Source organism: Petaurus breviceps, unplaced genomic scaffold (genome assembly GCF_028583685.1).
Source record: "Petaurus breviceps papuanus isolate PSGF00001 unplaced genomic scaffold, PetGlider_PUasm1.0 175, whole genome shotgun sequence".
NCBI lineage: Eukaryota > Metazoa > Chordata > Mammalia > Diprotodontia > Petauridae > Petaurus > Petaurus breviceps.
Window position 1 is genome coordinate 62807963 of NW_027185764.1, and position 72089 is coordinate 62880051.

A 72089-nucleotide genomic window follows, 5' to 3' on the forward strand; every position below is an offset into this window, starting at 1 on the left:
CCATCAAATGCCTGGACTATATTAAAATTCTAGACAGTCCTGAGTATGAAACTCCTCTGTGTGAAATAATTTCCTCTCTTATTGATTGGTGAGGACTTATCTCACTCTCAAGTGAAGAGGTATACCTCTTATATATTCTTTGCTATGGGGCAGCTAGGTGGAGCAAAGGATAGAGTGCCAGGCCTACAGTCATGAAGATCTGAATTCAAATCCAGCATGCTTCCTAGCTGTGTGACCCTGGGCAAGTCACTTAACCTCTGATTGCTTGACAAAATGGATCTACTGGAGTATAAAACAGCAAACCACTCCAGTATCTTTGCCAAGAAAACCCCAAATGGGGTCACAAAGGGTCCATCATGACTAAACAACAAAAGATAGCTATAATTCTACCCTGACAACCTCTTTCAGAATGAAGGTCTCAGCAGTCTCAGATCTTGTCTTCCCTTCCCCCAGGTAGCATGTCAGCAAAGCAGATATGGCCATTGTCTCTCCTCCTACTCTCTAAAGAGATGGGACGGACCTCAGATTAGAGCTATTTATGCCGCCTGTGGACTGTATCTATTAATTTAAACCATAAACACACGCACACACACAGACACGGAATCTTACATATCTTATATATGGGCACAAATTTTCCATACTACCATGTCCCTAGAGTTTCTCCTCACCACATGTGTCTCTAAAGTCTATCTTCCAAGAGTGCCCAGAACCAAATCAAGTAAGTACCTTAAAATAGGTCAACATAGAGCTCATCATTCTCTCTGCCAATCAGGAGTCACATCTACCTTTGTATTCACTGCACAAGGTTGTCTCTCTTCTACCTGGATGGGAGCTGGTATTTAAAATATAAAAAGATAACTTTTCACTTTTTCTATCACAAATTTTTATGCCAATATTTACATTGGGCACACAATACTCAATTAGTCGGCATTTAAACAAGTTCATAGTCCTTAATGAAAGTTTAAAAAACTGGATTCTTGAGTAAATCTACTCTTAAGCCTATTATGATATTATTCAATGTTTTTAAAAATTATTCCATAAACAATCCAAGTACCTAATTTCAAAATTAGTTTATAAGCATCATCAGCACTCTTAGAAGATAGTCTGTAATGCTTTTAAATGTGACAACAGTACCCCCTAACAGTTATAAGAAACACTGCACATTATGTTTGGAAGTTGTGGTCTTTGTGACTTTGACCAGTGGTTCCCAACCTTTTGGAGTCCATGGAGGCTACTGATGAGGGGACAAGGTAGGTCAAGTGAGTCAATGAAAAGACACCAGGGGGATCAGTCAGGAGTGATCTATGGAGTAGTGCAAAAACATAGGGTCAGAGATCTTTTTCTAAGTGCACAGGCAATTTAGGAAGCTGCATAATGCCCAGACAAGAAGCCAGGAGGATTGTTCAGAAGAGCTGTAGCAACTAACTTGAAGGCAGTAATGTGTGATCCCTTTATAAGATTAAAGGGAAGAGATAATTCAATCAAGAATCCAGGATTTAAAAAAAAATACATCAAATATTATGATCAAGTTCAACAATTAGGGCAGATCATCGCTATGGAAAGTTCCAAAATTATTCTGAATGTCACTGTCAATTGGACTGATCAATATGAACTTTCTATACAAAGACCTGCAAGGAGCTTGATTCGTGCTATCACATGGATTGTGCTAATATTCTAGACTGAACTATTATCAGAAAAGATATCAGGACTACTCTGTAGAACATAGGTCAGTCTCATTTATTGAATCAGTGTCCCATAACAGACAATTCCACATAATTACAGAACCACAGAATTGAAAAAGAACCTCAGAGGTCATCTAGCCCAGCCTACAATAAGCAAAGCAATGGCTTGCCACAGCAGTTCTAAGGTGGACCTATTAGAAAGAATGACAAAAGACTGAGGATTTACATTTCTACACATATGAAGACCAGGAAGACTTCTGCAGTGAAATGCATCAAGTGTGTGAGGTCATGGTCGAATGACTAATCTCTGTTCAAAGTGAAGCTTGTTCTCCCTCCCAGAACAAAAGATAAAAACTGAGAAAGGCCTCTGTGTTCTCCAGGTCATAAAAGAGAATAGTGTTCCTTAAAAAGGAACAATGACTTCATTGTGAAAACAAAGAAAGCAAATACAAAGACATGAAGGGGATCCCTGACCTGTATCAAGAGGCTGGAGAATGGAAGAACTATTGAATAATTAAAGACAAGTAAGGCATATGAGGCTCATTCCAAAGAGGAAGAATCTAGGCCTCCTGAGGAAGAAGCAGCTGTTCATCCTATAAGGAATGAAGAGAGATAGGTACCAGGACATAAGAAATCCTTTGGTAAGAGTCAGAGGTTGGTGATTTTCTTCTGAGAATTACTGAGGTGGCTAGTTGTTGATGACAAGATTTATCTAAGATATGAAAGAATCTTCTGAAGCTTGTTGAACCATATGACTACTACATACACATTTCTGGTAACTTGTGTGATCATAAATGATACCAGCAAAGAGAAACTAGAAAGGATTGCCAGAGATTGTGAAGTATTGGGGAGAAACCTGAAGAATTTAGGGATACATGTGGTGTTTTCATCACTGTTGTTGATTAAAGACAATGACTTCAAAAGAGAGGGGAAGATCTCAGTGAACAGATTGTGAAAAAGATAGTGGATGAGAATAGAACGAGGATTTCTGGACTGTGGCCTTAAAATTCAGGAATGACAAGTTCCCAGTCAGGAGTGGAGTGTACCTGAAGGCTGGTTCAAATCACATATATACATAATATAAACGTATGTATATACATATATGTATGTATGTAGATATGTGTATGAAGACACACATAGCTTGATACATCTATATAAAGAGAGGGAAGATACTAAGATTAAGGAATACTGGAAAAGGTCAGGTGACTTGAACTTAGGGCTCTAGGATCTCTCTTATTCTTTATCTACTTATTTATATATCAACTTCCCATTAGGCATATTTGTTCTCTCCATTCCCAGTCCAAAGACAAGCATAACAAACTGATCACAATTTATCAGAGGTGTAATTCTGCTCTTAGCAGCTATGTTGATTTACTACTAGGTGATTTGGGATTGCTTTTTATCAAAGATTTTTGTTCAGGCCAATTTCTGGATCCAGATTTTATTTGAATGGATAAAATCTAGATAGTCAAACAAATCTGGATATCCACTGCTAGTTAAGTGGGTAAATGGATAAAAAGGCTGTACCTGGAGTCAAAAAGACCTAAGTTCAAACTCACCCTCAAACACTTACTAATTGTGCGATACTAGTCTAGTCACAAACTCTAAGCCTTAGTTTCCTTATCTGTAAAATAGAGATAATAACACCTACCTCACAAGGCTATTGGGAGGAAGAAATAAAATAAAATGTCAAGCACTTTGCAAACTGCAGAGGCTTATATAAAGATTAGCTATTGTCATCATCACAGTCATCATTATCATTTGATTTACAGATACATTGGAGACTATATCAAAATACCATCACTCTAAAATCACAGTGTGATATAAAGAAGTAAATTTTTTTAAAATTATCAAACATGGGGCAGGGCCAAGATGGCAGAGTAGAAGCACAAACTTGGCATGAGCTCCCACTCTAATCTCTTCCAATACAGGTAAAAAAATGACTCTAAAACTTTAGAGCTACAGAACCCACAAAAGAGACAGAGAGAAACAAATACCCTGCTGAAGGCAGCCTGGCAGGCTGACAGGAAGGGTCTAACACACCACACTGGGAGCCAAGCACAGTCCTGCATGAGCCATGTGGTTTGGGTCCCAGGGTGGTCCCGACCAGTGGCAGCTGGAGTGGACTTCAGGAGAGTGAATCACCAGCAGCTGTGGCAGTTTCCAGACTTCTCAACCCATAAACACCAAAGACAAAGTAAAAGGTCAGTGTGGAACTCTGTTGGAACAGGGGGGGATGAAAGAGTAATGTCCAGCCCCTGCCCCCAGGGTGAGAAGTGACTGAGGCATGGTGGTTGTGCAGCTCCTGCCATGTGGCTGCTTCTGGACCTGGCCTGCAGATCATAGGGGGACCAAGTGACCATTCAGAGAGTAATTGCTCTTGCTTTGACCTGCTTGGATCTGGATCAGAGTCTTGGGTGGTGGTCCTAGGGTGTGTGGCCAGTGTGTCAGAACTTGTGGGGTCTGTAGAGAGGGCACCCTCCTAATAGCTCTGGCAGCTGTGAAAACCCCAGAGATTTGGGACAAAGCTCTCTCCATTCTGGAAGCAGAGTTCTACCATGGCAAAGAGCTCAAAAGTCAAGTAATTGGCTGGCAATATGAGCAAACAGAGGAAGCACAAACAGACCATAAAATCCTTTTTGGGGGACAAAAAGGATCAAACCATGGAGTGGGAGGAAGACAGCAAAGTCAGAACTCCTACATCAAAAGCCTTCAAGAAAAATATGAATTGGTTACAGGCCATGGAGCAACTCAAGAAGGATTTTGAAAATCAAGTAAGAGAAGTGGAGGAAAAATTGGGGAGAGAAATGAGAATGATGCAAGAAAAGAGAGTCAACAACCTGACTGAAGAAAATAACACCTTAAAAAAATAGATTAACTCAAATGGCAAAAGAGACCCAAAAAGCCAATGAGGAGAAGAATGCCTTAAAAAGCCAAATTTGTCAGATGGAAAAGGAATTTTAAAAATTCATTGAAGAGAATAACTCCTTCAAAATTATATTGGAGCAATTTGAAGCTAATGACTTTATGAGAAATCAAGATACTATAAAACAGATCCAAACAAATGAAAAAACAAAAGGCAATGTGAAATATCTTATTGGAAAAACCACTGACCTGGAAAATAAATCCAGGAGAGATAATTTTAAAATTATTGGTCTACCTGAAAGCCATGATCAAAAAAAGAACCTAGACACCATCTTTCAAGAAATTCTCAAGAAAATTTCTCTGATACTCTAGAACCAGAGGGCAAAATAGAAATTGAAAGAATTCATTGATCACCTCTTGAAAAAGATCCCAAGAAGAAAACTTCTAGGAATATTATAGCCAAATTCCAGAGTTCCCAGGTCAAGGAGAAAATACTGCAAGTAGTCAGGAAGAAACAATTTGAGTATTGTAGAAAGACAATCAGAATAACAAAAGACCTAGCAGCTTCTATATTAAGGGGTCAGAGGGCTTGGAATATGATATTCTGGAGGTCAAAGGAGCTAGGACTAAAACCACCTACCCTGCAAAACTAAGTATAATGCTACAGGGGAAAATCTCATTAACATATTAAGAGTAGTTTAAAAAAAAATTTTTAAAAAAAAGGGGGGGGGGGGGGGGGGGCGGAGTCAAGATGGCAGAGTAGAAACAGGACTTCCTGCAGGGCTCTGGCTCTTACCTCCTCCAATTCATGTAAAAGGCAGCTCTGAACAAACTTTGGAGCTTCAGAACCCATAAAATGGCACAGAGAAGCTAACCTCCTGATGAGGACATCCCAGAAGGCCTGCAGGAATCGGCCAGCAAAGTGCTCTGGGAGCCGACCCTAGCCCCGCCCAAGCCAGAGGTTTTAGCCCCAGGGCGGGCCTGACCAACCACAGGCTGGAGGGACTCCACATCACCAGCAGCTGTGGTGGTTTCCAGAATTATCAACACATAAATGCGAAGGACAAAGTGAGAGGTCAGTGCAGTGTGGACTGTGGGATCCAGTAAGTGGGAGTGCATCGGCCTCTTCCCCCCTAGGGTGAGAAGCCGCTGCGCAGCCTCAGTGCAGTTGCCACCTTGTGGCAGCTTCAGCTCCTGGCCTGCAGAGTGTAGGGGGACCAAGCACCTGTCTGAGGAGTAATCGCTCTTGTTTTAACCTGCTTGGATCCAGATTGCAGTCTAGGGTAAAGGTCCTGGGGTGTGTGTCCAGCTTGCCAGAGCTTGTAGAGGCTTCAGAGAGGGCACCCAACTAATACCTCTGGCAGCTGAGAAAACCCCAGCATTGGGACGAAAGCTCCCCTGTCTGGTGGCAGAGTCCTACTGTGGCAAAAAGCCCAGGGGTCAAGTGACTGATTGGCGACATGAGTCAGCAAAGGAAGCAAAATAAACAGAGTATTGCAACTTTACACTCCTATTTTGGTGACAAAAAGGATCAAAGCATGGAACAGTAGGAAGACAGTGAAGTCAGAACTCCTGCACCAAAAATTTCCAAGAAAAATACGAGCTGGTTACAGGCCATAGAGAACCTTAAGAAGGATTGTGAAAACCAAATAAGAGAAGTAGGGGAAAATTGGGAAGAGAAATGAGAATGATGCAAGAAAATTATGGAATGATAGTCAACAGCCTGACTGAGGAAAATAACACCTTAAAAAATAGACTAACTCAAATGGCAAAAGAGGCTCAAAAAGACAATGAGGAGAAGAATGCCTTAAAAAGCTGAATTTGCCAGATGGAAAAAGAATCTCAAAAGCTCAACTGAGGAGAATAATTCCTTCAGAATTAGACTGGAGCAAAGGGAAGCTAGTGACTTTATGAGAAATCAAGATGCTGTTAAACAGGTCCAAACAAATGAAAGAATAGAAGGCAATGTGGAATATCTCATTGGAAAAACCACTGAACTGGAAAATAGATCCAGGAGAGAAAATTTAAAAATTATTGGACTACCTGAAAGCCACAATCAAAGAAAGAACCTAGAAATCATCCTCCAAGAAATTCTCAAGGAAAACTGCCCTGATGTTTTAGAACCAGAGGGCAAAATAGAGGTTGAAAGAATCTACCCATCATCTCCTGAAAAATATCCCAAAAAGAAAACTCCTAGGAATATTATAGCCAGGTTCCAGAGTTCCCAGATCAAGGAGAAAATATTACAAACAGTCAGGAAGAAACAATTTGAATATTGTGGAAAAACAATCAGGATAACTCAGGATCTGGCAGCTTCTACACTGAAGGATCGAAGGGCTTGGAATATGATATTCCAGAGGTCAAAGGAGCTGGGATTAAAACCAAGAGTCACCTACCCAGCATAACTGAGTATCATGTTTCAGTGGAAAATATGGTCATTCTTATTGGAATGAGGAGTTTCAAGCATTCTTGATGAAAAAACCAGAGTTGAATAGAAAATTTGACATTCAGATACAAGAAGCAAGAGAAGCATGAGGAGGTAAACAGGGAAAAGAAATCATAAGGAACTTATCAAAGTTGAACTATTAACATTCCTACATGGAAAAACAATAATTGTAACTTTTGATGAAATTTTAATGAATTGAAACTTTTCTCAGTATGAAAATAGTTGAAGGGAATAGAAATATACACACACACACACATACATGTCTATATCGGAGGGCATATGGGTGTATGAATACATATGTGAATGTGTGTATATATGTTTACAGGTATACATAGATAGAGGGCACAGGACCAATTTCATAGGAAAGGATGATACTTTAAAGGTGAAATTAAGAGGTGATAGAGGAATATAGTGAGAAGGGATGGGGAGAGACAAAATGGAGTAAACTATCTCATATAGAAGAGGCAAGGAAAAATGGTTACAATGGAGGGGGAGAACAGGAAGGCAAAAGGGAATGAGTCAACCTTATTCTTATTGAATTTGGCTCAGAGAAGGAATGACATACACACTAAATAGGGTATCTCACCCTACAGGAGAGTAGGGGGAAGGGGATGAGAGGGGGGATGATGGAAGGGAGGGAAGGCTGAAGGGGAGGGAAGTTGGAACCACACACTTTTGAAAAGAGACGGGATCAATGTAGAGAATAGAACAAGTGGGAGGTGGGATAGGAGGGAGGGAAATATAGTCAGTCTTTTACAATATATCTACTATGGTAATGATTTGCATTAGCTACACATGTACAACCTATACTGAATTGCTTATCTTCCCAGTAAGGGTGTGTGACAAGGGAGGAAGGGAATGAATCTGGAATTCACAATCTTAAAATCAAATGTTAAACATATATATATTACTGTACTATTTTACATGTAATTGGGAAATAAAATATACAGTCACTGGGGCATAGAGATCCACCATGCCCTACTGGAAAAGTCGAAGGGGGTATGGGAGAAGATATGGGAGACAGCAGATTGGAGGAGGGGATATCCTATGGGACTGCTATTTTGGGGTGGTGGGTAGGGGAAAAATGGGGAGAAAATTTGTAACTCAAAATCTGGTGGAAATGAATGATGTAAATCAGAAGTTAATAAAGTATTTGAAAAAAAAAGAAATAACCAGAGCTGAACAGAAAATTTTGAATTTCAAATACAAGAAGCAAGAGAAGCATGAGAAGGTAAACGGGAAAAAGAAATCATAAGGAAGTTATTAAAGTTGAACTATTTACATTCCTACATGGAAAAACAATAATTGTAACTCATAAGATTTTTCTCAGTATGAGGATAGTTGAAGGGAATATATATTATATATATATGTGTGTGTGTATGTATACATGCATATATGTATATATAGGAGGGTGTATGTGTATATAAATACATATGTGAGTGTGGGCATTTGTATGTTCTTGTATACATAGACAGAGGGCACAGGATGAGTTGAATATGAAGGGATGATATCTAAAAAATAAAATTAAGAGGTGAGAGGAATTTATTGGGAGGAGAAAGGGAGAGCTAGATTAGGGTGAATTATCTCATATAAAGGAGACAAGAGAAAACTGTTACAGTGGAAGGGAAGAGCAGGAAGATGAAAGGGAATGGGACAACCTGATTCTCATTGAATTTGGCTTAAGGAGGGAATAACATACACACTCAAGTGGATATCTTACCCTATAGGAAAATAGTGGGGTAGGGGACAAGAGGGGTGATGATAGAAGGGAGGGCAGATTCAGGGAGAGGGTAGTTAGAAGTAAACATTTTTGAAAAGGGATAGGGTCAAAGGAGAAAATAGAATAAGTGGAGGCGGGATAGGATGGAGGGAAATATAGTTAGTTTTTCACACTATAACTACTATGGAAATGATTTGGGTAACTACACAGGTACACCCTATATTGAATTGCTTATCTTCTCAATGGGGATGGGTGAGGAGGGAAGAAGGGGAAAAAAATCTGGAAAACAAAGTTTTAAAAACAAAAGTTTAAAAAAAATTGTTTTTTACATGCAACTGGGAAATAAGATATACAGGCACTGGGGTAAAGAGGTCCGTCTTGCCCTACTAGAAAGTTAGGGAGGTGATGGGGGAGGATATAAGGGAGAACAGATTGGAGGAAGGGGTATTCAGTAGGCTTGCTATTTGGGGATGGGGGTAGGGAGAAAAATTGTAACTCAAAATCTTGTGGAAATGAATGTTGAAAACTAAAAATAAATAAATACATTTAAAATGAAAAAAAATTAAATGCTATGTGCCATATACTCTGCTAAGTGCTATGATACAATACAAAAGGAAAAACAATTCTTGCCTTCAAAGAATTTACATTCTAATATAGGGAGATAACCTATATAGGATAATGATGGTCAGGAATCAATATTTTATTTTGGAAAATCACAGAGTTAGAATTATGGGTGGTGGTAATGTAGGGAGTCAGGATGAGGAGGTAGATTCAACACACCCTGTACAGGAGCAATAAGATCTGATTTGATTATGATTCCAAAACTGGAAAGGGGGGAGGGAGGAGGACAGAGAGAGGGAGAAGAGCAGTATCAGCATGGTAGCTGGTGTGGAGATGACCACATTAGTCAGTTTAGTTTCTAAAAGGCTACATGAGTACAGTGTGATCAGTCTGCATTGACAAATTCTACCAAACTGGAAAGGCTTTGGCAATGGTCCTGGCAGTGGACTCTCCCTCTATTGTCCAAGAATAAGTATAACTAAGTCCAGAGAGTTTCATCACCAGGTTAGAGGAAGGGTGATGAATTTTTCAGCAGTACTAAAAGACTATCATTTGAGTCATAAAGTACCTTCAATCTGTATCAATAGAAGGATTGGCCATGTTGGTAGAATCATGTAGTCTTGAAATATTGGAGCATTGCAGCTGTATACCGTAAGAACAAAAGAACTTAAAAGTCTCAAGGGTGCCACACCCTAGTGTGTTTGGTCACATGACAGTAGAAGTCTTTCAGAAAAAACACAGCTAATACCGTGGGAATGTCGTCAGGAAAGAAAACGTAAACCTCTTATCACCCTCAAATCTCTTCTGTTTTTGGATCTCCCATAAGACTTATATATATCTTATATATCCATAAGACTTGCTCATGGCAGGCTGCTTCCGTTCTAGACACATCCTGTTCCAACCACTGTCTTATCTATCCAAGTCAGACCATGAATTGTCATGTGCAGGTCTCATGGACCACAAAGATGCAACAAAAGAAGGACAAAGGAAGCCCCCAATGCCTCTACATCAGGGCGACTGCCAACACCTCCATACCAGTGCCAGGGAAGGAACACCACCAGGACAATGCAAAACACTGGAAAGGATCAGGGGTTTTATGGGGAGCAAATTCTTGTCCAGGCATGGGAAAGTTTAACCACTGGAAATTTCCAGCTATGGAACATCCCAGAAGTATTAAGTAGTTTATTTTCCCTATTGCCAGGGAGGTAGCACAGTGAATAGCGTGTCAGGACTGAAGTCAGAAAGACTCATTTTCCTGAGTTCAAATCTGGCCTGAGACACTTACTAGTTGTGTGACCCTGGCAAGTCACTTAACCCTGTTTGCCTCAGTTTCCTCATCTGTCAAATGAGCTGTAGAAGGAAATGGCAAACCACTCCAGTGTCTTTACCAAGGAAACCCCAAATTGGGTCACAAAGAGTCGGACATAACTAAAAAATGACTGAACAGCAACAAAAATTTAAAATATGTGGAGTCCCTAGATATGATTCTAGATCCTAGGTCATAGGATCTGGCAGGAAATTTAGAGATCCCTTCTATGGACAGTCCCACACTTTCTCTTGACAATTTATGGTCTATCATGGTTAGACAAGACAACAATTGGGGCAGGATGTATCTAGAACAGAAATAGCCTGCCATGTATGAGTCTTATGGATCACAGAGAGTCCCCCAAATCAGAGGAGGTTTAGGAGTAATCATAGGCCCACATTTTTTTCCTGACAATATCTCCATGGTATCAGTCATGCCTCTTCTGAAGGCTTCCATTGTCATGTGACTGAGCATCCTAGAATAGGATGCCCTTGAGGCTTTAAATGAAGCAGCATGGCAGAGTGGAAAGAGACTGCATCTTACATAAATGTGAGCTGTGACTAATCACATTAGAGGCAATCAGGTGGTACAATGGATAGAGTACTTGGTCTGGAGTCAGGGAGATCTTGATTTCAAGTCCAGCCTCAGATACTTCTTAGCTATGTGACCTTGAAAAAGTCATTTAACCTCTGCCTCAGTGTCTTCAACTGTAAAATATTAAAAAAAACCTCCTATAAAATGCAAAATTTCCTCTAAATAATAATAGCTAAAATAATAGCATCTATCTCCCAGGTTTGTTGTGAGAACCAAATGAGATACTTGTAAAACATAGCACCCAGCACATAATAGGTGCTATATATATTTGTTCATTTCCTACCACCACATTTATGAAGAGCTGACTGTGCCAAGTCATCAAACTAAGCTTACATTATTGGGTTCCTTGTATGCAATGGCAATCAGATAGACTTCTGTCACCAAGTGGTCACCCCCCAATTATTCCAGGATGAACTAAAGAAAGGAGATTTTTTGTGCCTTCTTCCAAGGTTCACTAGACTTGTGAGGAACTCAACCAGATTCAGATCGGTAAGTGTGGGTGAACCTCTGCCCGCTCATTGTCGTAACTGCCATGCTATGATTTAGAAGGGTAGAACATCCAGCAAAATTCTGTGGGATGGGTATAACAGGGACATCTAGTGGTAAATTGGGTGCATTTTTCCTTGTTATTATTTAATATGCATGGAGTAAGAAGGTCCTAGATCTGGAACAAAAAGTGACCTTGGAGGTCCCCTCTATGGAGAGTCCCACAGTTCCTGTTGTCAGTTTATGGTTTAAGATGCACAGGCAAGACAATGGCTTGGCAGAATCTTGAAAATTGGACTTAGAACTAAATTGTCAAGATAATCAATTTCAGTTCCACTTAAGGTACAGGAGTACTTTGCTTTTTCCTTTGGGTTCCCTGCTCTTTTTTATTGCCAGAGTTGTTTTTTTTCCTGTTGAAATGACTTCCTCTTGACTTGGCCACCAACATTCTTACCTGGGAACTTCCCTCAGTGATTTGGGTCTTTTCACTCTGGAACATTCCTCTGCTGTTGTCCATGGGAGGAAGGTCCTTCCAGGGTCTCCATTTGGGAAAGGTCCCAGGCCAGCCATTCTTCTACCCTCCTGGCTACCCTTGGCTGCACTTCAGATTCTACAGATTTCACCATCATACCCTTGTCAGTTACCTTTTCTCTCCTCCACTGCTCTTCCCTTTCTGGTTCTCTTTTGTGTTTTGTCTTTCCTCCACCCCTAACCTAGACTATAAGGTCTTTGAGGGCAAAGACTATCTTTCTTTTTATTTGTGGCCCCAGTTTTTAGCACAGTACCTGGCACATTGTAAGCAATAATAAATGTTTGTTTTCTCTATTGCCTTCTTGTAAAGGGCTGGATTTGGTATAAGAAGATCCGAGTCCAACTCCCCATTAACCCTAGTGTCTGATACTAGCTGTGTGACCTTGGTTTTGTCTACCTAAGGTTCCTTATGTTTAAAATGTTAATAATAGTATTTTCCCTGCCTACTTCAGTAGGTTGTTGGAATGATCAAAGGAGATACTTTGATCTAACAGTCCAGTTAAGGGTATTTTATGTCTGTTGTACTCAAAGTCTTTCCTACTAAGCTCTAAGCTCCCTGAAAGCAGGCAGACATTAGAAAGTGTCTTCTCTAATACATATCCTCCATTCCTTGCATATTGTACCTGAAATAGGTGCTGGCCTTCCTTGTCTCCTGGCTCTAAGATATTAATTAATTAAAATAATCTTAAGATATTATCCCTTCTAAGGTTACCTGAATTTTCATGAAGGACTCAACTGAAAAGCCTTCAAAACACTAAGCAATTAATTCCTAATTGTAGAATTCCAGATACTTGACAAATGTTTGGAGAGATATGGGAGAGAGGTGATTCCTAGTATCCCTTAAATCATACTCTGTCCCTACTCTGCAAAAAAGCAGGCCCTAGGAAAGAACAATGTGAAAGGACCCTTTTAAGACTGAACATTTGGAGACAAAATACCAATCAATCAACATTAAGTGCTTACTATGTCAGATATCATTGATTAAATATAAAAATAGAAATAACCAATGTTGGAGGGGCTGTGAGCAGACAGGCACACTGATATACACTACATGTAGAGATGTTAATTGGTCCCTCATCAATCAATCATTTATTAAGCATGTGCTATGTGCCAAGCTGTCCTTAATCTTGACAGCCTCCAACATTAGAGACTTCATGAAACTCTTCTTTAGTTAATTTTTGTTTGTTTTATTATATAGTACAAGAGTATAACATAATACTAGAATACAGAATTCTACAGTTATTTCCAACTGACTATTGTAGGTATCAATATTTCTGGCTGAATTATCTACAATTTTAAATCCAGAAATGTGAAACTAAATTAATATAGTCCTTAAGACTTAGCATTTCTACTAAACAGAATCTATCAAAGGGCATCAGTTCAAGGGTAAAAGTGACTGAAGTCATCATATCTACCTGGGTCATCATTCTATTCTTAAAGCCAGTAGATACCAAGCTCTCTTTCTATAATACCAGTCTTGAAAGCCAAAGTATTTCCAATGAGTTAGTGAAGACATCTCTTAGTTTCTCAACATCCGTATCTTTTGGCCAGCTGTATGATGTATGACTCATCTTCCTGGTAGTGGTCATCTTCTTCTTCAAGAAGCCAATAGCTTCAGGAAACATCTCACTCTGGGTACTCACTCAGTCCCCAGACCTCTCAAGCTTACAAGACCTGGGGATAGTCATCTCAGGTTATCAATGTCACCTGTGTTCATGAAAGGAAGCAGAAAGAACCTGACATAGAATCTTAGGCTCACAAGTACATGTTCTTGCTGCCATAGGCATGTAATTATCACCATAGCTGCTGCTGAGAAAGGGGAAGGAGGAAGTCAAAAGAAACCCACCCTTACCCCTCCACCTCCATCCAAACACACACTCTCACTGGAAACCTGTGGAAGAAATGGCAAATCCGAAGTGGTATGTTCAACAAAAAGTGAAGAGAAACCAAATGTACTTTTTAAAGTTGCTTTCTTTAAAAAAAAATGCATGTATTTTATTTTCCTACAATTACATGGATTTTTTTGTATGTGTCTGAACTTTATTTTATTTTTTAAAATAAATTTTATGTTTATTTTTAGTTTACATCATTCATTTCCACAAAATTTTGAGTTACAAATTTTCTCCCCATCTTTCCCCTACCCACTACCCCAAAGCAGCGATCCCACTGTATACCCCCTCCCCCAATCTGCTCTCTCCTATACCCTACCCCGTTCCCCCTCTGACTTTCCAGTAGGGCAAGATAGATCTCTATACCCCAGTGCCTGCATATCATATTTTCCAGTTGCATGTAAAATAATTAATAATAATAATTTAAAAAAACATTTGATTTTAAAACTTTGAATTCCAGATTCTTTCCCTTCCTCCCTCATCACCCACCCTCACTGGGAAGATAAGCAATTCAATATAGGTTGTACATATGTAGCTATACAAAACATTTCCATAGTGGATATATTGTAAAAGACTGACTATATTTCCCTCCATCCTATACCAACCCCAACTTGTTCTATTCTTTACTTTGATCCTGTCCCTTTTCAAAAGTGTGTGCTTCCAACTTCCCTCCCCCTCAACCTGCCTTCCCCTCCATCATCCCCCCTCTCATCCTCTTCCCCCCTAATCTACTATAGGGTGAGATACCCTATTTAGTGTGTATGAGATTCCCTCCCTAAGCTAAATTCAGTCAGAATAAGGTTGACTCATTCCCTTTTGCCTTCCTGTTCTTTCCCTACATTGTAACAGTTTTCCCTTACCTCTTTTGTGTGAAATAATTTACCCCATTCTGTCTCTCCCCATCTCCTCTCATTATATTCCTCTCTCACCTCTCAATTTCACCTTTTTAGTATCATCCTTCTTATTCAATTGATCCTGTGCCCTCTGTCTATGTATACCTGTAGACATATATACACACACTCACATATGTATTGATATGCCCATATACCCTCCTATATAGACATATATATGTATGTATACATATATATATATACACACATTTATATTCCCTTCAACTATTGTCATACTGAGAAAAGTTTCATAAGTTACAATTATCATTTTTCTGCGTAGGAATGAAAATAGTTCAACTTTGATAAGTTCCTTATGATTTCTTTTCCCTGTTTACCTTCTCATGCTTCTCTTGTTTCTTGTATCTGAATGTCAAATTTTCTATTCAACTCTGGTTTTTTCATCAAGAATGCTTGAAAGTTCTCTATTTCATGAATAACTATATTTTCCCCTGAAACATGATACTCAGTTTTGCTGGGTATGTGATTCTTGGTTCTAGTTCCAGCTCCTTTGACCTCTGGAATATCATATTCTAAGCACTTCGATCCCTCCATGTAGAAGCTGCCAGATCCTGGATTATCTTGATTGTGTTTCCACAGTATTCTAATTGTTTCTTCTTGGCTGCTTGTAATATTTTCTCCTTGATCTGGGAATTCCAGAACCTGGCTATAACATTCCTAGGAGTTTTCTTTTTGGGATCTTTTTCAGGAGGTAATGGGTGGATTCTTTTAACCTCTATTTTGCCCTCTGATTCTAAAACATCAGGGCAATTTTCCTTGAGAATTTCTTGAAGGGTGATTTTTAGGTTCTTTTTTTGATCATGGCTTTCAGGTAGACCAATAATTTTAAAATTATCTCTCCTGGATCTATTTTCCAGGTCAATGGTTTTTTTTTTCAATGAGATATTTCACATTTCCTTCTATTTTTTCATTTGTTTGGATCTGTTTAATAGTATCTTGATTTCTCATAAAGCCACTAGCTTCCATTTGCTCCAATCTAATACTGAAGGAATGATTCTCTTCAGTGAGCTTTTGTGATTCTTTTTCCATCTGGCAAATTTGACTCTTTAAGGCATTCTTCTCCTCATTGGCTTTTTGAGCCTCTTTTGCCATTTGAGTTGTCTATTTTTTAAGGTGTTATTTTCTTCAGTCAGGTTGTTTAAAAAATAATTTAAGGGGTGGCTAGGTGGCGCAGTGAACAGAACACCAGCCCTAGAGTCAGAAGGACTTGAGTTCAAAACCGGCCTTAGACACTTAACACAAAAACTAGCCATGTGACCTTGGGCAAGTCACTTAACCCCAATTGCCCTCAAAAAAGAAAAAAAAAGAAATGAGTAAAGAAAATTTTTAAAAAATAATAATAATTTAAATTTCTTCAGTCAGGTTGACTCTCTTTTCATGATTTTCTTGCATCATTCTCATTTCTCTTCCCAATTTTTCCTCCACTTCTCTTATTTGGTTTTCAAAATCCTTCTTAAGCTTCTCTGTGGCCTGTAACCAGTTTGTTTTTCTTGGAAGCTTTTGGTACAGGAGTTCTGACTTTGTTGTCTTCCTCCTGTTCCATGCTTTGATCCTTTTTGTTCCCAAAAAAGGAATTTAAAGTTGGATTGCTGAGAGCTTACTTTGCTTCCTTTGCTTGCTCATGTTGCCACTCAATTATTTGACTTTTGAGCTTTTTGACACAGTAGAACTCTGCTTTCAGAGAGGAGAGCTTTGTCCCAAATATCTGGGGTTTTCTCAGCTGGCAGAGCTATTAGTTGAGTGCCCTCTCAGAAGCCTCCACTGGCTCTGGCACACTGGTCACACACCCCAAGACCTCCACCCTAGACAGCAATCCAGATCCAAGCAGGTTAAAGCAAGAGCAATTACCCCTCAGAATGGTGCTTGGTCCCCCTACAATCCTCAGGCCAGGAGCTCTGAAATAGGCATGTGATGGCGGCTACCATGCCTCAGCGATTTCTCCCTCTGGGGGGCAGAGGCCAGATTGCACCCTTGGATGCCCTGTTTCTAAAGTCCACTGACCTCTCAGTTTGTCTTTGGCATTTATGCATTGATAATTCTGGAAACCACCACAGCTGCTGGTGATCCACTCTCCCTAAGTCCGTTTTGCCACAGCTGGTCCGGCCACCCTGGGGCTAAAACCGTGGACTCACCCAGGGCTGGGTTCGGCTCCCAGCACACTGCAATGGACCCTTGCTGATGGCCTGCGGGGCTGTCTTCAGTGAAAGGTTTGTTTCTCTCTGTCACTTTGTGGGTTCTGTAGCCCTAAAGTTTGTTGAGAATCATTTTTATAGGTATTTGAGGTGGTTATGGAGGGGGCATATAGAGGTTTCCTGCTTCTATGTCACCATCTTGGCTCCACCCCCCTCCTCCAATTACATGTTAATTTTTAATATTTTTTAAAAAGTTTTGAATTGCAAATTCTATCCCTCCCTCCTTCCTCTCTTCTCTCCCTGATATGGTAAGCAATTAGATATAGGGAATATATTTGTAATCATATTAGTCATCTTGTACAAGAAGACTCAAATAAAAGAAAAAGAATGAAAGAAAGAAAGTGAAAAATAGCATGCTTCAGTTTGTATTCAAATAATACCAGCTCTTTCTCTGGAGGTGGATAGTATATTTCATCATTAGTCATTTGGGACTTTCTTGGATCATTGTATTGCTGAGAACTGCTAAGTCATTCACAGTTTTTCATGGAACGATATTGCTGTTACTATGTATAATGTTCTCCTGGATCAGTTCACACAAGTCTTTCCAGGTTTTTTTGAACCATCCTGCTTGTCATTTCTTAGAGCACAATAATATTCCATTACAATCATATACCACAATTTATTTAGCTACTCCCCAATTGATGGGCATCCCTTCAATTTCCAATTCTTAGCCACCACAAAAAGAACTACTTATAAATATTTTTGTACAAACAGGTCCTTTCCCTCCCCCTTTTTATGTCTTAGGGATATAGACCTAGCAATGGTATTGTTGGATTAAAGGGTATGTACACTTTTATAGCCCTTTGGGCATAGTTTTAAATTGCTCTCTAGAATAGTTGGATCAGTTCACAACTCCACCAACAGTGCATTAATGTCCCAGTTTTCTTACATCCCCTTCAATATCCATCATTTTCCTTTTTTGCCAAGCTAGCCAGTCTGAAAGGTATGAGGTAGTACCTCAGAGTTGTTTTAATTTGTGTTTCTCTAATCAATGGTGATTTGGAGCATTTTTTTCATATAACTATAGATTGCTTTGATTTCTTTATCTAAAAACTGTGTTCATATCCTTTGACCATTTATCAATTGGAGAATGACTTCTATTTTTATAAATTAGACTTTGTTCTCTCTATATTTGAGAAATTAGGCCTTTATCAAAGATACTCATTGCAAAATTTTCCCCAGTTTTCTGTTTTCCCTATAACTCTGGTTACATTGGTTTTGTTTATGTTAAAACTTTTTAATTTTATATAATAAAAATTATCTCTTTTATATTTGTAATGCTCTCTATGTTTTGTTTGGTCATAAATTCTTCCCTTATCCATAAATCTGATAAACTATCCCATGCTCTCCTAATTTGCTTATGGTATCACCCTTTATGTGTAAATCATGTATCAATTTTCACCTTATCTTGGTATATGGTGTGAGATAATTGGTTTATACCTAGTTTCATCCATACTCTTTTCCAGTTTTTTCAGCAGTTTTTGTGAAATAATGAATTTCTGTTCCAAAATCTTGGATCTTTGGGTTTATCTTATATCAGATTACTATGGTCATTTACTATAATGTAATGTGCACCTAATCTATTCCACTGATCAACCACTCTGTTTCCTAGCCAGTACCAGAGTGTTTTGATAATTACTCCTTTATAATACAGCTTGAGATCTGGTATAACTAGACTGCCTTCCTTCACATTTTTTTTTCACTGATTCCCTTGATATCCTTGACCTTTAGCTCTTCCAGATGAATTTTATTACCATTTTTTCTAGCTCTATACTGAATGTACTTTTAAAACACAGTGAAAACAAATTTTCAGGAGGAAAAGATGGGGACAGGTATAGTTTAGTAGAAAGAACACACATAGCTAGCAAGTGTCTGAGGCCAAATTTGAACTCAGGTCTTCCTGACCCGGGATCCAACCCCTCTATTCTGTCTCTTACACTGTTCATCACTAGCAGGTTAGCCTGGGAAAGGTCACATGTTAGTTTGGCTTCATGCTTTAATTGGGGTCAGTCGACCTCACTGAATCCAACAATATCCACTGGTACCCAAAAGAAGAGAAAGGGAAACATGGAGAGAAAGAAGACATGGGATCAATAAATTTGGAGGTGTTTCTTCATTCACCAACCAAGTAACTACTATGTGCCAAGTAATGTCTTTGGTACTGGAAATACAAAGACAAATGGAAAATAGTCCCTACTTTTAAGGAACTTACAAATTTCTGATCCTTTCCAATGTAAGCTGTTCTTAATATGGAGCAAACATTCCTATCTCTGGTTCCTAAGCAAAGTTCCCAAAAGCACAAGAGTAAATGTTCTGAGTGGCCATGAGTCCTACAGTCCTTAACCAGGAAACAGTGCTCCTAAACTCATGCTGAGTGCCTGAGGGTTCAATTGGTCTGACTTGTAATAGTGAGAAGCCAGGAACATTCATACTAGAAGTTTGGGGGGAAGGTGAAAAGAGAAGACGGCATACCCAAAAGACAATATGTCCTGGGGAAAGAGCCAGCCCTACAATGATAACTATTCCTTCCTTTCTGAATCCTATCCCAGATATCTAATCAATTAATCAATCAACCAGCATTTATTAAGTGGGTATTTTGCACTAATCACTGGGGATTTAGTGACAAAAGTAAAACAGCCCCTACTTTTGAGAAGCTTACAATGTAGCCAGAATGGATTGATAATAATTTACTGATTTCTATTTTGACCAGTGCCAAGTCAGTGTTGCTTGCCCAAGATGGAAACCAATTATGAAGTCAACATGCATTCCCCCACCTTCCCAGGAAGATTAATGTGGATCTATACATGCTGTCCAGAAGTCCACTTAACACTGACTCTATCTATAGTGATATCTAATGAAGGAGTGAAGGATGTATAAGCAAATGGCAAGGAGAGCGTAGAGTTTGGGACCTCCACCAGACAGCATGCCAGAAGTTCAGTGAACCTTGCTTCGCTGATCTAACAACTCTTTTTGCCTCAGATGACATCAAGTCCCTGGTGGCCTCTTTTTTTATTTGTATTTCTTTCCCTGAACATAGGTCACTGAACAATCATCCTGAGAGATGAACTGTTTGGCAGCTGCTACTGAAGTTGAAGAGTTACTGTGTTCCAGAACCAGCGCTATCTGTCCAGTGGGAGGTGCATCTTACAGCTTTCCACCAAGGATGGTATTATCTTGAAACTAAAGAGAATAAAGAGCCATGCCCAGCTGGCTGAAATATTTGGACCTTGTGAGTCGCTCAGATAATACAGATCTAAGCATCCTACCTAGGGCAAGGATTCGGAGTATGAATCCCAGTCAGATTTCCCAAAATCAGAGGGAATTATTGTCTTTGAGAGGATGGAAAAAGATACTTGGAATTTGGACATAACCGAATATACAAACAAAAAAAGAGAGAGAGAGGATTGCCTCTGACTCTCTGAATTTTGCCATCATATCTCAGCTGCCTTCTCATCCTGGCACTTCTCCATCATCATGCCCTTATCACCCTGAACATGGCTCTGTCACTATAGTCCCCTCTCCCCACTGGCCCTGCCTAGAGGCTCCATTTTGAGAAAGGGCCTAGGAAAACCATCTTCCAAGCCTCTTCTGACTCTACTTCTGACTCAATGGACAACATGCTTCATCTCCTTGCAGCAACCCCTTTTAAACTCCCTTTTATGAGGTCTTCCCCCATTAGAATGTAAGCTCCTTGAGGGAAAGGAGGGTCTTTCTTTTTTGTCTTTTTTGTTTGTATTTGTATCCACAGTGCTTAGCGCAGTCTAAAACACATAGTAATTACTTAATGAACATTTGTTGATTTGACTTGTCTATGAAGAGAGCTCGTGGCTAATGAAGGACTTTGAGAAGTAATATAAGCCAAAAAGTAATACATGATGCTAAAAGATTTGTGTTACAGTCCCCAGAAGGTGTCCTTCTGTTGAGACAGTAGCAGATGTTGGGGATGTACAATGCAGTATTGTATTGTATTGGACTGTCACTGATTCCACACATGGTACCGGGCAGCAGTTGATGCTATCTAGTTCATAGAATCCAAGGACCATGAAAGCGTTACACAATAGACATATGAGTCAAGGGAGAATCCTAGGGCTAGTAAGAAATAGATTGCCAAGGTCACTAAGACCAGCCATCTTAGGTCAGTAAAATCTATTTCTTACTAGCTCATTGCATGAAAAGAAAAGTGTTACCAATTTGTATTGCATATCTGGAATATAAACACAAGCAAAACTTTAGAAATTGTCTTCATTGACTTCTTATGTTTGGAAGGAGATTACAAGAATATAAGGGATGTATTGGTAGTGATTTACCATTTCTCAAAATATGTACAGACATACTTATCCAGGAACCAAAAAGAATCCAAAGTTGCTAATATGTTGGCCAAAAAGTATTTTTCTGACCTTCATTCACTTTCCAGTCCCATTCCTGGTTCTGGATATCAAAACCATGTTTGCACACCAGGTACTCCAACCCTTCTCCCACTTTTCCCTCCCACCCCCATTTTTAGCCCCCTTTTGTGTATGGTCTCCTCTTATTCGAATGTAAGTTCCTCAGGGTCGTGAACTATCTTTCTTTTTGTTTGTATTTGCATCCCCAGAGCTTAGCACAACATCTGGCACATAGCAAATGTTTAATAAATGTTTGTTTCCTTCCTTTCTTCCCTCTCAGGATATGTATTTCTGGCAAAGATCCATTCTAACCAAGGGAGATGCTTTAAAAACACACTACTCTAGGAGATGTTAGCTTTGGTTGGCATCAAGAAATCTAGAACTATTCCTCAATGTCCCCAAGGAAACCCATAGCCTGAGTATTTCAACCGCATACCTCTGAGTATTTTGGGAATGCAGGGAACAGAATAAAAATCTTCATGGTGTCGACATGTGGCATTTCTAACACATGCATACAATTCCAAAAGGAATGACATCAAATTTGCTGACATTTGAGCAAGAACCACCAGCAGTAGATCGTCACAACCTTGGCTGAGGAAGAAACTGAAAGAAACTTACCTCCTAGTCATAACTTCAATGCAGATAGACTCTGACAGAAAGAAACGATAGTAGACCTTCAAATTCAGACAGAGTTTTGGAGGAAAACCTTGGTGTTCATGAGACACAAAAGTTAGTAGATCAATCAAAAGTTGCTCCATACTGGTTGTTGAGAGAACAGGGAACTTAGCTATTTACAGAATACCGCCCAAAGATTGGCAGGAGCACCTTAAAAACAATTCAACACAACTATTTATTGCCCATAGAAGAACTAGCGGGACTCACTGATGAGCGAGTGAATACTGATGGACACTTAGCTCAGTGTACTCTAGTAAAGGAAACTGCCTATCAGTTGTTGTGTCTTGTCTTGTCTTGTCTTTATTTGGACCTAGGAATAATCTGATTGTGGTGTTTCTAGACTAAAGAGAAAAGACACTCCTTTCATCTCTCAATAATCTGTTGTTGTTTGCTTTTGTGAAGGACTAATGACATCATGGGGGATGTCTTGACCTCTTTATGAAATGGATTTAAGTGAAGTAGAGTGGTGCAAAGTCATTAGCTTGACTCTCATTTCCTGAATCATCAAAGTCCAGTAGCAGGACAAAAGTCAAGATGACTGGCCATGACCCAGAATGCAGGGGAAGACTTTGAAGTCTTCAATGCCTGACCAAACTCTAAGCCCTCCCTCCCCAGGGCCTGCTGCAGCCATTTTCATGGCCAGTGGAACAAATACTTCTCATCTGCCTGCTCCTCTGGGGAACATTTTCACATGCTTAGGTAGACACCCTTTCCCCCAACTCACTCACCTACAGGCTGGAGACTCCTCAGTTACCCTCAACCTGGTTTAGCGAGTCTGCCTAAATGGCTTACCAGGGTGTGGCTACTGTGCATGTTACAGATTCTCGAAGTCCCAGGTGAGAGGTGAGTGCCAGGTGGGCAACCAAGGTGGACACGTAGCGCTGAAAGGGGCTGGGTAAGCCCTTACACCAGAGATGATGGTTCTCCCTGAACACCCCATGTATCCTTCTCAAAAATCTATAGCAAGACCAAAGGGGAAAGGACATGTATTCTGTCTACCAATTGTACAAAGACTGCTGAACCAGACAATGGCTCAGAAACAGGTTATTTCAAGTGAAGAAGGCTTTGCATGCTGCCAGGGGTGGGGACCCTGGAGCCTTGAGGCCACATGTGGTCTTCTAGATTCTTAAGCACAGATCTAGAAGACCACATGCGGCCTCAAGGCCACAGGTTGCCCACCCCTACATCTAACCCAACAGTTAGCACAGATGAGGAGAGAAGCCTGAACCCAGAGGCAATGCTTTGCTGCCTAGAACTTCAGTCACCTAGGACATAGATACCCCTGTGGCGGTAACATTGAAAACAAGCCTGAGGCCCCCACAAGATCAAGTTTAGCATGGGGAAGACTGGTAGGAACAAATACAAGGTGCAGTAATCAGAATGAAGAGAGCCATTTATCCTTTAACATTATAAAAAATAAACAACTTTGAAAGGCTTAAGAACTTTGACCAACACAATGTTCAATCAAGATTCCAGAGAACCAAAAAATAGATTGCTACCCATCTCCTAACAGGGAAATGATAGACAAATATGTAGAATGAGACACATTTTGGGGCAGGATTAATATGGGAATTTGTTTTGCTTGACTATACATATTTGTTACAAGCAGTTTTTAAATTTCTTTTTTCTGGTGGAGACAATGTAAAAGGGAGAGAAAACAAATGCTTGTTAATTGAAAAAAAAGAAAATTGATTTTTTTTTTAAATTTGGGTTTTGAAAGACAGAACTATATTTCTAATGAGGACAATATACAGCTCATACCATCAGCTAGTTCAGGTATGATCAGCATGAAAGAGCTCAATCTATTTGACTTGTGAGTGATCAGACTAACTTAGGATGTTATAGGGACAGCTGGAGGAGTCCTTATACACATAGCCAGATGGTAATACTAATGTCTAACCATGGAATTTAGACCTTGTGCATGATTGCAAATTTTCATTAATGAACATGCTAATTACTGCATGATTTATATACACTTATTTTATTAATTTTTTGTTCTTGTTTACCTGCTTCTGTGCTAATATCATGCATGTGTTGTCAGTACTTTTGTCTGCTAACTATGCAGTCTTTCTGTTTGTGTCTATGCTGATGTTTATTCATGCTTTGTTTTTATTGCTTTGCTGTTATGCTTATTGGCTTGGATTCTCTGTATATGCCTGTATTGCTCTGATATGTGTGTGTAATATGTACCGCATGTAATTTAAGTCTGTAGTCACTGAAGCAGTATGCCAAATGATACTTTACATGGTGTATACTGCTAATGTATATCTGCTGTGAATGGCACTCCAGGATGATTACTTGGGACTCTGAGTTAATCATTCATGTTCTAAATGCTGATGTTTATTTTAATGCTTGAGAGATGTATATGTAGAAATACATATGCATCTATGTATATATACATGTGTGTATATATGTATCTACATATGTGTATGTATTTCAAGTATCTAGTAGCTGATTTTTTTAAGAGACTGAAAAACTTCTGATTCTAGGGAGGAATATAGCCCTGTCTCAGCCATTCCTTCTTCCAGTTACCCCAAGGAGAACAGGAAATTAGATATAGATGCCTACTAGTACACACAGAAATTTCCCAGCATTCTTCTCCTTGGCTCCCCTCAACCCCAAGGAGTTTTCCTCTGATCTAGAGCTTGGCAAAAGGCTTGACTTTGACTCTGAAGCTCCCAGCTCTGGACTTGTGGGAAAAGGAGGAGCTGGCTAAGGTAAAAACAGTAAAGACTCTGCCATGAGGGGTGGACACATGGACTCTGAAAGCAAGGCAATATGTAAAAAGTCATGCATAACTTTCCATAAGGAATATTAAGGTGGGTCCTATGCTGATGTGATCCATTTGGACTGGGAATCATGCCCAGAAATCTCCATCTTTACTACCGCCATCACCACCATATTTGATTTCCCTCTCTCTCCCAAGGGCCTACTTCCAAGGCTGACATTTCCCCAAAGCTAGGGAAACTTTGTTTCTTAAAAGTGTTTGACCAGAGGGCAAAATAGAGGTTGAAAGAGTCCACCGATAACCTGAAAAAGATCCCAAAAAGAAAACTCCTAGGAATATTATAACCAGGTTCCAGAACTCCCAGATCAAGGAGAAAATATTACAAGCAGCCAGGAAGAAACAATTTCAATATTGTAGAAACACAATCAGGATAACTCAGGACCTGGCAGCTTCCACATTGAGTGATTGAAGGGCTTGGAATATGATATTCTGGAGGTCAAAAGAGCTGGGATTAAAACCAAGAATCACCTACCCAGCAAAACTGAGTATCATGTTCCAGGGGAAAATATGGTCATTGAGTGGAATAGAGGACTTTCAAGCATTCTTGATGAAAAAAACAGAGTTGAATAGAAAATTTGACATTCAGATACAAGAAGCAAGAGAAGCTTGAGAAGGTAAACAGGGAAACGAAATCATAAGGAACTTATCAAAGTTGAACTACTTATATTCCTACATGGAAAAACAATAATTGTAACTTAGGACACCATTCTCAGCATGAGAATAGTTGAAGGGAATAGAAATGTGTGTGTGTATATATATATGTGTGTGTGTGTGTATGTATGTGTGTATATGTATACATACACATACATTCATGTGCCCATATATGGGTATATAGCCATATGTATACATATGTGAGTGTGTGCATATATGTCTACAGGTATACATAGACAGAGGGCACAGGACCAATTAAATGGGAAAGGATGATACTTAAAAGGTGAAATTAAGAGGTGAGAAAGGAATATAATGAGAGGAGATGGGGAGAGACAGATTGGGGTATATTATCTCATATAGAAGAGGCAAAGGAAAATTGTTACAATGGAGGGGAAAAACAGGAAGGCAAAAGGGAATGAGTCAACCTTATTCTCATTTAATTTGGCTTAGGGAGGGAATGTCATACACACTAAATAGGGCATCTCACCCTACAGGAGAGTAGAGGGGAAGGGGAAGAGAAGGGGGATGATGGAAGGGAGGGCAGGCTGGGGGGGAGGGAGGGAAGTTGGAAGCACACACTTTTGAAAAGGGACAGGATCAAAGTAGAGAACAGAACAAGTGGGAGGTGGGATAGGATGGAGGGAAATACAGTCAGTCTTTCACAATATATCCACTATGGAAATTTTTTGTATAGCTACACATGTACAACCTATATTGAATTGCTTATCTTCCCAGTAAGGGTGGGTGACAAGGGAGGAAGGGAAAGAATCTGGAATTCAAAGTTTTAAAATCAAATGTTTAAATATATATATATATATATACATATTATTATTATTTTACATGTAACTGGGAAATGAGATATACAGGCACTGGGGCATAGAGATCCACCATGCCTTTCTGGAAAGTCAAAATGGGAATATGGGAAGATATGAGAGAGAGCAGATTGGGGGAGGGGATAATTCAGTGGGAATACTGTTTTGGTGCGGTGGGTAGGGAAAATTGGGGAGAAATTTTGTAACTCAAAATCTTGTGGAAATGAATGATGTAAACTAAAAAATAAAAGAAAGAAAAAAAGACAAAGTGTTTACCCTTTTGCATTGAAAAGTTTACTTTGTTTTCCTAAGTACATTATAAAGTTTTGCCTAGATGATGAGAAAGATTTAAGGCTGCTATAATTGCCAAAGCAAGATTCCTAGCTGGGCACTCAGAGTCAAAAGAGTAAGTCATGAATTTACCTTTTACAACTTACCAGGGCAGAGAAAATACTTGCACTGAGGTTTCTCTGGACACGTGAGTCAGTAACAGCGTCTAGGTAGCTAACTGACTGGGCATTAAGGCAGGTATTAGTCATTATTAAAAGGGAAACCACTTTCCTGAAGGAGAAGAGCTGAGGGAGTCACTAGAAAGTATCCTCCAAGAGAAGGAGCAATTCAGACAATTAAAATTGTGGTAAGGAAATATGGACTTGAGAGTCCATACATTCCTATTAATAAGTTGAGCCATATATCAAGCTACCACAACTTCACTGAGATCTGTAAGCCCTTTCACTCACCTCTGCCAAGGAGATATAGGCATAGATATGTGTGTATGCACACACATATATGTATACAGATGTATGTATATACATACACATATATACATATGTGTGTATGCTAAGAATAAAGTGTGTGGACTGGCATGGAAATCCTGGACATGTTATTATCTATGAAATAAAGAGGAACTTTGCTTTAAAGAGACAGTGTTGCTTCACCCCTTGTTCTGGAGGAGAAATCTGAGGAATGAGATGTAATGGAAGAAGGGGGCATTGAGTGAGGAAAAAAGGAAACTGAGGAGAGAGGGGAAAAGACTTGGGAGAGAATTAGGGAAGCAAGTGTAGACAGCACAGTTGGTGAGGAGCTCAAAGTTACCATCACCACCTCTGCCTGCCACAGTCAATGGATCAGTCTGAGACCAAGAGAGAAACGAGGGTCTAGGTGGTCTCCCATAGGGAGAAATGATACCAGATGGTGACTTGCCTGTACCTTTCTTTTCCCCTGCATTTCTCCCCTCTGTGGAAAGAGCTAATGTTAAATCCAAAGCATGTCCTTTCTTTGAAGTTTATTTTTACATTTATGTTTAATTAGTACGAGATGTCAGCTTAAGATAAAATAAGATAGATCATAGCAATTTATTTGCATGAATTTCACTCCTGGGAATGGAAGCCAGAGAGGACAATGACAAACAACGTCTACAGAGAGAAGAAGAGAGAAAATAGACTGTCAGAATTGCTGGAATTTTGTTCCAGCTGGGGGCTTTAGAGCAAAATGAAAGAGAATATTATTGATTTTTATTGTACTATAAATTCACACACATACACAAGCAGAGAAAGAGACCAAGTCATATGACTTCAGATCATGGAAGCTAGCTAAGAGTGAACAGTTTTGGGGAAACTAGGTGGCACAGTGAATAGAGCACTGGCCCTGGAGTCAGGAGGACCTGAGTTCAAATCTAGCCTCAGACACTTGACACTTAACTAGCTGTGTAAGTCACTTAACCCCAATTGCCTTGCCTTCCCCCCTCCAAAAAAAAAAAAAGAGCAAACAGTTTTAACTGGTGAAAGAAGGCTTGGTGAGTAAGTTAGGAAGGAGAACTAATTCTGCCTTAAACAACTTTACTTTGTTTTTGCTTTTTACTTTTTTACATTACAATTTTACTTTCCCATTGTTCTCTCTGGGCAGGTTCCAAGGGCCACTGGTATAAGGAAAGACCTTCCCAGCACCAATAGCTCTCTATCCACTAAGTCTAAATGTCTCATCTTTCATTTATTTCTATTATGTATTATATTTATATTCCTATATTTCATTTACTTTTGCATTTGCCCAGGTCTCCCCCTTTAGACAGTAAAGTTTTTGCAACTAGGGATTGTTTCCCTTATTGCATTTAGATCCTCGGCGTCTAGCAGTACCTTAATAAATGCTTACTGATCGATAAAGGGGGTTTGCCTGAAGCCCTGAAAAATTAAGTAACTTGTGCGACAGCAAACAAAACAAATACTGGGTGACTCCAGCAGAAGAGCTAAGCCGGGAAGGGAGCGAGGGATTCCAGGAGGCCGAGAAGAGGAAGCGCACTCCGGGGCGAGCGCGGAGCCAGCGGGCGCCCAGGGGAAGCGAGCCTCCGGGCCACCCCGCTAAGGGGCGGGTTCTGGCTGGGGGCGGGGAGGTGGAAGGCGTGGCGAGCGGCGGGGCGTGGCCACGTCCCAGATTAGGGCTGCCTCCCCGCCCCGCCATCCACCCGCTGCTTCTTAAGCCTTCCTCCGCGGCGCGCAGAGATGAGGCTAACTGCGCGACTCATGAAGGTGTTCGTCACCCGGAGGATCCCCCCCGAGGGGCAGGCCCTGCTGGCCCAGGCCGGAATGTAAGAGGAGCGCCCCCAACCCCGACCCCCCGCCGACGCGCGAGGTTCCCCGGAGGCCTGGTCGTTGCTAGCGCGCCAACAGTTTACATGCGCAACTCGGGCCCCCCGCGCGAGCTTCTCTCGTGTGCCTGCGCCCCCCCCACTCCCCCCGCCATGCCCGCTGTCTGCGTGTCCTTGGCTCCACGCACCCCCTGCGCGTGGGCGTAGTCTATGACCCCCGTCGGCTTTCCCGAGCGCCGTTCTCCCTGCCGGAGTCCCCGCTCCACGGGCATGCTTGATTCATGCACCGCGAGCGCTTGTCTACCCACACAGGGCCCACGGGTGTCCCCAGCTTTCTCACCCCCTCGGGTCCTCTCCCCCAGCCCCGCGGCCTTCGCCCGGCCCCCCTGCCCTCCCTCCTCGGGGAGCTCAGCTGATCCACCCCATATTAGAGTCCCGGGACCCAACCGTCAGGTTTCTCTTGACGGGGGCCGGATCCCCCAGGGGCAGGTGCAGTGGCCCACGCCACCCCACCGCCTGGGCAGTGAGACGAGAACTGTCCAGTGCTTGGGGGAGGACACGAGGAAGAAGACTTGGGAAAACTGAGCCAGCCCCTGGGGCAGGATGTGGAGGAGGGCGAGGGAGGTCTGGCATCCGGAGCCCATTCTTCTTTACCCTCGGGGCCCGCTGAGGCTCTGAGTCACCTGTGCCAAGAACCTGTCTGGGTTTGTGCCTTGCCTTGCGGCCCCTGCTGTTTTCAGCAGGCTTCCTTCACCATGCCCGAAGCTTGCATAGCTAACAAGTTTGCAGTAAGTGGCCCCTAGCCAGGCCACCGAAGCATGGCACCCATTAGGAAATACTGCCCACGCCATCCCAGTCCAAAGGTCCCAAGGCCACAAGAAGGTCCAGGGACCGCAGAGCTCAACGGGCAACTTTTTCCTTTTACAGATGAGAAAAACAGGAGCTTCTAATTAGTCAGATGACCTGCTGATGGTCACAGGACTAAACAGTTCTTGGCTTTGCCTTAGGGCCTCAGTTTCTTCACCTATAAAATGGAGGGGTTGAACTCCATGGCCAGTGGGGTCTCTCTCAACTCTAGATCCATGGTCCCAAGATCCTGTGATTTTTTAATGTCTTTCAAAGGCCACAAGACAGGGTTGCTCTAGGACTCAGGACTTTAGCTTCCAGTTTACCCAATCTGGGCTTATTGTTCTTTGGGTGCATTTTGAAAATCTTTAAAAATAAAGGTTAGTCATAAATTTTTCTTCCTCTTGAAAAGGACTGTGAATGGAGAAATGTGGATATGTTTCTCTTCAGCCAGGATAGTTTTATTTGGGTTCTTTACAAAACAGAGTATATTTGCTGGGCTTTCTGTTTGGTTTTGGTGCCAGATGTTCCTCCCAGGGTGGTTGTGAGGATCAAATGAGCTATAGGAAGGGCTTTGCAAGCCTTGAAGCTCTTTATCATAAGTCCTTCCATAGTGCCATGATCATCTCCATCTCTCCCTCTTACCCCCATCCTGGATTGGGAACCCAGGGTACATAAGTGATTAACTGACTGGCCCAGCCTTTCTTTTCTGGTAATACGCGTCCTTGCTTATCTGTTTTATGTGGGTTTTCTTGCAGCCAGGGTAGCAGGTAAGCATTGTAAGTCTTGGACTGTGACCTAACATCACTTTCTTGATGTCGTTTGTTTTTGTGGAATTCTTTCAGTCAAGCCTGACTCTTCATGACAGCAGTTGGGGTTTTCTTGACAGAGATACTGTAGTGGTTTGCTGTTTCTTTCTCCAGTTCATTTTATAGTTGAGGAAACTGAGGCAAACAGGGTTAAGTAACCTGCCCAGGGTCACTTAGCTAGTAAGTGTCTGAGGCTGGTTTTGAACTCGGGTCCTCCTGAATTCAGGCCTGGCACTCTTGTCTACTGTACTACCCAGCTGCTCTTTGGGCAGCTTCACAAAAGGGCAAACAGTAAAATTGATTTTATTCTATTAAGATTACTCTCACCTCATGTCCTACTCTGCAGTCAAGGACACAAGATAAAATTTGTTAATGCTTTACTCATGAAGGTCTTTATACTTTACTGTACTTTACTTATGAAGCAAGACAGTAAGTGGTCAGTCAAGCCAACTTCGTTTTTCATTATCTTCCTTCTGAAAAGTTAAAGCCTAGTTTACATCATACCTTGTTAAAATGTTGTAATGAGAATTCTTACGTGAAGATAATACCTCATGAGGTTGTGAAGAAACATCAATTTATTGGCCCCAATACAAGCTGTAGAGCAATTCCTGAGTGCTACTTTTATCCAAAAAAAGGAAAAGTAAAGAATGCTACCAGTGAAAGTTATGAAGACAGAGAGCAGTGATGATAAAAATGAATAAAACAGGGCGGCTAGGTGGCACAGTGAATAGAGCACTGGCCCTGGAGTCAGGAGGACCTGACACTTGACACACTTACTAGCTGTGTGACTTTGGGCAAGTCACTTAACTCCAATTGCCCTCCAAAAAGCAAAAACAAAACAAAACAAAAACACACCAAAAAATGAATAAAACATTGAATTAAATGAATTTTAACTATTTATAATGAATACATTTTAGTATAATTTTATGTACATCAAATGAGATAATATTTGGGCTTTTGAATTTAATACCATGAAAATCCATATAATGAAGGTGAATTTCTATCATTCCAAAGCACCAAATGTTGGTGAACTGCATTTTCTACAACTGACATCACCCAGTCTCATTTCATGGGATTCAAGAATGATATCAAGGGGGCGGCTAGGTGGTGCAGTGAATAAAGCATTGGCCCTGGAGTGAGGGTGACCTGAGTTCAAATCCAGCCTCAGACACTTAACACAAAAAAACTAGCCTTGTGACTTTGGGCAAGTCACTTAACCCCATTTGCCCTACCTTCCCCCCTCCAAAAAGCAAAACAAAACAAAAAGAATGATGTCAAAGGAACACATTTTTAAAAAATATACTAATTTACCTTTATAAAACACTCTACAGCTTACTTCAAATCCTACCTTAGACATAGAATTTATTTTTTAGAATTTTAGAAATTATTCTTAGATGACTGGAGTCATCCTGGAGTTAGGAAGATCCGAGTTCAAATTCAGCCTCAGATACTTATTAGATCTGTGACCCTGGGCAAGTTTCTTAACCTCAGTTCTTGTCTCAGTTCCTCATCTGTCAAATGGGAACATACGAGAGAAGAAAATAGCAAACCACTCCTGTATCTTTGCCAAGAAAACTCCGTGAACATGGGTACATAGAGTCAAACACAACTGAAAAACAGCAAAGGCCCTTCTTAAGTCCAAGTCACTTAACTGCTCTGAGGTTCAGTTTTCTCATCTGTAAAATGGGAATAATAGGGGCGGCCAGGTAGCACAGCGAGTAGGAGCACCGGCTCCAGTGTTGAGAAGACCCTGGAGATCGAATCCTGGGCTCAGACACTTAGCGCCCACCCAGAAACACCTGGCTGTGTAACCTTGAGCAAGTTACTTAACCCCAATTGCTTAGGGGCGGCCTGGTGGCTCAGCGAGTAAGAGCACCAGCTCCAGTGTGGGGATGACCTGGATCAAATCCGGGCTCAGATACTCAGCAGCACACCCAGAAATAACTGGCCATGTAACCTTGAGCAAGTTACTTAACCCCAATTGCTTTAAAAAAAAAAAAAGGGAATAATAATAGTGCCTCCATCACAGAGCATGAGAGTCAAGATGCTTTGCAAACCTCAAAGCACATCATAAATGTGAACTGTTGTTGTCAGTGACAGCCAGGGCTGTGATGGGGTGTTTTCTGAAGCCTGTATAAGATACACATTAACTCGCCTTTCTTCTTTCAGTTCCAATGTAGAACAGTGGGAGTCAGATGAGCCCATATCAAGAGAGGACCTGCTAAAAGGAGTGTTCGGAGCCCAGGGTATTCTTTGCCTTTTGAGTGACAAAATAGACAAAAAAGTCCTGGACACTGCAGGTATGTATTGGGGTTCCAGATGAAGATTTCATACTGTAGCCTAAGGATCCTGGGCATCTCTGGTTGAGTCTTGGTCATATTTTGGGATTAGTGACTGCTCTTAAGACTTTGTTTATTTTTTTTAAAATAATGTTCAATCCAGCTTACTACATACCTACTTTCTGCCAGGCTGGGTACTAGAGATAATTGTACCTTCCCTCAAGACCTGTTCAAAAATAACCCTTTGGGAGGGCGGAGCCAAGATGGTGGAGTAAAAGCAAGAACTTGTCTGAGCTCTGCTCCAACCACCTCCAATACCTGTATAATATGACTCTAAACAAATTTTAGAGCTACAGAACCCACAGTGACAGAATGAAACAAATATCCCGCTGAAGCAGCCTGGCAGTCCAGCAGGAAGGGGTCTGTTGCACCAAGCTGGGAGCCAAGCTTTGTCCCACAAGTCATGCGGTCCCAGACCTGGGGCGGCCCCGACCAGTGGCACAGACTGACCAGAGCAGACTTCAGGAGAGTGAATCACCAGAAGCTGTGGCGGTTTCCAGACTTCTCAACCCATAAATGCTAAAGAGAAAGTAAAAGGTCAGTGCAGAACTGTGTTGGAACCAGGTGAGTTGGAACTAGGTGACGGAAGACCGAGGTCCAGCCCCCGCCCCCGGTGCAAGAGGGGGCGAGAGGTGGCGGACGTATGGCAGCTCCTGCTGCCACGTGGCTGCCTTGCGCTCTTGGCCTACAGACTGTAGGGGGACCAAGCGACCATTCAGAGGGTAATTGCTCTTGCTCTGACCTGCTTGGATCTGGATTGCGGTCTTGGGTTGTGGTCCTGGGATGAAAAACACCAGTGTGCCAGAGCTTGTGGTGGCTGTAGAGAGGGTGCCCTCCTCATAGCTCTGGCAGCTGTGAAAACCCCAGTGATTTGGGACACAGTTCTCTCCACTCTGGAAGCAGAGTTCTACTATGGCAAAGAGCTCAAAAGTCAAGTAATTGGCTGGCAAGATGGGCAAACAGAGGAAGCACAATCAGACCATAGAATCCTTTTTTGGGGACAAAAAGTATCAAAACCTTTGGAACCAAAAGAAGTAGACAAAGTCAAAACTCCTGCATCAAAAGCTTCCAAGAAAAATATGAACTGCTTACAGGCCATGGAGGAGCTCGACTTTGAAAATCAAGTAAGAAAAGTGGAGGAAAAATTGGGAAGAGAAATGAGAATGATGCAAGAAAATCATGACAAGTGAGTTAACAGCCTGCTTTATAAAGGAGACCCCAAAAAATACTGAAGAAAATAATACCTTAAAAAATAGACTAACTCAAATGGCACAAGAGACCCAAAAAGCCAATGAGGAGAAGAATGCCTTAAAAAGTTGAATTGCCCAGATGGAAAAGCAATTTCAAAAACTCACTGAAGAGAATAATTCCTTCAAAAATAACTCTTTACTACATGGAAGGGTCTAAGAACATCTTTAATAAAGATGGCCTGGCAGTGGGCTCCCATACCATGAATTTGAGGAGAAAGAAATTGCTTTCAGTTGGTGGGCTGGGCCATCAAGGAGATGGCACCTGAAATGGACCCAGAAGGAGAGGTAGAAGGAAGGACAAAGAGGGGGGGGAAGGAGGGAGTAACATCAACAGTAGAGATAAGGGGAGGAGGGAGAGTCCGTTCCATGTGTAGGATCAAAAGCACAAAGATGGGCTTTTGTTAGGCAAGACAGAAAATAGTCTGATATTGACCTTGGGTTAGTAGGCATCTGCAGCCTTTTTATTTAAGGGCACTCATTAATAAAGGGAATGTAAACTGCTACCTTGTAAGCTAGAGCAAATCACCTGTAACATCTCTAGACCTTCCTTTGCTTTTCTATAAAATGAGGGGACTAAGTGAAACCAGGAATTCTTAACCTTTTTAGTGTCATGCACCCTGTTGGCAGTCTCAAGAAGCCTACGGACCCCCTCTTAGAAGGTTTTTAGAAGCATGAAATAAAATACACTTATTTTGAAACAAATATTTTTTTTAAACCTGCTTACTATAAAGTCTGAGTTAGGATTCAATTGTAGCTGTGTGACAGGGCCTACAGTCTGAGACTTTGTCTCTTGATCTATTAAATGGAGATAATTTATACCACTTAACTTTCATGGTTTTTGTAAGGAAAATACTTTATGAATTATATAATCTTATACCATTTACACTGAAATAAAGATGTAATATTTTTCCCATCCAAATTCAGACTCCCTAGGGGGGGGGGGGGGGGCAGGGGAGAAGGCTAGGGCATGGATGTATATAGACCTCAGGTTAAGAAATCCTGGGTTAAATGATCATTTCCAGCTCTAAATTCTATAGTCCTCTGCCTGGTCTTTGTGTGTACTGTGCCCTGCACAATGTAGGCTTTTAATAAATATTGGTTATGTGTAGATAAAAGCCAATAAAGGACTTTTGGCAGAAAAAACTGAATTGGACCCAAAACATTAAGAACAAAGGTCACATTTCCTAAAGAGAAAGCAAGCCACATTAGAATATATCTTCTGTGGGAACTGTCAGGATTAATGCTTAAGACATCCTAAATTCTGTAAAGCAAGACAACTAATTTTTGGTTTCTTTCTACTCCTTAGGATCCAATCTCAAAGTAATCAGCACATTATCCGTAGGAGTTGACCATCTTGCCTTAGATGAAATTAAAAAGCGGTAAATGCAGCCTTTTGTTCTTTTCTTAAGGAACATTAGGGATTGTAGGAGTTACTGGAGGGTAAAGAGGATTCTTTTTTTTTTTTTTAAGCAATAGGGGTTAAGTAACTTGCTCAAGGTTACACGGCCAGGTGTTTCTGGGTGGGTGCTAAGTGTCTGAGCCCGGATTCAATCCCCAGGTCATCCCGACACTGGAGCCGGTGCTCTTACTCGCTGTGCTACCTGGCTGCCCCTGGAAGAGGATTCTTAATTCAGGCAAAAGGATTGATTAGGAAAGAAAAAGGATTTAGAAGAGTTCTTGAAAAGAAAAGTAAAGGAATCTTTCCACTGTGGTTATGGAAACTCTGTTTCTTGCATTCCTAGAGGGATCCGTGTGGGCTACACACCAGACGTCCTGACAGATGCCACAGCGGAGCTCGCAGTGGCCTTACTCCTCACCACCAGTCGCCGGCTGCCAGAGGGCATTGAGGAAGTGAAGAAGTGAGTATGTTGGGAAGATTCAGAGCGGTCTGTCATTTGTCTGGTTAACTCTACATTCTACATGGGCTAAGGCAGGGGTGGGGAACCTGTGGTCTTAAGGCCACATGTGACCTTCTAAATCCTTAAGTATGGCCATAAGTGTGACTGAAAGGCCACACTTTAGTATTTAGAAGGCCACATGTGACCTGAAAGCTGCAGGTTCCCCACTCCTGGGCTAAGGTAATGCCATTCCCAAGCTACCTACCATTTTACCTTCTTTTTCTTTCTCTTTCTGTGTCTGTCTTTTTAAACATGAGGCATATTTTGTTGTAGTGTATTTTTTTTAATTGACTGACACATGTATGGTCAATTTTTATTAACCAGAATATATTCATTAATCGTAGACATAGCACTCTATACCCTTGACAGTGTCAGGTCACAGAGAATAAAACTTCCTAAGGAGACTTGTTTTAGCTGGTCATTAACATGTGATAGAATTAGTTAGAAGGTGGATTTTAAGCTTCTCTTTTCTGAAGCAGACACACTGAGACTTGCATGGACCTTTCTCCAAAGGTGAGAGGAGCAGAGCCCCATTTATACTTCATGAATACAGATGCACAGCTCTCCTCATTGGGGGAAAAAAAAGCACAAACCCAGGAAAGACATCATAGAAATTTCTAGTTCACCATGATGCTGAGTGTATTAAGTAAAAAATGTGTTTGGAACTTGAAAGTATAGACAGCACCTAGTGATTTAGCATGATTGTTCTATTCAGTCATTTTCAGTCACAGCCGACTCTGTGACCCCATTTGTGGTTTTCTTAGCAAATATACTGGGGTGGTTTGCCAATTCTTTCTTCAGCTCATTTTACAGATGAGGAAACTGAGGCAAACAGGGTAGAGTGACTTATCTAGGGTCACACAGCTAGAAATATATTAGGCTAGATGAGAACTGAGGAACCTCCTGACTCCATGTCTTGCACTCTATCCACTGTGCCATCTACCTGACCCTTAGGCATGATTAAGGGCATCCACTTTCTACATATCCAGTGCTTCAAAATGGGTCTCTTCTACCTTGTTACTAGGGAATTTCTGTCTCAAAATATTGAAGTCCTTGGTTTAATTTAGGTTGTCTTGGCTTCGGAGTATAAGTTTGGTGAGGTCAAAAGCACCTTGAATATAGGAAATGGTTTTGAGTCCCAGGTTTAACACTCCTTACCTTTGTGGCCTCAGGCAAGTCACCACACTGCTCCAAACCTAAGTTTCCTACTCCCCCAAAATGGGGACATAATACTTGTAATACCTACCTCACAAGAAGGAAGTGCTTTGTAAGCCATAAAGTAGTATTTAAACAAAAGCTATTATTTTTCACCCTTCATTTATGGCTCTTTCTTATTCCTTCCCACACTGCCACTTAGGAGAGGTCAGTGTGATTTACCAGAAGCGAGATACTTCCTCTACCTTCAGTTCATCTTGACGAACATTTATTAGGCTCTTGCTGTGTGCATGTTTCAAAAGTGGAGTGATTGTTACATTTATATTTTGGGGTGTCAGCTCCCCAGCTAACTTGTAAGGTTTTTGAAGTTAGGGTCCACCCTGGAACCAAAGCTTCAGAAACCCTACAACACTTTAGGTTTCTGTTTTAGGTTGCTTTATTCCCTGTGAGTGTCTGATAAGTGAAGGTGTGCCTGGAATGGGGAATTTTTATTGATTTGGTCAGTTGTCTCAGACAAAGCTCCATACCCTTCTCCCACTTTTGTCTCCTACAAATTCAGTATCTTGATCTGAAAGGCACTAGCCTAACTGCACATCAGTGGTTCTCAAAGTATGGCCCATGGGACTCTAGGTGTCCCTGCATCCCTGTTAAAGGGTCCACAAGGTCAAAACTTGTGTAATGATACTAAGGTGTTATTTTCCTATGAAAATACTCCTGCCTTTTCTAACTGAGTATCTGTGGGAGACCAAATTTTCTTCATGTCATCCAAAACACAGTAGATGGAATATAGAAACAGATAGCAGGATCCAGCTGTCTTTTAAGCCAGACATTAAAAAAAAAAGAGAGAGATGCAAAAATATATGAAATAATGCCACTTTCCTCACTAAATTTTGTTTGTTTTGGAAAATATAATTATTTTTCATATTCTGTGTGACTTCATATTTATTAAGTGGGCATCCTATTTCTTGCCTCCTCAATGAATGGGGGAGGAATAAGTGGAGGGAAAGAATTTGAAACTGAAAATAAAAATAGTTTTTTAATATAGTTATTTTAAATAAAATATTATTTATATTACATGTAATGGGCTTTTTTGTTGTTTCAGTTGTGTCTGACTCTTCATGACCCCATTTGGGGTTTTCTTGGCAAAGATACTGGGATGGTTTGCCATTTCCTTCTCCATCTCATTTTACAGATGAGGAAACTGAGGCAAACAGGGTGAAGTGACTTGCCTAGGATCACACAGCTAGGAAGTGTCTGAGGCCAGATTTGAACTCAGGAAGATGAGTCTTCCTGACTCCAGGCCTATCACTCTATCCACTGAGCTACCCAGCCATCTGTAATAGGTTTTTATTGCTGAATATTTTAAAATTTTATAAGTTTTAATGTCTAAAATGGTAAATATCAGTAGATATAACTAACATAAACAAAACCCTTTTGGGGCCCTCCATAATTTTTTTTTTTTTGCTTTTTAGAGGGCAATTGGGGTTAAGTGACTTGCCCAAGGTTACATGGCTATTTTTTGTGTTAAGTGTCTGAGGCCAGATCATAGCCCAGGTCCTCCTGACTCCAGGGCCAGTGCTCTATTCACTGCACCACCTAGCTGCCCCTTGCCCTCCATAATTTTTCAGAATGAAAGTTAGGGCCTGAGACCAAAAGGTTTCATGACCACTCATAGAACAGTTACTGATAACCTGAATGCAGTCTCTTTGAGAGGTTGTCCATGTCCCCATCACTGCTTATTACATTTTCTTTTCAGAGCCTAGAATCAGGAAAACTCATCTTCCTGAGTTCAAATCCGGCCTCAGACACTTACTAACTGTGTGACCCTGGGCAAGTTACTTCACCCATCTGCTTTAGTTCCTCATCTGTAAAATGAGCTGGAGAAGGAAATGGCAAACCACTCCAGTATCTTTGCCAAGAAAACCCAAAATGGGGTCATGAAAAGTCAGACATGACTGAAAAAAAAAAAGATTGAACAACATACTTGAGTTATAATATTGAACTCCTGCCACAGTGCTTCAGTTTTTTCTTTTTATTCCAGTGGTGGTTGGACTTCATGGAAGCCACTCTGGTTGTGTGGCCACCAGCTCTTGAACAGCACAGTTGGAATTATCGGGCTGGGAAGGATAGGTAACATCTCTTTTCTGCATTTTCTACCATTGGTTGGAATTGAGGACATACACAATAAGCTACTGTCTGAAACAGTGCAGAATGATCCTTTTGTTATTGTTCATTTGTTTTAGTCATATCCAACTCCTCATGATGCCATTTGGGGTTTTCTTGGCAAAGATACTGGAAACAGATTCCTTCTCAGCTCATTTTACTGATGAGGAAACTGACGCAAAGGGGGTTAAGTGACTTGCCCAGGGTCACACAGCTAGTAAATGCCTGAGGCCAGATTTAACCTTAGGAAGATGAGAGTCTTCCTGACTTCAGGCACAGTGCTCTATCCACTGACCCACCTAGCTACCTCCAAGAGAATGAGTAAATAGGTAGAAATCAGTAAAGTAGACTTTTATCTGATGGTGAAAATATAGAACTTAGAACAGTAGCAGAGCATTTCACCCAAGCAACCAAAAGGTAATCTTTTGCATTATCTTGTTTCTGATTTTAAAAAACAAACAAAAAACCCTTAAAGGCTCAAAAAAAATTACAATGCAAAGCATCCAAAGGAAAAAGTATTTAGTGCTAGTGAAGAAAAGCAGAGAATTCTATACAGGCCTAGAACTTAAATTCACCACCAAAGGCCCATATTTCCCCTTTGATATGTTGAAAACTAACAAACACAAGCCTTGGAATCCTAAATCTTGGGTCTGAACTGTGGTTCCCATATTTACAAACTGTGTGATCAGCTTTTTCTCATCTGTAAAATGGGGAAAATAAACAGCATTGGATTTTTATGACCTGAATTTGAATCCCAGGTTTACTACCTATGTGACTTCTGGGGAATCACCTTCTCCCCTTCCCCCAATCCTGCAGACACAGGAGCATGTACACACCTCCCTCCCAAGCCTTACTTTGCTCATCTGTAAAGGGAAGCAGCTGTATTAGATTTTTCAGATCAGGAGGGAGAGGGGTTAGGGGAACAGTGCTCCCATGATCTGGAAAATCCAGGTAAAATTTTTTGGTACTCCCTGCGTACGAGAGAAGAAGTCTGAATTGTTATTGTATGAAAAGATAAAATATGTTAATATTATTCAATACTATACATATAGTTTGTGCATTTCTGAGTTTCTAAACTTTTTCCGTGTCATCTGCTTTCATGTGTTGTCTGTGACTTCTGCAAAACTCCCCCAAATTCCTATTTAATTTCTTATGCTGACCTGCGGTATCAAGAAACTGCTTTGGGGAAAGTCTCGATGTGGAAGGGATAACTGTACTCCTGTTGCCTGTTTGGACATACTCCTTTCCAAACACTTTTCCCTCTCTCCAGTACAACTGATTTTATTCTCCAAAGGATTTAGAGCTTGCTTTGGTGGGAAAAAACAACACTAACCAGGAGAGAGCATTTCTTGTGCTTGACCATCAGCCCACATCCTTTCTCTAATTAATGAAGAGCTAAATAATGATGAGCCTACCTGATGCTCCCTGTTCTCCCAAGGTCAAGAGAACAAATGCACTGGCTCCAAATGGTTCTATTCAATCACAGTTATAGGAAATCACTGCTAGCTTCACCCCCTCTGTACCACCCCCAAGGTGGGTGGGGTGAATGGGACACAATGATATGGGTGCGATGTTCTCATTTTCAGGCCAAGCTATTGCCCATCGCCTAAAACCATTTGGTGTCCAGAAATTTTTATATACTGGACGTCAGCCCAAACCCAAGGAGGCGGCTGAGTTCCAAGCAGAGTTTGGTAAGTTTGGCGTTCCTTTAAAAGGCAGTAGGCCATATGCTCATGTTGTTTTTGATTTAATTCAAGATAAGTCCTGCAAATGGGAATTACTCAAGTCAGCTTCTCTCCACTTGTTCCAGGGGCCTTTTTAAAAAAAAAAAACATGATAGGGCAGCTAGGTGGCGCAATGGATAGAGCACCAGCCCTGGAATCAGGAGGAGCTGAGTTCAAATCCAACTTCAGACGCTTGATACTTACTAGCCATGTAACCCTGGGCAAGTCACTTAACACCAATTTCCTCACAAAAACAAAACAAAAATAGAGAGAAATGTGGCTATTGTGTATAGAAAGTTGGCCTTGGAGCTGGAAAGACTTGGGTTCATGTCCTGATTCTGACATATCCAGGCTGAGTATCCCTGGACAAATCACTGAAACTCTCAAGTAATTCTCTACAACAGAAAAACAGTTGCCAATCTTCATTGAAAGAGAATATTTCCGTGCCAAAGAATTCCCTGTACCAATGAGATCAGCAGTCTGGACTTGGAAAAACCTTGTTTACCATAATGCAAAAAGGCTTGGGTTTGAGGCCGGGCTCTAGCTGTGTGACATGGGCCACAGCCTGAGCCTTTGTTTCTTGATCTGTAAAATGGAGATACTGCCTGTGCCACTTGCCCTGCAGGGCTGTTGTGAGGAAAGCCCTTTATAAATCATGATTGTGACCTGGGACTGACTGTAACTGTAGCAGTGTTAAAAGCACCATGAGCCTACATATGCTGGTTTCTTTGTCCTTGACCCCGTTTTCTCATCGCCCTGGAATTTCTGAGCTAGAAGTGACAGAAACATCTAGTCTAATGCCCTTGCTGCACAGGTGCAAGCTTGGGTTAGCCATCTTCATCCTGTTTGCTTTATCTGTGAAATGAGGGGAGTTGGGGAGCCAATTTCTAAGATACCTTCTCCTTTAAGATTCAGTGAGCTAATATTAATGATTTTAAAACAATTACAAAGTACAAATGCAAAAATCTAAACAGGTGAGGTGGCTTGGCTAAGGTCTCAGGGTTCATTAACAGCAAAGGTGGTCAAGAAACATTTATTAAGCACCTACTATGTGCTGGGCACTGTGCACTAACTCCAAATACAGGGCTGTGTCAAACCAGATGAAAACAGTGTGATAAAATGGAAATAACCCTAGATTTGGAATTGGAAGACCTAGGCTAGACTTCCCACTCTGCCTTTTGCTATCCGTGGGACCATGGTTAGCTCACATAGTCTCTCCTTTCTTCATTTCTGTAGAGAATGGGCAACTGGGTGGCATTGTGGATAGCCCTAGAATCAGGACGACCTCAGTTCAAATCCAGCCACAGGACATATGCTAGCTATGTGACCCTGGGCAAGTCATTTAACCCTTTTGCCTCAGATTCCTCATCTGTAAAATGAACTGGAGAAGGAAGGGGCATTATCTCTGCCAAGAAAACCTCAAAGAGTCAGACGTTACTGAACCACCAACTGGGGCAACTGTGGTGTGGTCTCTAACCTTGTTTCTCACTCTAAAGCCTAGATGATATTGATTGATAAGGAACAAAGGAAAGCCAGCCCTTTGCTGTGTGTTGACCTCAAGGGTATTACTCTTTACTTGGGAATTGACTATTTTTGAAGTAAAATTTGAGAAGGTAGAACTCTGCTTCTCTGCCCCCATCTCAGAAAACTCAGGGTGCCCTTCTTCCCTCTTCCCGATATTTTAAAAATTCTAGTTGTCAAGACAGCTTGGGCTTGCCTTTTCTTTTTTTAGCTTGTTTTTGTCCTTAGGAAGAGATTTTAGGCTAGATTGGTTTTGAGGTTTGGTGTCTTCTCATTTTTTTCCCCATCCCTTGGCTATCGGGAATATTTCAGCCTCTGTCAGCCCTTGAGACAGATGGAAAAAGATGCTGCCAGGCGTATCATAGTTCTAAGAAATAGTCTGTAAAGAATTCCATCCTTAGCTGTCTTCTGGGGTTGGAAATGCTGATAAATTCAGTTCAACAAACTGCCAGGTGTAAAGCACTGTGTTAGGTGCTGGGGTTACAAAGATAAGAAAATTAAACAGCCCCTGCCCTCAAGGAGCTTACATTCTACTAAGGGGATACATGTTGCCAGTAAGTAAATACAAAGTATGTGCAAAATTATACCAATGAATTTCAAGTGGGACAGGATGCCAGCTCAGTAACTGAGGTGGCAAAGACCTGAGTAGGAGATGGCTTCGAAGGAAGCCAGAAATCTAGCATTGTCATAATAATGTATTGTAACGATATAGTAAAATAATATGCTATCCTGCTGATTATAATGAATTATAATTCTTATAATTTATAAATATGTTTACTATGATGTTATTATTATAGCTAAGATTTATAAATAGCACTTACTATGTGCCAGGTACTATGCCCGGCACTTTTAAATTATTATCTTATTTTACCCTAGGAGGTAGGTGCTCTTATTATCCCCATTTTGCAGATAAGAATACTGGGACAGAAGTTAAGTGACTTGCCCAGGATCATACAGATAATTAGTGTCTGAGACTGGCTTTGTATTCGTGGCTTCCTGACTTCAGACCAGTGCCAAAATCTGAGATGTTTGGATAATTTCATTCAAAAAGAATTATCTTGGACTGAATTTTCCTGATAGTATTTCAATTCTCGGTCATTCTATGCCCATGAAACCTGGGCTCTTCAATGTTAAGTGAAATTGTGATTAAATCGGTAGACTTTAGAGCAAGACGGAACCTTAGATATTTAGCTCAACTCCCTGTCATTCATTTTTACAAAGATGGAAACTGAGACCCAGAGAGCATGAGTGATTTGCCTAAGGTCACACAAAGGTAACAAGTAGCATAATTTGAACCAAGACCTTTTGGCTTCAAATACTCTAGTGCTTTTTTTTTACTGTCACATGTTTAAGAAGCATGTCTTTTAGTTATTTCACATGTTTTGGCAGTCTCAGCCTCTAAACACAAAAGCATCTTGAAATTCATCTTGTTTCATAATGTCTCATATCTCTTTGTTTCCCCAACACATCCTTTGCTTTTCAGTCTCTGTGTCTAAATATCTTCCATCTATGTTTTGGCAAAAATTAATTTCAGTTGCCTCTTCACAACTACAAGTTTTTATAAGTTGTATGCAACAAAAAAATTTTGGCTAACTTCTTGTAACACTGTTACAGACACAAGTGTATGATGAAGTACAATTTCTCACAGAATCATAAACATTTTTCACACTTGTCAGTCTTTTTTTTTTTCTTGAAACCAAATATTTACTATTTTTATTAGAATGTATCGACAGTTTTCAGATGGATGACAACTGGAAGCCCAGGTGTAAGAACTCAGAAAACAAAGTCTTCCAAACTACTAAGTATTCCACAGGGCAATTACTCTTCCACCACAGCTGCACAATATATGTATGCGCCAGACAGATGCAGTATGTCAGCAAGATTACCGAGTATTCACCACATCATCAATCTTGAGAATGCTTCGGACTGTTTCGGTAGCTAGGGTCAGTGCACTGACCGACACCAACAAAGGTTGAACAACTAGCTCCTCCAAAATGTTGGAAATTCCACCCTTTCGGACATTAATCCCCACAGTGGTCTCTCCCTGAGCATGCTGATTTCTTAATTCTGTTACTGTAGAAATAGGATTAAGGCCTGCATTTTCAGCTAGAGTAGATGGAATGACTTCCATAGCATCTGCAAAAGCACGGACACAGTATGACTCCATCCCCCTCAAAGTGCATGAATATTCAGTTAAACGCAAGGCCAGCTCTATCTCTGGAGCCCCACCTCCAGCAATCAGTGCTCTCTTTTTCACTAAACAGCGAATAACACATAAAGCATTATGAAATGAACGCTCAGCTTCTTTGATCACCAATTTGTTGGATCCACGAACAACAATAGTAACTGTCTTTCCAGGGCTTGCACAATCTGTAATTTTGAGCAGTTTGCCAGAACCATTTAAGTTGACCTCCTCTGCTAGTTCAGCAGAGCCAAGCATTTCAGGAGTGAACTGGTCACTATGGGCAACTGGTTTGGGTCCAATCGCCTTACAAATAAATTCAATGTCTTCTCTTTCAATATCCTTAACCACCATAATCTTCATTTTGTTTAGGAAATGTAATGCAAGATCACTAAGAGCATCCCTTAGAATAGATTTCTGTATAAGGAGTACATTACATCCAGATTTCTTAATTTGCTTCACTAAATTGAGAATATAAGCTCTCTCTTCTCTCAATACTCTGTCCATTTGAGCATAGTCAGAAACTACAATTTGATTATCCATATCTGTTTTAGGAGCAGATAAACAAAACTGAATAAGACCAATCTTGGCTTGCTCAATTCTGGTTATGCCAGTATTTGCCACCTTCTGAGTCAGGACCAATCCTTCCACCAGTTCACAGTCATCAATTGTTCCTCCAAGCTTCTTAACTATTTTAATGTCTCGAAGATCTATACTAGTAGCCGTTGTTGGGTCAATCACCTTCATCACAGCATCTACACTCATTGGAGAAAGCAGGCTTGAGTACTGAGATACAACCTTTGAGTTTAGTGAAGTGGTCGCACTATTTAGCAATGTTTCTCTGTCACTCAGTTCCACTGGCTGTGCCATTTTGGTTAAGACTTCAATACCTCTATCCAAAGCTTTTTGGAATGATTCTGAAATGATGGTTGGGTGAATCCCCTTTTGAAGAAGTTTAGTACAGGAATCCAGAAGAGATCCAGCAATGATAACAACAGATATGGTACCATCACCAGCTTCAATATCTTGTGTTTTGGAGAGCTCCACCAACATCCTGGCTGCTGGATGCAAGACCTGCATTTGTTTCAAAATTGTAGCACCGTCATTGGTAATGGTCACATCACCTTTTCCATCTTGAATCATTTTGTCCATTCCTTTCGGTCCAAGGCTAGTTCTAATAGCATCTGTAACAGCTTTGGCGGCAGAGATGTTGCTGAAGTGGATCTGGGCTGATTTGGCCCTGTCCTGGTAAGCGCCTCTCCCCTGATTGCAGAACCTCTGGCAGGCCCATTGTTCCTGGGACCCATGTTCTCCGTCATAGTCAGGTTCGGCTCGGCGCGGTTCTGTGGTAACTCAAGAACCCTGGATACACTTGTCAGTCTTCTAAGGAAAATGTTCTTTTGATAATTATCTGTCAATCTAATGCAGTTTTTATAGATTTGAGACTTACTCTGCCCAGCCTACATGCACACTGCTAGGTTGGCTTCCCACTGCAGAGCTGGCTATAGTTCCTCCTCTCCTCCCAAAGCCACTAAGTCATGTCAAAATTCTGACTTGCCTATTGGTCTGCCTTTAATCTGATTTTGTTTTTTTGAAGCACTCAGCGTTAGGTGATTTGGCCAGGATCAAACAACTACTAAGTATCAGTGGCCAGATGTGAGCTCGGGAACTCCTGACACCAGGGCAAGGGCTGTATCTCCACTCTACCACCTTACTGCTGCTAGTCTGATTCTTGTAGTGGATTCTCCCTCCCCTGCCCCAGGTCCTGGAAACTGTACTAATTTTAATTTGCAAGGCTGGTGTAATAATTTCTAAAAAGGGAAAACTAGGCCCTTCCAAAAAGACTTTTAATAGGAGAGATAAGTGCATCAAAGCCTTGGTCCCCATTCTTTGGGAGTGATTTTACTCTTTTACTGTTCTGTTCCTCTGCTACTGATCCCCCCTCCCCCTTTGCTTCCCTTAAGTTCCTCTTGATCAGTTGGCAGCCCAGTCGGATTTTGTTGTGGTGGCTTGTGCTTTAACCCCTGAAACCAAGTTGATGTGCAACAAGAACTTCTTCCAGAAAATGAAGAAAACAGCTGTGTTTGTCAACATAAGCAGGTAAGGCTTTCTGGTGATTTTTTTTTTAAAGACACTACTATGCTTTCCTGATTTTGTTTTCACATTTTCTGTGCTACTGAAACCTCTGTTTGAACATGTATGTCTTTCTTTGAACAAAACCAAAGAGAAAATCTGAAATAAAATGAAGACCATGATCTCTGTTTGATTCTGAAAAAAAACCTAAATCTCAACTGGAAAAATCATATTCCCTGGAAGGAAGAAGCCTTAATTGTTGGAGGCTTTTAAATGCTTGCACAGTCAGCAGAAGTTGAACAAGACATGCTTCTGCAGAAAGCTTTGCCAGCTATTTTGTAGCACAGAAAATTGAAAGGGTTTGAATCCCTCCTCAAACATTTAGTAGCTATGTGACCTTGGGCAAGTCACCTAACTAACTTCTCAGCCTGAGATTTATCTTCTGTAAAAGAGAGATGACAGTTTCTAATTTACAGGGTTTCTCTGGGAATCGGTAGAAACAATATATGTAAAATGCTTTTGCAAACCATACAGTGTTAAACAAACATTAGCTATTCTTATTTCTAGGAGTGATGGTGACGATTTCTGGCATTGCTTAGTGAAAGACTAACATGCTTTCTCCACCAGGGGGAGTGTTCCTGTGTTGTAGAAGGTCTCTCCTTTGTCTCATGCTTCCAGAAATCCTAGAGAGGTCAAAGGATTTACCAATTTAGGTGCACAAGAGATGCTCTAAATCTCTTAATTGCAGAGTTCCTTATTCTGAAACTTAACTTTTTTTTGTTATTCAGTCATTCCAGTCACATCCAACTCTTTGACCCCATTTAGGGTTTTCTTGGCAAAGATACTAGAGGGGTTTGCCATTTCCTTCTCCAGGTCATTTTACAGATGAGAAACTGAGGCAAACAAGGTTAATGACTTGCCCGGGATCATACAACTAGTATCTGAGGTAAGATTTGAACTCATATCTTCCTGACTTCAGGTCCTGTGCTCTATCTACTGCACCACCTAGCTGCCCTTGAAACTTTTACTTAACACTAATAAAGAATTAATTTTTTTAAGTTTTAAAGTAATCTGCTTTCTTGGAAAATCCCATTCAGATTAAAAAGTTCCTGTGGGTGGTTTTGTTTGCATCTTTTCTGGATGAAGTAACCCTATAGGAATATCTTTGGTTACCAGTTTGTTTTTTTTAACTTTCTGATACAGCCAGTAAAGGAGGGCAGTCTTTGGGGTTCTGCATCTCTATGAATTTGATCAAGTGAATTTTTCACTTTGATCTGCTGGACATAGAAGATATGGTCCCTGCCTTCCAGGTCCATATGGCTTATTCAGAGCTAAAACTGACACATGTGAACAAGAGACCAATATAGGACTGCATATAACAGTTATAAATTATGAAGTACAGGTTAAGTATGGTAGTGGCATAGAGAAAGAGGAGAGAAAGGGAAAGGCTTCATTGGACATCAGGGCTCTGCATCAAGGCTGAGGGTTGTGATCCTGGGACCTTTGACCGTTTTTAAAACAATACTTTGATAATTATTTATTTTATTTGTTAAGAAACATTTCACTGAAAAGAGGTCCATAGGCTTCACCAGATTGCCAAAACAGATCCATGTCACCAAAAAAAAAGTTTAAAACACCTGATCAAAGCCTTAAGAGATGTATTGAATTTAAATAGGGAGAGGAATAAAGAGCTTCTACAAGGTAAGAGATATGGAATACAGGAAGGACAGTGAGGAAAATGAGCAAATATTTTAGAAGTATTGGTGGGAAGAGTTGGATTCTATTTAATGGAGGCAGTTGAATGCCAGACTAAGTGTATACTTGAACCATTATGGAAGTTTAACCAATATAGAGGAATTGACACACCAAAGGGGCCGAAAGAACCCAGAAATTGCTTTAGTCATCAAGAAAATGATCTCCTTGCCAAGCAGAGATGTGTTAGCCAAGAACACCACCCGTTTAGAAGATGATAGCTTTTATGACACTTTTCTTCTTTAGTAACAATGGAAACACAACACTTAGTTTCTGATATTTCAGTACACAATATGCTAAAGGAAGGAGTAGCATTAGTACCAAAAGCTCCCCTCTATTGGGGATGCTGAGGCTGGTGGAGTCCTTGAGTTCAGGAGTTCTGAGAAATTGCAGTAGGGCTGAGAGCAATGGGGTATACATGCTAAGTATGGCACCATCATGGTGAGCTGCTTCAGGTGGAGGGCCACCAGGGTACCTCAGAAGGGTTGGATTGGCCCCAGTTGGGAAGAGTGGAGCTTTTGTGCTGGCAGGGAGGGTTGGAGGTACATGAATGACCACTGCACATCCAGCCTGGGTAAGATAGGGTCTTGCCAGTCTCCCATCTCCCTGCCCCCCCCTCCCAAAAAAAGGCAGCAAAAAAGGCAGGAAGAACTACTATACTATATTTACTCTGTACTACAGAGAAAATATGTGCTGGAGAAACATAATTTTGAGAGCATCAAGAGATCAATTTTTAATATAGCCAGAACAGGGGAACTTAGTAAACAAGTAGAAGAAAGTCATAAATGATTACAACTGAAGAAAGACCCGTGGAAGAAATGAAAAACTGACCTAAAATGCCTTCTTTTTTTCTCTATAAAATCTTTATGAAGCTGAGTTACACATCAGGATGTGTTGGAAAAACTACAAGAATGAAACAGGCAGTCTTTTGTAATCAATATTTTAAAGCAAACATCTTAATTTTTCACACAGTTGACTAGAAGAAACTATAAAACCCTCATATTTATTGTTTGCTGTTCATTTAAGTATTTTATTTTGTTCAATCATGTCTGACTTTTTGGTGTTTCTTGGCAAAGATACTGGAGTCGTTTGCCATTTCCTTCTCCAGCTCATTTTTACAGATGAGGAAACTGAAGCAAATAGGATTAAGTGACTTGCCCCGGGTAACATAATTAGTAGGTGACTGAGGGCAGATTTGAATTCAGGAAGATGAGTCTTCCTGACTGTAGCCCATTTCTCTATCCACTGAGCCACTGCCCTACGTATATGATAAAAGATTAAAATGTAGCCTTAAAAGTTCTATTTCAATAAGATATCTCCGTGGGGCAGCTAGGTGGCTCAGTGAATAGAGCACAGGCACTGGAGTCAGGAGGAGCTGAGTTCAAATCCAGCCTCAGACACTTAACACAAAAACTAGCCATGTGACCTTGGGCAAGTCACTTAACCCCAACTGTCCTACCTTCCCCCCTCCAAAAAGCAAATAAAAAAAAATTTAATATATATCCCAGTCAGTCATCAGGTACCTACTAATTGACAGGTATACAAGAAAATGGAGATAGAAAGACAAAAGATGAAGTTATACCTGCCCTCAGGGAGCTTATATTCTGTGGTATAGACCACATAAAAATATATTAGAATAAATACAAGGAATATTTAAAGTAAATATGGAAACCCAAGTTCTAATGCCAGCTCTGCCACTTTCTTTAAGAACATACTACAATATTCCTTGATAGATAATACTCCACGGGCAATTTGTTCAATCTTCTAATCATTGACATTAAACAAGAGCTAATCTCAAAGCTAAGAAGGCCTGGGTTCAAGTCCAGTTTCTGACACATAGTGGCTATGTGACCTTGGGTAAGTCACTCTCAATACTCTAGGCTAGTGGTAGATACAAACAGGGGCTACTAACCTATACGTAAGGATCCATGTAGGCCATATTTTAACTTAGTTTTTAAAAATGTAACGGTATATATTTTTTTAACTTCCCAATTACATATTTAAATGGTCTTGGCTCACCCAGGAGTGTTACAGACTGCAGGCTATCTATATATTTGACACCTGCTCTAGGCAACCCTCTAAGAGTAGAGATTGCAAAGAAAGTGCTGACCCATATTGGCAGACGGAGTTTCCTCACCTGGGAATTCCCTTACCAGTAAAATCATAACTCCAGTCCCTATTCCTATGAAATAGGGAAACATGCTTACCAAAAGTGCTTCCCAGCGCACCATAGGTCAAGAGTTTTGACATAACTTCCTGATATATAGTAGAGCCCTCCAAATGCTTCTGTTTTCAGAAGCCATTGACTGAATTGATTGCACCAAGTCCAAGAATACGACCAAGCCTATAAATGAATGAAAAAGCATTTATTACATGTTTACTATGTGCAATCCACGTGGAAAAAAACAATGGATAAAGAATGCCTATTGTCCAGACTATGCTATGTAGTTGCAGGGACAGTCCACTGGGATGCTGCATTGGTACATGTCTTAAATAGGGAATTAGGCCCAGACCTGCAGAGAATTCTGCAATAGACTGACCAGCCTGGATTATTCTGGTGAAATCCTGTGTTGCTTTCAGTGATCCAAAGCTGTACTCTTCTGTCTTCTTCAATATATACCATAATGTATTCTAACCACATTCTTTCCAAGCTGCTGCACTCTAGCCTCCTCACTCCAGCTGCTATCCTGGAATCCCTGCATTCCTGATTGGTGATGGAGAACTCATCATATCTCGGCATCTCCATACCCACCTTGGTGATGCACACTAGCCATCTTCCTTACATACATACACATGCCCTAATTATACAATCTCCCCCTCCCTTACTCCCCTCCACCTCTTACTCTGGGAACAGTCATTCCTGGAGAAAATGCTTATGGGTCCATTCATAATTGGAGACCGGACCACTCTAACCCTCATTCCCCCATTCTTCCTTTCTTAATTCTTGCCCGGATGTAATGGAAATGCAAATTTGGAAGATCTTCCCTGCCCCTAGGCTAAAGTGCACCTGAAGCCTTGGGTGGGAGGCTTGTTTTTCAGTAAATACTTCTTGATTGGCCAGTGAGTCAATAAGGTTGTTACATTCTCTGAGCCAGGAGAAGGCTATATAAGCCCTGATGTGTAGCTTTGTTTTGGGACTCACTTTGAGAAGTGTTCTGTGATTTGATCTGAATTATGGGAAGCCGTTGTTGAGAGTCCCCCGGCTTTGAAAAACCCAGATGTGGAAACCCAGATGTTGACTGGGTATGGATGTAATGGTTGGACAGTTTGGAAATCTGTCTACTTGATCTGTTTAATTCTGCCTGTATGCTTTGAAGTTCGGGGTGCTGACCTTTTTCTCCTGAACAAGGTAAACGATATATGTCTGACTGATTAAAGTAAGCTTGTTAACCCATTTTGAGTTGCTTTCCTTTAACAAAGCAGATCCAAGAACCTGTATGGGCAGCAAACCCTGAGGACGCGCTTGGGGTGCTTGCTGCTACACCGGATAACAGTGATCAAATCAGCACTGCCTTGCCCATGTTTGTATCCCCACTGCTTAACACGGTTTCTGGCACACAGGCAGCTAAGATAGAGCACTGGGCCTGGAGTCAGGAAGACCCAAGTTGAAACACTTCCTAGCTGTGTGAACCTGGGCAAGTCATGTAATCTCTGTTTGCCTTCATCGCCTCAGCTGTGTTTTAGCTCATAGGATTGTTGCAAGGATTGAATGACATACTTGAAAAGCACCTAGCTCAGTGCTTGGCACGTAGTAGGTGGTATATAAATGCTAGCCAGTAGTATAGCTATATATATAGTATATATATATAGTATAAATATAGCTAGTAGTAGGATAAAGTAGTCAGTGGATGAAGACATTTATCACAGTTGATTTTCTTTAATTAGTGGAGCCAAAGCAACATTCATCAAGCTAGAAACAAGTTTTTGCATTATATGAAAACTTTCTGAAATACAATCTCCAAGGGGAGAGCCCTCAAAGCATTTTCTTTTAAAATTCAATAGCCTCATAAATGCATGCCTACTGGCGAGATTTTTTTACCTTATGTTTTTAGACAGGTAATTTAGCTGATGGTATTTTATTTAGAAAATATGATGCCTTGTGCCCTGAAGTTTATAATACTTTGAAGTAACTTTCTGAGTAAAATCGATAATGGACATTATCAGATAAATTTTTTCAGTGGTAGTGAAAATGGTATGCTGGTCCATTCATCCATGAATAATCGGGAATTATCTGTGAATCTTATCAAGGTTTGGCCATGGCCCTGGTTCCATCTTCTCTTAGACAGCCCTGACAATGGTCACTTTGATATATAGAAAAACTGCTAAATGTTCATCCTTTGACAACATACCCTATTGTCCAAACTATGCTCTGTAATTGTAGGGACAGTTCATTGAGGTGTTCCCTTAATACATATATCTTAGTAGGGATTTAGACCCAGAGTTGTATAGAGCAAGAGACTAGGCAGGATTAATTTGGGGAAATTATATATTGTTTTCAGTATATTAATGCTTATTAATAAAGATGAAGTAGTGAAAGCTAGTTTTACGAGGATATCGTCACTCTTGATGGCTTTGATATGGCTTAAGGGAACCAGTGGACTTGGTCCACTTATAAAATTTTAATTGAGAACAGAAGGGAAACTGAAAAGTCTTATGTAAATAGCTATTACTGATGTAAAAATTTTTTCATAAAGCTAGACAATTCAGTGTTCCATTTAACATGGACTCCTCTTGTGTGGGGAATTGGGGTTTTTTTTAGGTGGGGGGAGGTGGGTTTTGTTTTTTTGTTGTTGTTTTTAACAAAACCTCAGAGGTTGTTGTGTTCTTTATTGGATGATATACCAAAGTACCATTCTAATTCCTATGGTTCCCAGGGGAGATGTGGTGAACCAAGAGGACCTTTACCAGGCTTTGGCTAATGACCAGATTGCAGCAGCAGGGCTAGATGTCACAACCCCTGAACCACTGCCCACAAACCATCCTCTCCTTTCACTGAAGAATTGTGGTAAGGCTTTGGTTTTTTAAATGTAAGCTTACACTTTACTCCTCAAAGTAGAGAGGTGGGGAAGAACCTATAGGGGCAGAATGATGTATTTCATATCAAATAAAGTCATTTTGCTGGCTAGTTTGCTTAACAGAATATGGGAAAGCAACTAGTATTTTTTTTTAAAAAGACATCAGTAACTTTTTTAAACATAAGGTTACTCTTTACTATTAATTTAAGACTATCAGAAGTTCAAATTTCTAGACTCTATTCTTGGCTCTGACAGAAGCTGTTTCTTTAAACAAAAACCTATTCCTAAGAACAGTACCTAAAAGTAGGCATAATTTTAGTTTCTGGAAACCTAAATGCCATTGTAGAATCACTAAGTGGGTTACTTACCTTACTGTGGGAAAGGAATAAACCTTTGTCTCTTGAAGCAACAAGCAACATACCTAGGTTCCCTCAAGAGTCTGGAGAGACAACTCTCTCCAACATTTTCTTTAATTTAGTGGAAGCTAAAGCAACATTCATAAGAAAACTTTCTGGAATAGGATCTCCAAGATGCCTTAAAGCATTTTCTTTAAAACTTCACCAGCCTCATAATTAACTACATGCCCAATGATGAGATATTTTCATAGAGGTAATGTTTTATTTTTTGTTAATTATAATCAATAGATTATGCTATATTTAAGCTCCTGAAGTTGTCAGCTGTTGTTATTTGTCCTTTGTTCTCAAAAAGGACCACAAGATGATGTCATGACTTGCAAGTGAATTGGATTTAGTTGAGGGAGGGCTGTGCAAAGTTACCAGCCTCACTTTCTCCTCTGGAGCCATCTGGGTCCAGTGGCCAGATATAGATCAGGATGACTAGAGGTGCCCCCGAGTTGTCAGCTAAACTCCATCCCATAAAGCAAAAAAGATCTTGCCCCAGTTGACTGATGCTCAGTAGATCAGTGCCTACATTGTGAAGTGACTAGATTTAAATGTTCCAATGAGTATACATAAAAGCATTATGAAAATTTAAAGTGCTATGTAAATATAACATATATCATTTAGGATAACTGCCTTAAATAGTAGCCATTTATTACTAAGTACCATATTCCCATATATGCTTTTTGCCATGAGTATCATTATATTCGGCACTGCTTTTGAATTAGTCCTTAAAATGAAAAACGGTGTATTCCAAGAGTAGAATTTTCCCTAAGTGCTCTAATCACACTGGACTTTTTGACATCCCTTTGGTAAGAAGTCATCAACTTGTGTTGAGAAATGAAGCCTAGAAAATAGAATAGCTCCAAGATCATTTACTCTGTTCCTCAGTGGGTGAAATGTGAGTCCAAAAATATTAGTAATAGATAATATACAGTTGTCATGATTCTCATTATACTAGTCAGAAAATCTCTTCAGTCGAATTCTAGGTAAATATCAAGCTGTTACACTCTCTTCCCACCATTTTCTGATCACCTTCTCTTTCCTTTACAGTGATTCTGCCACATATTGGAAGTGCTACCTATGGAACCCGAAACATTATGTCAGTGCTTGCAGTTAAGAACTTGTTGGCTGGCCTAAAGGGGGAGCCAATGCCAAATGAATTCAAACTATGAAGGTTAAACAATTAGAATCTCACAATTGAGGAAGAATAAAATTATATTTTCATTTCTGCTAAACAGAAATATGTTACTTTCACCTGAATGTTTCTGCTGTCATAAAGAAATAAAGGGAACAGTAGGGAACTCCCCTCCCCCATATATATACTTGCCTCAAAACTACATGAAAAGTGCCTAAGAATAACATTTACTTTGTGATCATCCTGTAATTTAGAAAACAAGGTGTCAATGGGTATGCAACGTTTGTTAATGAATGTTAGTCTTAATTTCAATTAAATGATCATTGATTGAGTTACTTAATGTATTGTGGTGTCTAACTAAATATGAATATTTGCTTACCTCTTATGACGGAATCCCATTGTTAAAAGGGACCTTCACAGTTCATCTTGTTAAGTTCATATCTGAAAAAGAAATCCCCCTTCAACGCACACAATATGTAGTCATCCAGTTTTGCCTTGAAAATCTCCATTTATGTGTGTATGCCTTTTATCAGGGTTGTGCTTATAACACTGTTTCCTAGAATGTCTCTTGCCATTATCACCCAAGACAACTGCTTTGACTTCTAAATAGCAGTACGAGTTTTTCCTCACATCAAGGCCAAATCTGCCTCTTTGAAATTTATACTTGTTGCTTCTAGCAAAAAAATAACTTCCAAAGCCAAGCAGAACCAGTTTAATTCATCATTTGAGTGATAGCCTTTCCCATAAATGATCTCTTTTCTAGGCTAAATAACCCTACTTTCTTCAGTCTTCACATCCAACAAACCAGAGCTTTCACAATATTGGTTATCTTTTTCTGGACACAAATTAGAGAACACAATAACTTCACATCTCTGAATTTTAGTATGGATTTATGTCAGTCACTAAGCTTTTGTAGTCACTGAATTTCTCTATATGGCAGCTCCCACATCCTCATTTCGAAGAGCAAATCAGTACAGACTCACTTCCTTATCATAGATTTCTGAAAAACTCTGACCAAAGTAGACCAACTCTGGTCTCTAGTAACAACAGCATCCCAATGTAAAAATAAAACTTTTACTTGTATTGCATGAACTAGTGGTCTGCACGGTGTCGAATTCTTCACCTCCCATACTGTTTGCCACATGGTTTCCCACACCAAGCCATTTTACTAAAATTAAGCATAATGCAAAGAACAAATATTTTGAGTCAGAAGCCTGGATTTGACTCCTAATTCTGCTAGTAAACACCTATATCATCTTGGACAAAAAACTAAATCATCTCTCTGGTTCTGTTTCTTCTCTATAAAATGGGAGACTAGAGTAGATCATCTCTCAGGTTCCTTCCAGCTCTTTCCCAGTCATCATTTTGAAGGTATTAATGTTCTTATTCAAAGGATTTTTTTTCGCAGTATTCACCTCAACCTCAACACAGTATTTGACAGTTAAAAACATTCCCCATCTTAAATTCTTTCTTCTCTTGGCAGCCATGCTATCTTAGTTTTCTGCATTGCTAATTCTTTTTTTCATACCTGTTGATAATACCTTCCAATTACCCAAATCTTGTCTATCAAATGGCATAGCAAAAACTGCATTTGGACTAGGTTAGGAATCCTAGACAAATCCTAATCACAAAAAAAAAAAAAACCAAACCCCTAGACCTCAATTCTATGGGCCAATGGAAGTCATTTAATCTCATTATGATTATGCCTAAGGTTCATTAATTGCAAAACGAAGAAACTATTAGATGATCACTAAGGGTCTCTCAGAAAATCATTCCATCCCACCTCCATGAAGCTTTTCCTCCCTACTTTGAAATCCCTTATTACCAATTTACTCATTTTTCCCACTTATTGACTTAATAAAACTTGTGTATTATTTGCAAGGTATTCTGTTAAGCATTAGCTTCAAAGTTTAAGTTACAGCTCTTGGTCTCCAGATCTCCCAATCTAAGTGAGGACACAAATACCTATAGCTCAAAGGGGTATATAATATCATGCATGAATGGTACTGACAACCTGTAATGAGTTAAAACTTGGACCTGCACTGAAGGGATGGTAGAATTTGAACACATATATAAATGAAGACATTCTGGGCAAGAGTATAACATAAATGAAACTGGAAGGATGTTTCAGGAAGTGACAAACAAAAGATTTGTCTGGAGCAAATGGTTTGTGTAGAAAAGTGTGGAAATCAAAGTTAGATAGTGGACAACCATGGATATCAAACTAAAAAGTATCAACTTAATTCTACAGGCAACTGAGAACCACCAAAAGGATTGAAATGAGAAAGCAATTTGTTGTAAGCTGAGTTGTATGAAAATTAATTTCAGGGCAATGTATGTGATGCTTGAGTTAAGATGCAAATGGGACTTTGTCCTGTATGCAACTGAAAGCCCTTGCAAGGGGTAAAAATTTTTGTTTGTTTTGTTTTCAGAGGGGGTAAAGCAGGGCAGTTGGGGATAAGTGACTTGCCCAAGGTCACATAGTTAAGTGTCAAGTGTCTGAAGTCATATTTGAACTCAGGTCCTCCTGACTCCAGGGCTGGTGCTCTATTCACTGCACCACCTAGCTACCCCCATTGCAAAGTTTTTAACAGAAAAATAACATGGTCATGTTATAAGAAAACTAGATAAGTGGCAGGCAGTATGTATGATAGACTAGATGGAGATGTCGCTATGCTCCAGGTATGAGGTAGTAACTAGAGTGGCGACAATGAAAATAAATTTGAAACACTGTGAAGCAACAGAACTGTACTCATTTGATATTTAACCCCATATGACCACATGACTCCTCTGGTATTGCTGTCTTGTGTTAACTCTTGAAGCTTAATAATACTTAATGTTTTTTGATTATTGATGTCCTTGAAGGCAAAAAAAACATGAATTATAATTGCTAGTATTTTTCACAGAACCAGAAAAAGGGCTATCTATGCACTTGGCAGATAATACCACAGTAGCTCAAAACTTAAAACAATTTTTTAAATACAAAAATTTGTAATCACAAAAAACTTGAAATTGCTTCTTCTCCTGTTGCCATTGGAAGAAAAGGTCACCTTTTGTTTGGTTGGTTTTTTATTTGGGAGGGGGGTCTTTTATAAAGCATGAAGCTCTGACAACAGATTAGAATATAAAGGAAGATGGGTAGAATGACTCAAAAAAGAAACATACAAGCACAAATAGTGTCAAGAAAAGCAAGTGTCTAAAGAGAACAGGGCTGCCCCGAGGAGCTCTCCAGGTGAGCTGAGGGCATGGATATCAAGCTTCTGAACCTCCCTGTTTCCATCAAAGTCACCACCATCCTTCCCAAGTCACTGTTTTGCAACTTCAGGTTTATCCTTGGCTCCTCACTCACCTTCACCCCCCATATGCAGCCAATTGACAGATCTTAACATTTCAACTTCTATCTCTCAGGTCTATTTCCTTTGCTACTTTCGTGGTTACTGCCCTATTTCAGGTCTTCATCACATCTCACCAGGACTATTTATAACATCCTTCCCTCAAGTCTCTCCTCTCCAATCCATCCTCCTCACAGCTGTTAACACTATTTTCCTAAAACATACATCTCCATCACTTTCCTGCTCAACAAACAGCATCTGGAGAGGTCCTCAGAGGCTTTCTATTCCAGTACTTATTTTAGAGAAACTGAGGACCAGGAAGGTTAAATGACTTTAGTCACACATCAAAGGCAAGAATTTGAATCCAACTCCCTGACTTCAGACTCAAATGACTTCCTGTTGTCTCTAGGATCATCTAATTAAAGTCTTTCATAACAGGGCCACAACCTACCTTATCATTCCCCTTCAAACAGTGTAGTCTAGCCAAACTGTTTTTTTTCCTATTCAAACACACAACATTCCACCTTGTCTCCACTTGCTGTTTCCTAAAGCCTCAAATGCACTACATCCAACTTCATTTTAGACTCAATCCCTCATTTCCTTCCAAAGTTCAAGTGCCTTCTACATTTATCTTTTCTTGATCCCCTCAATTCAGGTGCTACTTTTCTCCAAAATTACCCTGTAATTATTTTTTTGTATAGTTATATGTATACAGGTAAGCTGTTTGAGGGCAGAAACGATTTCATTTTTTTTTTTCAGGGCAAAACCAGCACACCTATCAGAGTGATTGTCATATAGCAGATACTTAAATAAGTGCTAGTTGATTACTGCCTAGAAAAAAAGTAAACTAGTAACAATGTCAAAATAGATTGGAGTGGGGATGAATAGAAATCATGACATAGACCTGTAAAGATGTCAGGAAGACTAAAACTAATAATGTAATGAAATTTGTGAAAAATTGCTAAGAATAAGAAGAGCTGATATTTACTAGTACCCTAAGATTCACAAAGCACTTCACACACATTATCTTAACTGAATGGATTCAAATCACCTGGCTTGAGGGACTTAAACCTCTGAAAATTGAAAATTCTTGTGTTAAACTGCCATCAAGAAAAGGAAATGGGTAAATTTCTTGATTTTCAGTATTGAGAAGGTAGATTCTTGAATCCACTAGCATTGATTTCTAGCAAAGTTCTAGAAGAAATTATTCAATGATTCATGAGCACTTTGAAAGAGAAACTGCAATCAATATGAATTGGCACAAGTTGCACCAAGAACAAATCATGCCAGATTAGCCTCGTTTATTTCTTGGGCAGGATTACTATGAGTAGCTCGGGCAACAAACAGTATAGAAAAAGTATATGTGAATTGCACATAGTCCATAATTATACTTCCATGATCTTTAATTCTGTAGTTTTCCCTCATCACAAATCCTCTCCTTTTCCTCTACCATACTCCCATTAAATCTATTCTTTATCCTCTATACTGATTTTAAGTATTTAATTATTTAAGTATCCTTTATACTGATTTCTAGTCACTCTAAATCTTTTTCCCTAGTCTGCCAACCTTGCTCTAGTTTCTTCTTTGCTGCCTACAAATGTCTTCTCCATCCTTAAAAAAAAACACACCTTGCCATCCCTTCATGCTTTCCTCCACACCCCTAGACTTCCTTTCATAGCCAAACTTAGTACTCTACAATTATTACCTCTATTTCTTCACCTCTCACCCACTTCTAAACCCAGACCTAGCAATCTGGCTTTGGACCTCACCAATTTACTAAAACTGCCTTCTCCAAGATTATTAGCAACCTCTCAGTGTCTAAGTCCAGCGGATTTATCTGTCCCCAGTCTACTTAACACATCTTTATTAGATGGGTTCAAAAGAATCCTAGAGTTGAAAGGAATTCAGAGTTCACCTTGTCCTGAACAAGAATCTCAACATCTTCAACAAATGGTCGTCCAATTTTTGCTTAGATTCCCACTTCTCTTCCCTTGACTTCTGAGATACTTTTTTTAGTTCTCCTACCAGACTAACTCCTGAGTCTACCTAACAGGATCATCCACCTTCCACCCACTAATATGGATATGCCAAGACATCCAAGACTATCCTGGGCCCCATTCTCTCTCTTCTTTAATAACCTCCTGGGTTCCTGTGGGTTTTACGCCCTTAAATCTCCCTAATCTTTTTCCTGAACTCCTAATCCAGATTGCTAGTTGCCCACTGGACATCATCCATTACATCCTATCAGTATTTCAAACTCGACATAACTAAAATGGAGCTATTTACCTGCCTCCATAAACCTTATAAGCTTACACATTTCTATAAGGAGCCATCAGTCCCCCATATTTGCAACATCAAAGTCATCCTTAGCTCACACCCCCTATTTTCCAACCCAATTTTGTCACCTTTACCTCTGTCTCCCCCAATCATCCCATTTCCACTCACCATAGTTCAGGCCTTCACCACCTCTTAACTAGACTACTCTGCAAATATTTTCTCCTACCAAGTTAAACTGGGGCACTTTGGGGGCATATTCGTTCATGTTCCCAATGTTGTTAAGCTCTCTGGTAACTCAGGAAGTACAGTTCTAAGAAATTCCTAAAAGTAACAATCTTTCGAATGCCCAGCCCTTCAAACACATAATTATACAAATTCAATAGTTTGGGAGTTCACATAATTATATGTACCTCAGTCTCCCTGCTTCCAATCTCTAGAATCTATCTTCCACAAGCTGCTAAAATCTTCCTAAAGCAGTTATGAGATCACTGCCTAGTTCCAAAATCTTCAGTGACTTCCTATTGTCTCTAAGGTAAAATACGATCTCCCGAGTTTGGCATTTAAAGCCCTGATTAAATCTGTTAAATAGCTCTAAATCTGATGTTTCTAGATAGAAAGACTGCACATTATTCCCTTTCCCACATTCCACACACACACGCCAAACTGGCCTACCCATCATTTCCAAGATTCAAAAGTCATTTTCCCACCTGTGTGGATGTGAATAGAACGCATTTCCTACGTACCTTTCCCTCTTAGAATCCTTAGGTTAGTATAAAGTTCAACTTAGGTACCACCTTCAACAGAAAGTCTTTCTGTATACCCCTAGTTGTTAGTGCTCCCTGAAATGATATAGCACAAATGTTTTTTAAATGTTTTATTTCTACCCCTCTGGAATATAAGCTTCTTGAGGACAGACGCTTTTTCATTTGTCACTGTATCCCCAAAGTTTAACACAGTGCTTGCTTTAGGGAAGTTTAAGTGATTTGTTTACTAAACTGCATTATTCTCTAAATTAAGTAATGTCTGTCCAGAACCAAACTTTTAAAAGAGAAAAACCCAAGATTAAAAAAAATAATTCAAAGTGATTTTCTTCTCACCTTCCCAACATTTTCACTTGTTCCTTCATCATTGCCGGGAGGCAGAGAAAACAAACAGCCACCTTGATACACATGTTCTAGTATCCGAGTCAGAGTCTGGGATTTATTCCGTAAGTCAATTCTAAATCTCACCTGGTAAAATTTAAATCTGCCCTTTCTTCTGATACTTGTCTGAACACAGATTTAATGCTCTTCACATGAAATCAATTAGTAAACTATAACAAAATAAGGAAGGAGAGGGAAGCTCATTTCATTCTTGGGGAGGGAAAACAGAAAGAAGCAAAGAAAGAAGAAAACATACTCTTCTAAAGAAAAAGCCTTTTTAGAAAAAGAGAGGAAACAAAGTAGGCATAAATTGTTTGAAAAATTTATTTTAAAATTAGTAACAGCACCAAAGCTTAAACACAGTGTCTTGGTTCTTTCTGTCCAAACTCTTCTCCCATTATTCAAATTTTTCATTGGGTCTTCTCCCGAGAACTCAATTCCATTCTACAGCCATTCCAGTGGCATACCCACTGTTCAATAATTTTATCTAGACTGACCAATCAACAGAAAACTACATTTTTAAGAATATTATGAAAGCACCCAGGCCCACACTTCACTCCCCCATCACAAAGCCAAAGTGGCGAATGGATTTTTCAAAACCCTGAAGCCAGGTACAGTAATCAATTAGAGACAATGAAATAAAGCATGTGACTCAGCAGGCAGGACCTCTGAAAATGAAGTTAAGAAATTTGGGCATACACTTCCTAGATGAACAAGGAGTCGAGTCTAAAACAGAGGAATTGTTGAGCAAAACAACTAAAAAAATATTAATACCACTGATCTGAAACAGTTTGGAGCTAGCTTAGTTAATATTACTAGGATAGTCTGGTAAAAAAAAAAAATACGTAATACCATTTATCCCTTAGTGTTTTAGCTATAAAATTCAAAACTCTTGAAGCAAATAAAAATTCTGCAATTTATCTAAAGATCTGGTTTTGAGTTAGGAACTCCCTCTACCAAATTAGATCACATCTCTCTCTAACTTAGTAAATAAACCTTAGGGAATTGCCAAGAAGGGATGCCCATGATCACACAGCTGATAAATATCAAAGATGGGGAACCCAAGTACTCTTGATACCAAGACCAGCACTCTTATCCATTGTGCCTGCTGCCTAAATATGGCAAGTTAATTTTATTTGAAAATACTGTATTTTGACTAGTTTTTCATTGGGTGTAAAATCATGTTTTTAGGATTCAATAAACATGTAACATTTTGCTTCTTTATGCTAATCTATAATTAAGACCAACCAATCAGAATAATTTCCTTATGCCATTTAAAAATCCAAATGGAAAACCTTCTAACATTTCTAATAGTTCCAAAAATGCTCATTCCAAAAACAGACTTTTAAAATCTCTATATAGCATATATGTTAAATAAGGATACACACAAAATTTGCTTCTCAAATATTTGGGATTTGTAAAAGAGTGGATCTCTAATACAATCCCTGCCCTCCTCAAAAGATAAAACTGGGAATAATTACCCTGATGATATGGCACAGGGTGCCTACCATCTTTGGAAATGTTTTATTCATTGTTTTAATACTACTTAGAGGAAATTTAGTCAAAAATTAAGTGCAGTTGTGTTATACTTCCCTAAATCAGCTGCATTTCTTAATAGCCATTCACAGAAAGAAACGTTCACATTCTTCTCAGTATGGCAGTTTAACCCTCTAAGACTAACAACTGTTGCAAGTACAACACAAAGGTAGGTTTTATTATTATTTTTTTTGCCTTTACTTCATGGAAATCAAAGATCTTATTTAGGAGAGGTCAATATCCACTCCAAGTAGAACCAGGATATCTTCAGGTGCATTAAACTGCACAAAAGTTTACTACACACATCAGATACAGACCGATTCTTGTTTCAGTTTTCCCCTAGATCAATTCACTCTATTCTGGACACAATGATTCTGAAGTGTTTGCCCAAATTATACACAATTTAACTTATCAAAAAAAACAACAACAACAACATGGTATGCTGAACTCACCTGTCTATATACATTGTCTGAAAAAGTACTAAAGCAATAAATACCTCTAGGGAACAAAATAAAGAAACCCCAAAGATCACTGTGAGCCTCTAGTGGTGTTGTTTTTTTGGCTCTGAGTGTTGTCACTAGGGCTGAGAAATATCCATAGCTACCACAAGCAGCCCAGAGGCACAGGCACAGAACAAGAGAAAATAAGAGAAAGGAAGCCCAAGTAAGTACAAAGGAGAAAAGTAATCAGTGAGATTGGTGAATGACAGAATGCCACTGTCTCACATACCATTCAACGGTCGCTATGCTATAAGATGCCTAACCTTTATTTGGAGTTTGAGAAATATTGAATTATAAAACAAAGTTTTGGGAAATAGTGAATTATAAAATAAGGTTGTACCTAAATTGGAAACATCTTTTTAAAACATTTTCTTGGCCCTTTGGGGCCAAAAGGTTTTGAGGGAAATGAAACAAGTTTTGGCTCTTTTCTCAAATTATGTATTCCTTCCCACAGAAACTAAATTGACTTTTGAGCATAATTAAGAAATATTATCATATTCAGAAAGGTTCACAGATGGAAACTCAAAGCCTGAAAGGGGGGAAGAAGAAAAGAAACGGACAGTCTTCTTACACAATAGTTGGGATTAGACTGACTGTTAACATCTAAAAAAGCTCATCTTCTGATAAAAAAAGAAAGTTCCACAAAACATAATTACAAGTTATTAGAATGAAGTAGACAAAGACTAATTCTTTTTAAATTCCCATATATATATATACACATTATATATATGGAATTTTAACATCTGAAATACAAGTTGGTTAAAATACTGCTAACAGCACATACAGAAACAGTACTTCACTTATCACTCAATACAAGTACATACTGTATATACAATTTTGTTGTAAAACAAGAAAAATTGCTCAAACATCCAAATGATCTTGCTGTATAAGTATATACATCTAATAGTCCAAAAGAATGCTTGCTATGGACTCATTTTCAGCACCATCATAGCGCAGTATCTATTACTGCGACAACCTAAAATAAAAAATACAGTACATTCTGAACCCCTAGAACTATTTTCATAATAATATACTTTAAAGCATTTTCTGGCACAGGTATCCCAAAGGGCTTTCCCCCATACAGGAACCCAGTCGCCATTAGTAACAGTTAAGAGCTCTTTGCATCATTGTTCAGACACATAATATAGCAAACGTAAATGTACAGGTATTTTATTTAAATGCTTCACACAATTTTACAAAAATTGCTTTAAAAAAATTTGCACTTTAGTTTTTCATTCCTAAAACGTGCCAGTTTTAGGATCAAAAGATACTTTTTTTTTTCCTTGTTAACTCAATCCTAAAGGAAAAACTTGGTTTCGGGGATTGCAATCCCTTTTCCTCCAAGTTCTGAATTTTTCTCAAAGACCTATTTGCACAAGTGCCTGTGTCTAATTACACAAGTTCTCCAACTTATAAGAGCCACCATTCAGCCTGAAACCTAAAACAAAATAGTGTTTAAGTATCTGCCAATAGTTCTGTTAAAAATTCTTTTGAAATTGGTATTGACTTCATTTTGATCAGAGGGAAGAATAGGATTAGAGCAAAGTGCTAGGTAGATTGCTGCTCTGCCACCTGAGGCAAGTAGTCTTGGAATGTTTATACAGGTGGCTTGACTGGCTGAATCTCTTGCCACACTTCAAGCAGGCATAGGGCTTTTCACCTGTGTGTACACGAATGTGCTTCTTACAGTCTGTTAAGGTCAAAAATGTCTTACAGCAGATTTTGCAGGCATATTTTCGGGCTCCCTCTACAACTAAGACATTGTGCTCTGACAACGCCTTCTTACACTTTGATAGAACATCAGCAGATGCTCTGGTCAATTGAGGGGGACCAGGCTGGGAAGGATGCCCATTTTCAAAGGAAGAAGTAGGTCCATTCATTAACAACTGGGAATTAGCTGGGTTATCTTGTATTTGAGAGCTCCTAACAGAGGTCACAACTGGCATTTTTGGAGCTATACGACGGTAGCCTGGAAAATTACTAGCTCCTCCTCGAGAGGAACCCATCATTGTTCTGGAGAGAGAGTGTATTCCCAAACCAGTTCTGGGAAAATCCATCCCAAATTGTTCCGCGGCTCGATAACCAGAAGTCTGCACACAGGGAAGGCCCATTACTTCCTGCATCGGTCTAACAAAATGTGAGTCTGCAGGTTCACTGAAAGGATTCTCCACATGAGAGACAGTAGTAGAGGAATGACCACTTGTAGGTGCCGACTCTGGACTTATTAAATAAGATGTGTCATTATCTATTCTGCAGTCACTGGTAGTGTTTGGAATGTTGTCATCATTGTTCTGATTGGCACTAAATGTGCTACTTCTGCCCTTGTTTAGAAAATTTGAAATACTAAAAGTAGACTTGTGTTCCAGATTATTGGAAACCTCCAAAATATGAATGTCCCCTACTCTGTCAGTGCTGGATTGTGGATCTGAAAAACTACGATCACTACTTTCTGGACTCAGTTCTATCTTTTCAGCACTGACCACCCCACCTTCCACTTCCACAGATTCACTGCCTTCTGCTTGAGAGGTAACATCACTCACTTCATCCTGAGGTTCAGGAGAGCTCAAAGGTTCAGATTTAACCACCACTCTCATATGGTCTTTCTCACTGAGGCTAACCTCTGGATTTTCACACTGAAAACCATTTTTCTCAGAAGTAGCTTCCTGGTCAAAGCTGGTTTCCACTTGAGTTGCCTGAGATGCCATGGACATTTGAGAAATGTTCCCAGCACTGTTGTCAGACTGACTGGGCATTTGGGCATCTTCTTGCCCATTGAATGACTGATCAAACATGATAGCATTGTCTTCCTGGTTATCAGTTACTGAATCTGACTTAGAATTGTCCACAATTTTCAAAGAATCTGGTGAAAAAAACTCCTCACGAGAATGAACCACTGTCTGCCCATTCTCTGGAGTTGCATCTGAAATCATGGACTCGTCTAAAGAAGGTCTGATGCGCTGTCTGGCTCGATCTTCTGAAGACTGTTTCCGCTTGTGGAAGCGCCTTATTGGAAATGTCGTACGCTGTTCTATGTTACTCCTCATTGATAAGTTCATGGTAGTCTGTTGCTCTTCTGTATTCTGGCTAGAATTTAATGCAGAGCTCACTATACTCAGTCCCAGCTGCTGAAGCATAAAAGACCGCTGCATTCGTGCATTTTGTTCCTGAACTCTATCACTGGGGGGAGACATAGGCAGCGTCCTTGTAGTTAAATAATGTTTACAGGCCTTAACAACAGAGTTCAAATGCAGATGAGAAGCTGCCAACAAGACATCCATAACATTACTCTCCCCAAGCATAAGTGTAGAGGTATACATCATATCAATCAAAGCAGCAAAGGCCTCTGCTGTCACCACCTCACTATCTAGCTGGATCATGTTCATGGTTTGATCTCCCTCAGCTACAGTAAAAAGGGCTCGAAAATGGGTGCTGCATGCTGCCAATACAGAACGATGTGCTTTAAAATGTCTATTCCCCACCACAATGACACAATCACAAAGCTGGCCATGAAGTCGTTGGTAGTTTAGTTGTTGAAAGATTTGTTCAAAGTGTCCAGGAAAATCCATGATCCTATATAATTTAAAAGAAAAAAAATTAAGATTTTCAATGGTTTTAACAAGAGAATAAAGCATAAATGTTGCAAATGAGAGTCAAAAAAACAAACCACCAGTCAAGTCACTGTCTTATTTTAGTCTGTTGTTACAGCTGAAAGTGTCAACAATGCCCAAAAGCACATACACTAAAAGTCTATCAAATCAGAAACAAACACTAATTTAGCTGTCAGTCTAGTCAAATGTGCACATACCAGCAAATAAACCCACAGGCTGTCCAAATATTGCCTTCCACTTTCTACTTTATGTTTTTAAAATAAGTTATAGGTTGGAAATTTTCCGTTAGAATTATGCTTAATATATAAATAAATTCAAAGGACTTTGCTAAAGGGATGCATATTTTGAAAAGACAAGATCGAGGCTCTGAGTTAGTGATTAAAAAATTCAAAAGATTCCCTCTATTAACCTAGAAGTAAATAAAAGATAAGAATAAAGAGGAACGAAAATTTGATGATAAAGACCAAGGTACAGACTAAAGATTCCTTACATTCAAATTCTCTAATTCTTTTCACCAAATAAGTTTTGAACAACCAGCTCCTAAAACTAACTGTATTACTAAATCATATATGGCTGTTTAATAAAAGACTGTTTTATGATGTCAAGTTTAGGCCCAGAAAACTGTAGATTCTCAACTCTTTAATTTAGTAGAAAACTACTGGAGCATACTATACTCAGAAACCTCCCCCTTTCCTGCAAACTTTGTGATTGGCTGATTCAAAGTCTTTGTGTCCTTGGATACAGCTCAGTGACAGAACCTTCCTGTGGTAAACAGTTAGGAAAGGGGGCCAGCAGCCCCAAAGAGGTACTTTTTCATAAACACTCTCTGCCCCAATGCTCTGTGGGGACTCCCCAGAGCAGGGAGGAGCTACAAAGGACAAAAATATCATGGAACAAAAACACATCTGGCAGGTTTCTAACCCTCTACAGCTTTCTCATTGTTGTAGTTTTTCTGAGTGAAGGCAAGGGAATAGAGAAATAGAGGCACAAGCTTGACTCTGTCTCATTGCTTATGGAAAATAATGACATTACACAGCTGAGACAGTAGTCAGACTATTTTTTAATTAAACTCAAGGGAATCCTTCTTCCATTTGGACCTTTGCACAGGACAGACTCCATGACAGTAGTGAATACCTAGGGCAAGTATACATCTCTCTGTTTTATGCCTCATTTGACATTAATAATAAGAGGGTTGTTAACAGTTATCTTTAAAGCTGCATTTATCAAGGACACTTGAATAATCCTACCTAACACAGATAGGAAAGGCCTTCTTGGAGGATAGCCTTTAAAACTGAATTTTGTGCTATCAAGCAAAAAAAAAATTTTTTTTTGTAATCAAACAACAAATCCAGTGGGATTTTGTACTCTTGTCACCTTTCAGTCAATTATGAAATGGTAAAGGTGTATAGTCTGATGCAGAAAATCATATGTGAAAGCCTGCCTCTCTGTCCCTTTTCATATATTCACAAAGGAGTATCTTTGCTATAGGTGTAAATCATTCTCATAAAAAAAAAGAGAAAGTAGGCATGTGGAAAATTACAAAAGAAATATATGCTCAAAAAAGGAGGTAAGTTAATCATGTAGTAAAAACAAGCAAGGAGGTAAGATCAGAGCTACATGCACTGGTATCCACAAAATATGATAAAATCTACACATTAAGTGGAGCCTTTAAGGAGAGTTATGTGAGAATATGGATAAGAAAGGCAAAAGATTAGAAAGCATGAATGGGCTGCAAATTGCATTAATGGAAAGAATACCTGTATCAGAGAGATCACTGATGCACTGACCAGATCACTGATAATACTGAAGTATTTTTTTTAAGCAATTGGGGTTAAGTAACTTGCTCAAGGTTACAAGGACAGTTATTTCTGGGCGTGGTGCTAAGTATCTGAGCCCGGATTTGATCCCCAAGTCATCCCAACTCTGGGGCCGGTGCTCTTACTCGCTGAGCGACCTGGCCGCCCCTAATACTGAAGTATTGAAGGAAATCCAAGGGACTTAAAGACCAAAGATGTGGATCATTAGTTCCTGTTTTGTTGCCTGTAAGCTGTCCATTTTCCCAGCTGATAGCTAAAGGGGACAGAAAATAGAAAAAACTGGGTCTATTAGAGACAAATCTTGCCTAACAAGAATGACTTACAGTCTATTATAACCGAAACAAACTAGGCACTTAATGCCTTTTGTTACACATACACAGAATCATGGAACCTCAGAGTTTAGAGTGACCTAACAGAAAATCCGCTCTATGATATTCCCCAACACTGGTCATCCAACATCTGCTTGAAGACTAATTATGGGGAACCCACTACTTTACTGAAGCAACCCATTTCACTTTTGGATAGTTCTTTTTATTATAAAGTTTTAACTTAAATGTTGAGCTAAAATCTGTTTCTTTACAACTTCTACTCATTGTTCATAGTTCTGCCCCCTCACCAAACAGAACAAATCTAATCCCTTCCACACAAGCTCTCATCCTTTTTCAATTTTCTCCTAAAAAGAAGTCTAAAGATCTTTAGATCTTTGCTTTAAACCTACAGGAAATGATTTCTAGTTTTTGTCACTGCCTTTCTTAAAACATGGAACTCTGAACTAGAAAAAAAAAACTCAGATGTGGTCTTATCAAGGTTGAGTCCCTAGTTCTAAACAATGCCCTAAATATAGCAGCACTCTGATAAAGGCCTCATTTCTAAAATATAGAGAACTGGGTCAAATTTATAAGAATACAAGTCATTCTCCAACTGATAAATGGTCAAAGGATATGAACAGGCAGTTTTCAGAGGAAGAAATTAAAGCTCTCTATAGTTGTATGAAAAATGCTCTAAATCACTACTGATTAGAAAAATGCAAATAAAAACAACTCTGAGACATCACATCACACCTGTCAGTCTGGCTAACATGAAAAAAACAGGAAAATGATAAATGTTAGAGAAGATGTGGGAAAACTGGAACACTAATGGTGGAGTTGTGAACTGATCCAACCCAATATTGTGGAGAACAATTTGGAACTATGCCCAAAGAGCTATAAAAATGTAAATACATACTCTTTGACCTAGCAATACCAATACTAGGGCTGTATCCCAAAGATAATATAAAAATGGGAAAAGGACCCAGATGTCCAAAAATATTTATAGCAACTCTTTTTGTGGTGTCCAAGAACTGGAAATTGAAGGGATGCCCATCAATTGGGGAATAGTGGAACAAGTTGTAGTATATGAATGTAATGGAATACTATTGTTCTATAAGAAATGAGGAGCAGGAAGATTTTGGAAAAACCTGAAAAGACTTCTATGAACTGATGCTGAGTGAAGTGAGCACACTGTACACACATTGTACATAGTAACAGCCACAAGTGTGCAATGACTGACTTTGATGGACTTAGCTCTTCTCAGCAATGCAAACACCTAAAACAATTCCAAAAGATTTATGAGTCTTCCCTACAATTCACTTCCCTGGAACTCACAATGTACCACTAATAATTTTATATTTTGCTTATTTGTATAAATGTAGTAGTTTACCTACAATACTATAAGCTCCAGTGTTGTAAAATTACTCTTAAGGCTCAGACATATACTATGATGACATCAATGCGCTCAATATCATCTATGAGAACAAAAAGAAGTCATCACTAAGAGCTGAATTTATAACAATGCAGAAGTTAGTTGGACATACATTTAAATTTCAGCTGAAGTCAATACTGAAACATCTTTTACAACTAAAATACAAGGTTTCTGGCTTTGTTCTATCTACATGGCCTCCACAAGAAGCTCCTTAATAACCTAGAGATCTCTAGTACCCAGCTAAGATAATCAGTACTTAGAAATGTATCTTTAACCATTTCCAACAGGGTACACTTTGAGATATTTTATGTAATACAATGAAATCCAGTATAATTTTTAACATGTGAATAGCTAATGTCTAAAGTTAAAAGTAGAGTAAGAGATAAGCACTGAAGAAAAGCCCTCGTTAACTAAAGAGACAGACTATGAGCTTTACTTTGAATTAACACTATATTAAGAAAATAAAATTCCTCAAGTGTATATATAAACTATGGATTTCCTAGTTTGGGATTAAGTCTAAAAAATAATTCCTGTTTCAAATACCCTGGGAGTCTCCTTGATAAAATCCTAATAGAAAGTTAACAAAATATACAAGCTAATAAGAAGTAGTAATATTAAAGAAGCATATACACATGAGACTTAAGGAACAAAATTCAAAAAGCCCAAGAGGCTTAGGTACTGCACAACTTCTAAGTATACTTACGTGTAAAAACAATTAAAATTCAAATACTCACATGTTGTAACTATGTCCATTACACTGCAATTTCTAAATTAAAGGCCACCAAATTTCTTCAAGGATATG

At 39.7% G+C, this 72089-nt stretch overlaps 2 protein-coding genes and 1 pseudogene across 5 annotated transcripts in view; 1 reads left to right on the forward strand and 2 right to left on the reverse strand.

Annotated features, from left to right (window-relative positions):
* Nucleotides 1-28917: 28917 nt before the first annotated feature.
* Nucleotides 28918-55675, forward strand: GRHPR (glyoxylate and hydroxypyruvate reductase). Of its 2 annotated transcripts, XM_069085257.1 has the most exons (9): nt 28918-29072; nt 32897-33027; nt 35623-35695; nt 36059-36175; nt 39411-39499; nt 41119-41223; nt 46924-47059; nt 53659-53789; nt 55251-55675. In XM_069085257.1, exons 1-9 carry the CDS (start codon nt 28987-28989, stop codon nt 55370-55372), a joined length of 990 nt encoding a protein of 329 aa, XP_068941358.1. In that variant the 5' UTR covers nt 28918-28986; the 3' UTR covers nt 55373-55675. The 2 variants fall into 2 exon arrangements, with proteins under 2 accessions (XP_068941358.1, XP_068941359.1); XM_069085258.1 differs by lacking the exon at nt 41119-41223.
* LOC138158918 (T-complex protein 1 subunit delta pseudogene) lies at nt 44456-46293 on the reverse strand (annotated as a pseudogene).
* Nucleotides 55676-62396: 6721 nt separating the features above from the next.
* The window catches only part of ZBTB5 (zinc finger and BTB domain containing 5), a 44543-nt gene continuing 34850 nt past the window's right edge, over nt 62397-72089 (reverse strand). For 2 of the 3 annotated variants that reach the window (XM_069085259.1, XM_069085260.1), the window contains exon 2: nt 62397-67692. In XM_069085259.1, coding sequence (XP_068941360.1) covers nt 65658-67692 — 2035 coding nt within the window. In that variant the 3' untranslated portion in view covers nt 62397-65657. Of the gene's footprint in view, nt 67693-72021; nt 72036-72089 lie in introns of those variants that run through there. The other variant, XM_069085261.1, reaches the window with a different exon arrangement.

Bases quoted from the DNA above. Each gene is read 5' to 3' on its own strand.
- GRHPR (XM_069085257.1), top strand. From the start codon at position 28,987: ATGAGGCTAACTGCGCGACTCATGAAGGTGTTCGTCACCCGGAGGATC. The intron at 29,073-32,896 runs GTAAGAGGAGCG...TTCTTCTTTCAG, and splicing joins CTGCTGGCCCAGGCCGGAAT to TTCCAATGTAGAACAGTGGG. The intron at 47,060-53,658 runs GTAAGGCTTTCT...TATGGTTCCCAG, and splicing joins GTGTTTGTCAACATAAGCAG to GGGAGATGTGGTGAACCAAG.